This window comes from Monodelphis domestica, chromosome 5 (genome assembly GCF_027887165.1).
Source record: "Monodelphis domestica isolate mMonDom1 chromosome 5, mMonDom1.pri, whole genome shotgun sequence".
NCBI classification, from domain to species: domain Eukaryota; kingdom Metazoa; phylum Chordata; class Mammalia; order Didelphimorphia; family Didelphidae; genus Monodelphis; species Monodelphis domestica.
This window is the reverse complement of record NC_077231.1, coordinates 160383761-160455849: the sequence shown is the minus strand read 5'-3', so window position 1 is coordinate 160455849 and position 72089 is coordinate 160383761. Positions and strand designations below refer to the sequence as shown.

Sequence of the window (72089 nt, the reverse complement as noted above, 5' to 3'; positions counted from 1 at the left end):
GCTCCAAAACTTATATCAAGAACCACTTGTTAAATTAAACTTCAGATTCCAGTTCAAGTTATTTTTTTTTAATCTTTTCTCTGGGCAGTCACATTCATATACATTTAAATTTAAAGATGCAATTCTAAGTGATTTCGTTTTCTTTATATATCCTTTTGCCTTTTAATTACTTAAACATTTTGCATATAGAAACTATTCTGTTGCAGGTCCCAATACTATGATAGTCCTTAACAACTAACTCTGAGCTGCACAAATCAAACATATGTGGAAAACACCAAACATACCCAGGAATTGAAACATTAAACCTATGAGGAAAAGTAATAGGAAGGGCAGGAAAGTGACTCAGTGGATAGAGAGCAAGTTCTGGAGATGGAATTCCCTAGATTTAAACCTGATTTCAGAGAATTCCTACCTCTCTGAACCTGGACAAGTCACTTAAACCCAGTTGCATAGACTTTACTGCTATGGAACCAGTATTTAATTAATATTGATTCTAAGACAGAAGGTAAGAATGAGAGAGAGAGAGAGAGAGAGAGAGAGAGAGAGAGAGAGAGAGAGAGAGAGAGAGAGAGAGAGAGAGAGAGAGAAAAGGAGGAAAGGAAGGAGAAAAAAAGGAAGAAAGATTGGTTATAGGACCTCTAGGTCTAGAGGTAGAAATTCTAGTAGTCAGTAAATAGGATTTATTTAGTGATTACTAATTGCCAGGTACTACCATTATCCCTCATCAATCACAAAAGTTACGTTCCAGAGACCCCTGTGATAGGTGAAGTAGTGGTATTATATTTGTTTTTATTATTTATCTATATTTTAAGGCTTTACAAGGCCTTCCCACTCTCCTATAAACTTATCCACACTTTAATAAACACTTCATATGCTCTTAAACACTTTCTACACACTTAAACCTATATAATTTGGCACGTGAATTCACTGCCAGAAGCCTTAGAAGGCACATAATATTTGGGTGGCATAGGGCTTGAAATAATTTCAAACTTTTACAAAAACACATCACAGAGCAACACTACACTCAGCGATCTGACGCTGATGGGAAGTGGACAAGGAGAGATGCTGAATGCTTGGGCACAGTGTGGGGAAGCAAACAAAGCCATGCTACAGTCACTGAGTCAATCAGCGCTCAGGATATGGAACACAGCATTATGGTTGATCACCTTTTATTCCATCAGCCAATCTAACTTTGGCAAACTTGCCCAAGTAGTAGTAATATTTTGCATTTCCATCATGCACAGTACAGTATTCATTCATAACATCCCACAATACAGTGAAAACTACGCGATACAGAATTTGATATATATATATATATACATATATACATATATATGTATATATTTAAACCCCGATACAGTGAAGCTGCAATAAATGAACCATGATATAGCGAGGGATGACCATATACTAAGCATTAATTTGATTTCAATGAAAATCTAACTAGTACCCCACAAGAAAGAATGTACATTCTTTTGGTCTTATAAAATCAGAGGATCTCCCTTTTCAAATGGACAGCACATGTGCTCTTTTTCTTTTTTAAAATATATTTAAAGTATTACATCTGAACAAATTGAAAAAAATGTAAATTTTGAAAATTGGAACATAAATTAGGAAAGATTTTTCTTAAGTCAAATTCAGATCTATTCAAAGTCTATTCAGTAATCTGGAAATACTATCTTGCCCTTGGTGCTATAAAAAATTAAAAGAGATTCTTGTCTGAAAGAATTACTTGTACATTCTGGAAAAATCATCTGGTGTGAATTTCAGCAGCTATAAATCTTTTTTTTTCATCAAGGAAAATTGTTTAATAATCTAGAATAAGAGGGGAAAATAGAAATGAAAAGGATTTAACAATCACCTTTTGAAAGAGATCCTAAAATAAAATCACCCAAGACTACTACAGCAAAATTCAATTTAATACATTAAGTATTTATTAAGTGCCTACTGTGTACAGAGAAGGCTATTGGTGCTACACAAATCCATTATTGCTGACAGGACTTTTCTCTGGGGACTGGAATTAGGGACAGCATTACTTGTTACCATTCAGATAAAACCAATGGTAGACTAATTCTGATTCTTATTTCATATTCTGGGGCATGCTATGTGTGAGCATAGTCGAAGTATAAGGCATGACCTAGACTAGCAATTCTCATATTTTTTTTTAATGTCAGCATCTCTTTATGTTCTTAAAAATCATTAAAGACTCCTGCTCCAAAGATTTTTTGTTTAGATGGGTTATACCTTATGCTATTTGTCATATTTGAAATTAAAATTATTTTTATTATTTTTTTGACTTTTTAAACATTATTTTATTTGGTTATTTACAAACATTATTCATTGGAAACAATGGTCATTATCTTTACCTCCCCCCGGACCCCTCCTACCACTTCTCCCATAGCTGGCACCCAATTCCACTGGGTTTCACATGTGTTCTTGGTTTGAAACCATTTCCATGTTGTTGGTATTTGCACTAGAGTGTTCATTTAGAGTCTCTCCTCGGTCATTTCCTCTCAGACACTGTAGTCAAGCAGTTGCTTTTCATCAGTGTTTTTACTCCCACAGTTTATCCTCTGCTTGTGGATAGTGTTTTTTAGATCCCTGCAGATTGTTCAGAGACATTGCATTGTCCCTAGTGGAGGAATCCATTACCTTCGATTGTATCACAGTGTATCAGTCTCTACGTACAATGTTTTCCTGGTTCTGCTCCTTTCTCTCAGCATCACTTCCTGGAGGTTGTTCCAGTCTCTGTGGAATTCCTCCACTTTATTATTCCTTTTAGCACAATAGTATTCCATCACCAACATATGCTACAATTTGTTCAGCCATTCCCCAATTGAAGGGCATCCCCTCATTTTCAAATTTTTGGCCACTACAAAGAGCGCAGCTATGAATATTCTTGGACAAGTCTTTTTCCTTATTATCTCTTTGGGGTACAAACCCAGCAGTGCTATGGCTGGATCAAAGGGCAGACAGTCTTTTATCACCCTTTGGGCATAGTTCCAAATTGCCCTCCAGAATGGTTGGATCAGTTCACAACTCCACCAGCAATGAATTAATGTTCCTACTTCGCCACATCCCCTCCAGCATTCATTACTTTCATAGCTGTCATGTTGAACAATCTGCTAGGTGTGAGGTGATACCTCAGAGTTGTTTTGATTTGCATCTCTCTGATTATTAGAGATGTAGAGCACTTTTTCATGTGCTTATTAATAGTTTTGATTTCTTTGGCTGAGAACTGCCTGTTCATGTCCCTTGCCCATTTATCAATTGGAGAATGGCTTGATTTTTTGTACAATTGATTTAGTTCTTTGTAAATTTGAGTAATTAAACCTTTGTCAGAGGTTTTTATGAAGATTGCTTCCCAATTTGTTGCTTTCCTTTTGATTTTAGTTATATTGGTTTTGTTTGTACAAAAACTTTTTAATTTGATGTAGTCGAAATTATTTATTTTACATTTTGTGACTCTTTCTATGTCTTGCTTGGTTTTAAAGTCTTCTTCATCACAAAGGTCTGACATGTATACTATTCTGTGTTTACCTAATTTACTAATAGTTTCCTTCTTTATGTTCATGTCAGTCACCCATTTTGAATTTATCTTGGTGTAGGGTGTGAGGTGTTGATCGAATCCTAATCTCTCCCACACTGTCTTCCAGTTTTCCCAGAAGTTTTTATCAAATAATGGATTTTTGACCCAAAAGCTGAGATCTTTGGGTTTATCATATATTGTCTTGCTGAGGTCACTTGCCCCAAGTCTATTCCACTTATCCTCCTTTCTGACTCTTAGCCAGTACCAAATTGTTTTGATGACTGCTGCTTTGTAATATAGTTTGAGATCTGGGACTGCAAGGCCCCCTTCCTTTGTATTTTTTTTTCATTATTTCCCTGGATATCCTTGATCCTTTGTTATTCCAAATGAACTTTGTTATGGTTTTTTTCTAAATCAGTAAAGAAAATTTTTTAAAGTTCTATGGGTATGGCACTAATAGATAGATAAGTTTGGGTAGGATGGTCATTTTTATGATATTGGCTCATCCTACCCATGAGCAGTTAATGTTTTTCCAATTGTTCAAGTCTTGTTTTAGTTGTGTGGAGAGGGCTTTGTAGTTGTGTTCATATAGTTCCTGTGTTTGTTTCGGGAGATAGATTTCTAAGTATTTTATTTTTTCTAAAGTGATTTTGAATGGGACTTTTCTTTCTAGTTTTTGCTGCTGAGCTGTGTTGGAGATATATAGAAATGCTGATGACTTAAGTGGGTTTATTTTGTATCCTGCAACTTTGCTAAAGTTGTTGATTGTTTCAATTAGCTTTTTGGTTGAATCTCTAGGATTCTTTAAGTAGACCATCATGTCATCTGCAAAGTGAGATAGCTTAGTTTCCTCCTTGCCTATTTTGATGCCTTCAATTTCTTTTTCTTCTCTAATTGCTACTGCTAGTGTTTCTAGTACAATGTCAAATAGTTGAGGTGATAATGGGCCTCCTTGTTTCACTCCTGATCTTATTGGGAATGCATTTAGTTTATCCCCATTGCAGATGATATTGGCTGATGGTTTTAGATATATATTGTTTATTATTTTTAGGAACGACCATCCTATTCCTATGCTTTCTAGTGTTTTCAATAGGAATGGATGTTGTATTTTATCAAAGGCTTTTTCTGCATCTATTGAAAATATCATGTGATTTTTGATGGTTTGCTTGTTGATATGGTCGATTATGTGGATAGTTTTCCTAATATTGAACCAGCCTTGCATCCCTGGTATAAATCCCACTTGATCATGGTGGATGACCCTTCTGATCACTTGTTGGAGTCTTTTTGCTAGTATCCTATTTAAGATTTTTGCATCTATATTCATTAGGGAGAATGGTCTATAATTTTCTTTCTCTGTTTTTGATCTGCCTTGTTTTGGAATCAGTACCATGTTTGTGTCATAAAAGGAGTTTGGTAGAATTCCCTCTTTGTTTATTATGTCAAATAGTTTATATAGTATTGGGATTAACTGTTCTCTGAATGTTTGATATAATTCACTTGTGAATCCATCGGGTCCCGGGGATTTTTTCTTAGGAAGTTCTTTGATGGCTTGTTGGATTTCATTTTCTGATATATGATTATTTAAGAATTCTATTTCTTAATCTGTTAGTCTAGGCAGTTTGTATTTTTGTATATATTCATCCATATCACCTAGATTGCTGTATTTATTGCCATATAATTGGGCAATGCAATTTTTAATGATTGCCTTGATTTCCTCTTCATTGGAGGTGATGTCCCCCTTTTCATCTTTGATGCTGTTAACTTGCTTTTCTTCTTTCCTTTCTTTAATTAGATTGACCAGTACTTTGTCTATTTTGTTTGTTTTTTCAAATTACCAGCTATTTGTCTTATTTATTAAATCAATAGTTCTATCACTTTCAATTTTATTAATTTCTCCCTTAATTTTTAGGATTTCTAGTTTGCTTTTCTGCTGGGGTTTTTAATTTGATCACTTTCAAGTTTTTTTATTTGCATTTCCAATTGATTCATTTTTGCTCTCCCTAGTTTGTTAATATATGCACTCAGGGACATGAATTTACCTCTGATTATTGCTTTGGCTGCATCCCAAAAGGTTTGAAAGGATGTCTCGCCTTTGTCATTTTCCTTGATGAAATTATTAATTGTTTCTGTGATTTCTTCTCTAACTAAATGATTTTGGATTATCATGTTGTTTAATTTCCAATTCATTTTTTATTTGGTTTTCCACATACCATTACTGATCATTATTTTCATTGCCTTGTGAACTGAAAAGGCTGTGTTTATTATTTCTGCTTTTCTGCATTTGTATGCCATGTTTCTGTGACGTAGTGTATGTTCTATCTTTGTGCATGTGCCATGTGGTGCGGAGAAGAAGGTGTATTCCTTTTTGTCCCTATTTATTTTTCTCCATATGTTTATTAACTCTAATTTTTCTAAGATTTCCTTCACTTCTTTTACCTCTTTCTTATTTATTTTTTGATTTGATTAATCTAAATTTGATAATGGTTGGTTCAAATCTCCCACTAATACTGTTTTACTGTCTATTTCTTCCTTCAATTCTCCTGGTTTCTCCATTAGAAATTTGTGTGCTATATTATTTGGTGCATACATGTTGATTAGTGATATTTCCTCATTATCTAAAGTCCCTTTTAAGAAAATATAATTACCTTCCCTGTCCCTTTTAATCAGGTCTATTTTTGCTTTGGCTTTATCAGATATCATGATTGCCACTCCTGCCTTCTTTCTGTCAGTTGAGGCCCAGAAGGTCTTACTCTATCCTTTAATTCTGACCTTGTGGGTGTCTACCCACCTCATGTGTGTTTCTTCCATCTTTTTGATCATTTTCAATTCAAATTCTTTAAAAGTTTATGGAGAGTTTCCATTTCCTTTCAAAGGTTTTGGCGCATTTGCTTGTGTTTCCTCTTTTATGATAAAAAAGATGGATGCCTTCTGGCAGGAAAAGTGGGAATTAATGCAAAAGAATTGCACGGAACTACAAAACCAGTTTGACCAAACTGAAAAGGAAAACCAGGCTTTAAAGGTCAGAATTAGGCAACTGGAAGACACGAGCAGGTAAAAGAGCAAGAATCAATACAGCAAAGCCAAAAGATCAAGAAATTAGAAGAGAACATAAAATATCTCACTGACAAGGTGACAGACTTGGAAAATAGAGGAAGAAGAGATAATTTAAGAATAATTGGACTACCAGAAAAGCCAGAAATAAACACCAAACTCTCGACATCATAATACAATTTTTATAATCAAAGAAAATTGCCCAGAGATTCTAGAACAAGGGGGCAATACAGCCACTGACAGAGCTCACAGAACACCCTCTACACTAAATCCCCAAAAGACAACTCCCAGGAATATAATTGCCAAATTCCAAATATTTCAAACAAAAGAAAAAATCCTACAAGAAGCCAGAAAAAGACAATTTAGATATAAAGGAATGCCAATCAGGGTCACACAAGACCTTGCAAGTTCCACTCTGAATGATCGTAAGGCATGGAACATGATTTTCAGAAAGGTAAGAGTGCTGGGTCTTCAAACAAGAATCAGCTATCCAGCAAAACTGACTATATACTTCCTAGGGAAAGTACGGGCATTCAACAAAATAGAAGATTTCCAACTTTTTGCAAAGAAAAGACCAGAGCTCTGTGGAAAATTTGATATCAAAAAACAAAGAGCATGGAATACCTGAAAAGGTAAATATGATGGAAATGGAAAAGGAGAAAATTGTTATCTTTTCATTTTTTCAAACTCTCTTCTATAAGAACTAAATTTATATCAGTCTATATATATATATATGTATATATATATGTATATTAATATATGGAAAATGTAATGTGTAAATGGGGGAAAAGAAAAATCACATAGAACAATCTTTCTCACACAAAGATTCACACGGGAAGGGGAGGGAAAGAAAACTCCTATAAGCAGGAGAGGAAGAGAGTTTTTACTTAAACCTTACTCTCAGGGAAATCAACTCTGAGAGGGAAAAACATCCAGATCCATTGGGATCTTGAATTCTATCTTACCCAACAAGGTTAGGGAGAAGGGGAAACCAAGGTGGGGAGGGGGGAGGGAAAACAAAAGGGGAGGGAAAGAGAGGGGGGAGGGGAAGGGAACAAAAAGGGAGGAGCTAGAAAGGGAAACATATCAAGGGAGGGGACAAGGGGGACTGATTTAAAGTAAATCACAGGATTAAAAGGTTAGAGCTAAAGAAGAAAGGTTAGAATTAGGGAAGGATATCAAAATGCCAGAGAATTCACAAGTCATAATCATAACTTTGAACGTGAATGGAATGAACTCATCCATAAAATGTAGACAAATCACAGAATGGATTAGAATCCAAAACCCTACCATATGTTTTCTTCAAGAAACACACATGAGGCGGGTAGACCCCCACAAGGTCAGAATTAAAGGATGGAGTAAGACCTTCTGGGCCTCAACTGACAGAAAGAAGGCAGGAGTGGCAATCATGATATTTGATAAAGCCAAAGCAAAAATAGACCTGATTAAAAGGGACAGGGAAGGTAATTATATTTTGTTCAAAGGGAGTTTAGATAATGAGGAAATATCACTAATCAACATGTATGCACCAAATAATATAGCACACAAATTTCTAATGGAGAAACTAGGAGAATTGAAGGAAGAAATAGACAGTAAAACAGTATTAGTGTTTTATTAATACATAAATAATGTACATAAAATAATGTTTAAAAAGTCAAAAAAAAAGGAAAAGGTCTTCTTATGTAATTAATTGGTTTTCATCTCCCTTCTCAAGAGGACCAGGACTAGAACATTTTATATTCCTGACTACTTTCCCTTGCCAGATCTCTTGGGCACTATATGCCTATACATTAAACAATCTAAGCCAAACAATTTCACCTTGGTCTTAACCAGAAAGGAAAAATTGGCCTATAGAATGAAATAGGCTTCCCATGTTATTCTTGTTGGTGTTTGTCTGTTTGTTTTGTTTGCTTTGATAGTTAATGGAGTCTTGCAATTCTTCTTTGTAAATGTAATTGTACCCATTGACTTTATCCTTGGTCAACTTTGTACTCCCAAAGGAGTAGTTATCAACCTAGGGCAACTTCCCTATAGTTCTTCCTATGCTTCTCAACCACATAGTACACATAGTCAGTGAGGTCCCAAGACAGAAGGTAGGCTAACTCCAAACTCCATATGGCTGTGTTTCAAGGATGCTAAGAGAGCTTGAGTGAGGGAACAAATTTCATAAATTCAGGATAGAGTGAAAAATAGAGTTGAAATGTTGTAGTTCAGTTTTTTAATCTATATTTTATTAACATCCAAAATTGTATACTTTGAACATGTCATGATTGTTTTCTTAAACTGTGTCTTTAACCTTAATAATAGCATATCTATTAGCTCTTGATATAACCATGAATTGTCACAGTTTTTAGTTTTCACTTTCCATCTATCAAAAAAAGTTTGTTACTATGTAGGGAAGGAAATAGCATGGTTGTGTGATAAAAATAAGAATCTGCATTTTATTTGATTGATCCCAGGACTCTTCAGTATTTTGAGAATTTGTTCAATCTCTGATATCATCAATGTGGGCTCTCTTTCCAACAGCATAAGTTCTAACTCATCCATACCTTTTTATCTTGTCTATATTTTTTCATGTGTTTCCATAAACCTGCCACATGGAGGTGTTGGGGATTTGCCAGGGCAAGTATCTTCCTCTACGTCTGATGACATTATTAGGATACCTGTGTGTGACATTGACTTTCTACCTGTTATCCCATACTCTTAGATAGGTGAGAGTCAATTTGATACAATTCATTTAAATTTAATGAATCAATAATGATATTATAGAAACCTTTTGTGACTCTTCTTGTCTTTGATATCTACCAGTGCTTAATTATAATAAAAGAATCCTGTCACGCATGGACTAGAAATGTAAAAAAATACATTTTGGGAAAGTATAACACAAAATAAAACTTAAAATTATTATTTCCACTTCTGCTTTTGAGTCTATAGTCTTAAAACTAGAGGCTGAAATTAGACTGAGCTTTAGAATTGCCTAAGTTGTCTTCTCTTTTCCATGCCTTTAGTCAGAGAAAATGTTCACTCTCCTTGATAACTTTTGTCTTCATGGCACTCTACTTTTGTACTTCTTGTGTCAGGACATAGGTATTATTCATCATGTAATCAGCACTCCCCTTCCTTTTATACTACAGATAGGGAAATCTGTGTGCCCTACTTATCATTTGGCACAGAATCAATGCATTTTCCAAAGAAATTTTACTCCAATATCCATAGCTCAATTAAAATAATTTTATTAGGCTTTCACTTTTTTTGAAATGGAAATCACTTAGAATATGCATTTTAGTGGACATAGTCAAGTCATACAAGTATTTTATATATCATAGTTTTAAATAATAATGGACATCTGGTTTCTGGAAAGCCCCGGAATATTTCATAGATAGGATCATGTATATTGTTTCCTTTATAGCATGCCAGGCAAGTGTAGAGACAACAGCTGATCCATTTCATCTTTTACTTAGTGAAAATTGACTCACTGATAACATAGAGGTCTTATTTTATAGCATTAATGGTGTTCCCCTACTGCACTCTCTTTTCAGTAAGTACAGAAGAAATGAATATATGATTGTACTACATACTGAAATGCTGTTTGTCACTGTCTATTGTAAAAACAGAAATTAAGCATGAATCACCTCATAAAATAGGATGGGGTGATTGTGGTTCATAACAATTATGAAAGAAAACCCCTGGTTAGAGATGTGAAGACCTTTTGGTCGAGAAAAATTAAAAATGGGGCTGAAATGGATTCATGGTTTCACTTGTTTCATATTCAGGGGGGACTAGGTCAGGTCTTTCTTTCCTGGAAATCATGATACCATGTGGTATAAATTGTATTCATTGAGTCACTGTTAGAATGGACTTGCCATTTTAGTCAAAATAGAGTAATAAAGGCTATGACATGAGGGTCATTTACTTCATTAATGATGAACTTCAACTGGAAGAAAATTAGTTTAATTGAGAGGGAAATCGAATGAGTATGTGCTTAATTCAACTAAATAGATCAGTAATTTGTAAAGCATTTATTAATACAAAAGTACATTTGGAGGTGGAAGGGACTTTATAGCTCCTCTAGTGGAACCCTTGAATTTTACAATTGAAGAAAAGGAGGTCTAGAGAACTGAAGTGACTTGCTCAAGTAACAGAGGTATTAAATTTAGTCTCCTTTTGGGTGAGGAAATGGGAAAAAAGATGAACAAAGACATAAATTTGAAAATGAGCTAAGAAATATTATTTAATTGCATAATAATCAGAGATAATTAGAAAAAAGCTGTACTGTGTGATGCTAAAATTGAGCTCACATATTTCCTAATGCATAATAATATTAATAAAAATAATAGCTAGTATTTATCTCTAGTGCTTAAAGTTTTCAGAATGTCTTACCTATATTAGAAGGGAAATAGGGAGACTTCTGGTTAAGATGGCGGCTTAGAGAAAGCTGAAGTTCAGATCTCCGGAAAACCCTTCCCGACCGATCTCAAACTAGAAGCTCCTAAGGCGCCGAAATTCAAAACGATCAACAGCACAGACCCTGGGAACCCTCCTCCTGGACCTGGACCCGGTTCAAAAGGTACGGCTCCCCTTAAAAGCCAGAACCCGAGATCCCTCGGACCTCAGGGGTAGGAGCGCAGAGTCCAAGGCTCCCGGAAGCGGCAGCCGCGCCGGGCTCAGAGAGCAGGGTCTGAGGAACAACAACCCTCAGGGTCTTCTACCCAAGTCCCAGTCCGGGTGAAAGTTACTGCCTGGGGCTTCCGCTGCAGAGAGCCGGGGGGTCCGGGTGAAAGTTACTGCCTGGGGCCTCCGCTGCAGAGAGCTGGTCAAAACAACAGCAACCCTCAGGGGGGGCAAGACAGCCTCAAGGGCTGGATCCTGCTATCCAAGTCTCAGTGAAAGTCTGTGCTCTCGGAGCTTGGGGAAGCGGCAGCCCATCCCCCCGCAGGCCGACGAAACAGCCTCACGGCCAGGGATTCTGAAGGCAACTTCCGGAAATCGAGCCAGGGGGAGAGTGTGGCCTCGTGGTCCGACCCTTCCATTCCAGTTCCAGTGAGGCATATTCAGTTTAACCCAGGGAACGCTCATAGAACCAACATCTGCCCAGGACTAAAGCCTCTGATCACCAGACAAAGACAAGAAAAGCCAATCCTCCACGTTCAGAGATGACAAACTCCACAGAAGCACAGAAGCCCCAAAATACCAAGAAAAATAAGAAGAAAGGGGCGACTCTGGACACATTCTATGGAGCCAAAATACAAAATACAGAGCAGATAGAAGAAGATATACAAGAAAATTCTCCAAAATCTTCCAAAGGAAATAGAAACTCTCCACAAACCCATGAAGAATTTGAATCAGAAAGGACCAAAAAGATGGAAGCCCTCTGGGAGGAAAAGTGGGAAATGATGCAAAAGAAATTCACGCATCTACAAAACCAGTTTGACCAAACGGTAAAAGAAAACCAGGCTTTAAAGCAAGAACTAATAAAGCAAAGCCAAAACACCAAGAAATTAGAAGAGAACATAAAATATCTCACCAACAAGGTGATAGATCTGGAAAACAGGGGGAGAAGAGAAAATTTAAGAATAATTGGACTCCCAGAAAAGCCAGAAATAAACACCAAACTGGACATGGTGATACAAGATATAATCAAAGAAAATTGCCCAGAGATTCTAGAACAAGGGGGCAATACAGCCACTGACAGAGCTCACAGAACACCTTCTACACTAAACCCCCAAAAGACAACTCCCAGGAATGTAATTGCCAAATTCCAAAGCTATCAAACAAAAGAAAAAATCCTACAGGAAGCCAGAAAAAGACAATTTAGATATAAAGGAATGCCAATCAGGGTCACACAAGACCTTGCAAGTTCTACGCTGAATGATCGTAAGGCATGGAACATGATCTTCAGAAAGGCAAGAGAGCTGGGTCTCCAACCAAGAATCAGCTACCCAGCAAAACTGACTATATACTTCCAAGGGAAAGTATGGGCATTCAACAAAATAGAAGACTTCCAACTTTTTGCAAAGAAAAGACCAGAGCTCTGTGGAAAGTTTGATACCGAAAATCAAAGAGCAAGGAATACCTGAAAAGGTAAATATTAAGGAAAGGGGAAAATGTTATCTTCTTCTTTTACTCAAACTCTCTTCTATAAGGACTACATTTATATCAACCTATGTATACTAACATGTGGGGAAAATGTAATGTATAAATAGGGGGTAAAGAAAGACCAAATAGAATAATCATTCTCACACAAAGATTCACATGGGAAGGGGAGGGGAAGAAAACTCCTATAAGAAGGAGAGGAAGAGAGGGGGGGGGGGTTACTTAAACCTCAATCTCAGGGAAATCAGCTCTGAGAGGGAAAAACCTCCAGATCCATTGGGATCTTGAATTCTATCTTACCCAACAAGGGTAAGGAGAAGGGAAAACCAAGGGGGGGAGGGGGAGAGGGAGAACAAAAAGGGAGGGTAAGAGAGGGGGGAGGGGGAGGGAACAAAAAGGGAGGGACTAAAAAGGGAAACATCAAGGGAGGGGACAAGGGGGACTGTTTCAAAGTAAATCACTGGACTAAAAGGTAGAGCCGAAGAAGAAAAGGTTAGAATTAGGGAAGGCAATCAAAATGCCAGGGAGTCCACAAATGACAATCATAACTTTGAACGTGAATGGGATGAACTCACCCATAAAACGTAGACGAATAGCTGAATGGATTAGAATCCAAAACCCTACCATATGTTGTCTTCAAGAAACACACATGAGGCGGGTTGACACCCACAAGGTCAGAATTAAAGGATGGAGTAAGACCTTCTGGGCCTCAACTGATAGAAAGAAGGCAGGAGTGGTAATCATGATATCTGATAAAGCCAATGCAAAAATAGACCTGATCAAAAGGGATAGGGAAGGTAATTATATTTTGTTAAAAGGGACTCTAGACAATGAGGAAATATCACTAATCAACATGTATGCACCAAATAATATAGCACACAAATTTCTAATGGAGAAACTAGGAGAATTGAAGGAAGAAATAGACAATAAAACCATACTAGTGGGAGACTTAAACCAACCATTATCAAATTTAGATAAATCAAATCAAAAAATAAATAAGAAAGAGGTAAAAGAAGTGAATGAAATCTTAGAAAAATTAGAATTAATAGACATATGGAGAAAAATAAATAGGGATAAAAAGGAATACACCTTCTTCTCAGCACCACATGGCACATTCACAAAAATTGACCGTACATTAGGTCACAGAAACATAGCACACAAATGCAAAAAAGCAGAAATAATGAATGCAGCCTTCTCAGATCACAAGGCAATAAAAATAATGATTAGTAATGGTACATGGAAAACCAAATCTAAAACCAATTGGAAATTAAACAATATGATACTCCAAAACCGTTTAGCTAAAGAAGAAATCATAGAAACAATTAATAATTTCATCAAGGAAAATGACAATGGCGAAACATCCTTTCAAACCTTTTGGGATGCAGCCAAAGCGGTAATCAGAGGCAAATTCATATCCCTGAAAGCTCATATTAACAAACAAGGGAGAGCAGAGATCAATCAATTGGAAATGCAATTGAAAAAACTCGAAAGCGATCAAATTAAAAACCCCCAGCAGAAAACCAAATTAGAAATCCTAAAAATTAAGGGAGAAATTAATAAAATTGAAAGTGATAGAACTATTGATTTAATACATAAGACAAGAAGCTGGTACTTTGAAAAAAAAAACAAAATAGACAAAGTACTGGTCAATCTAATTAAAAAAGGAAGGAAGAAAAGCAAATTCACAGCATTAAAGATGAAAAGGGGGACAGCACCTCCAATGAGGAGGAAATTAAGGCAATCATTAGAAATTACTTTGCCCAATTATATGGCAATAAATACACCAATTTAGGAGAAATGGATGAATATATACAAAAATACAAACTGCCTAGACTAACAGAAGAGGAAATAGAATTCTTAAATAATCCCATATCAGAAATTGAAATCCATCAAGCCATCAAAGAACTTCCTAAGAAAAAATCCCCAGGGCCTGATGGATTCACCTGTGAATTCTATCAAACATTCAGAGAACAGTTAACCCCAATACTATACAAACTATTTGACATAATAAGCAAAGAGGGAGTTCTACCAAACTCCTTTTACGACACAAACATGGTACTGATTCCAAAACCAGGCAGGTCAAAAACAGAGAAAGAAAACTATAGACCAATCTCCCTAATGAATATAGATGCAAAAATTTTAAATAGGATACTAGCAAAAAGACTCCAGCAAGTGATCAGAAGGATCATTCACCATGATCAAGTAGGATTCATACCAGGGATGCAGGGCTGGTTCAACATTAGGAAAACCATCCACATAATTGACCACATCAACAAGCAAACTAGCAAGAACCACATGATTATCTCAATAGATGCAGAAAAAGCCTTTGATAAAATACAACACCCATTCCTATTAAAAACACTAGAAAGCATAGGAATAGAAGGGTCATTCCTAAAAATAATAAACAGTATATATCTAAAACCAACAGCTAATATCATCTGCAATGGGGATAAACTAGATGCATTCCCAATAAGATCAGGAGTGAAACAAGGATGCCCATTATCACCTCTACTATTTGACATTGTACTAGAAACACTAGCAGTAGCAATTAGAGAAGATAAAGAAATTGAAGGCATCAGAATAGGCAAGGAGGAGACCAAGTTATCATTCTTTGCGGATGACATGATGGTCTACTTAAAGAATCCTAGAGATTCAACCAAAAAGCTAATTGAAATAATCAACAACTTTAGCAAAGTTGCAGGATACAAAATAAACCCACATAAATCATCAGCTTTTCTATATATCTCCAACACAGCTCAGCAGCAAGAACTAGAAAGAGAAATCCCATTCAAAATCACCTTAGACAAAATAAAATACCTAGGAATCTATCTCCCAAGACAAACACAGGAACTATATGAACACAACTACAAAACACTCGCCACACAACTAAAACTAGACTTGAACAATTGGAAAAACATTAACTGCTCATGGATAGGACGAGCCAATATAATAAAAATGACCATCCTACCCAAACTTATTTATCTATTTAGTGCCATACCCATTGAACTACCAAAATACTTCTTCACTGATTTAGAAAAAACCATAACAAAGTTCATTTGGAAGAACAAAAGATCAAGGATATCCAGGGAAATAATGAAAAAAAACACATATGATGGGGGCCTTGCAGTCCCAGACCTCAAACTATATTACAAAGCAGCAGTCATCAAAACAATTTGGTACTGGCTAAGAAACAGAAAGGAAGATCAGTGGAATAGACTGGGGGAAAACGACCTCAGCAAGACAGTATACGATAAACCCAAAGATCCCAGCTTTTGGGACAAAAATCCACTATTCGATAAAAACTGCTGGGAAAATTGGAAGACAGTGTGGGAGAGACTAGGAATAGATCAACACCTCACACCCTACACCAAGATAAATTCAAAATGGGTGAGTGACTTAAACATAAAGAAGGAAACCATAAGTAAATTGGGTAAACACAGAATAGTATACATGTCAGACCTTTGGGAGGGGAAAGGCTTTAAAACCAAGCAAGATATAGAAAGAATCACAAAATGTAAAATAAATAATTTTGACTACATCAAACTAAAAAGCTTTTGTACAAACAAAACCAATATAACTAAAATCAGAAGGGAAACAACAAATTGGGAAAAAATCTTCATAGAAACCTCTGACAAAGGTTTAATTACTCATATTTATAATGAGCTAAATCAATTGTACAAAAAATCAAGCCATTCTCCAATTGATAAATGGGCAAGGGAAATGGATAGGCAGTTCTCAGATAAAGAAATCAAAACTATTAACAAGCACATGAAGAAGTGTTCTACATCTCTTATAATCAGAGAGATGCAAATCAAAACAACTCTGAGGTATCACCTCACACCTAGCAGATTGGCTAACATAACAGCAAAGGAAAGTAATGAATGCTGGAGGGGATGTGGCAAAGTAGGGACATTAATTCATTGCTGGTGGAGTTGTGAACTGATCCAACCATTCTGGAGGGCAATTTGGAACTATGCCCAAAGGGCGACAAAAGAATATCTACCCTTTGACCCAGCCATAGCACTGCTGGGCCTGTACCCCAAAGAGATAATGGACACAAAGACTTGTACAAAAATATTCATAGCTGCGCTCTTTGTGGTGGCCCAAAACTGGAAAACGAGGGGATGCCCATCAATTGGGGAATGGCTGAACAAACTGTGGTATATGTTGGTGATGGAATACTATTGTGCTCAAAGGAATAATAAAGTGGAGAAGTTCCATGGAGACTGGAACAACCTCCAGGAAGTGATGCAGAGCGAGAGGAGCAGAACCAGGAGAACATTGTACACAGAGACTAATACACTGTGGTATAATCGAACGTAATGGACTTCTCCATTAGGGGCGGTGTAATGTCCCTGAACAACTTTCAGGGATCCAGGAGAAAAAAAACACCATTCATAGGCAAAGGATAAACTGTGGGAGTGGAAGCACCGAGAAAAAGCAACTGCCTGAATACAGAGGTTGAGGGGACATGACAGAGGATAGACTTTGAATGAACACTCTAATGCAAATACTATCAACAAAGCAATGGGTTCAAATCAAGAAAACATCTAATGCCCAGTGGACTTACGCGTCGGCTATGGGGGGTGGGGGAGAGGAAAAGAAAATGATCTATGTCTTTAACGAATAATGCTTGGAAATGATCAAATAAAATATATTAATAAAAAAAATAAATAAAGGGAAATGCAAGTGAAAAAAAAAAAAAGAAGGGAAATAGTACAATGGATAGAGATCCAGAGCTGGAGTCAAGAAGATGAGTTCAAATCCAGTCTTAAATGCTTATTGACTGTGTGATCCTAGCCAGATCATTTAATTTCCATTTGCCTCCGTTTTCTCATGAGTAAGGCAGGGATAATAATAGGACCCAGGATTGTTGTAAGGATCAAATGAGATAATAATTGCATAGTGCCTGGCACATAGTAAGTACTATATTAATGTTAGCTATTTATGTTTTTATTTCTTTCTTTATCCACCCATCAAACCTGGGGATGTGAGTGCTATTATTATCCTATTTTATAGATGAGGGAACTCAGACTGACACAGTTTTAACAACTTATCAAGGTCACTCAGTAAATAAATATATTAGGCAGGATTCAAACTTGGGTCTTCTTAATTTCAAATGCAACGATCTATCCACAACACCACTTAGTGACCTAGGAAACATATGTGCTTGTTTTCAATTTTAGTAGTGCAGCATAAAACCTTTTTTTTTTAATTTCCAGGTTGAAAACTAAGCAAAATTCGATTTATGGGATATGGCTCATAGAGTCCTGATAAAATGCCCCAGCAGGCATTGAGAAATTGGATATTTAGGTCAAACTCTTTTAGTCACATATGCTGATCTGCCTAAATATCTTGAAAGCTACTAGTTTAAAAAGAAAGCATTAAATCCATAACAGATGCAGAAACGCATGTTGGAGTGGTTTTGGTATGGACACAGGATTGTCAGCACCCTTTCCACAATCATTTTTTTCACCTGTTCATGTGGTGTGCATATGTGATTACTGGCGATACTTTCAGGATGCTATTCAAGGCAGTATTTGTCCCTGTGACCCCATTATTCCAGCTTTTTATCTGATTTCCTCTTTTCTCAGGCTACAGAATTCAGTAGCTATTCCCTACCCCACCCTCCATTTTATGTGAAATTCCATTTTGTGGGTGTTTTTAATGGAATAGGAGGTTTAGGAAAGGCAAATTGCAGTAATTTTTGGAGGACTAGATTTTGTGCCTGGAAAATCCAAGTTCAAGGCCACCCTTTGACTCATACGGGATGTATGATGTTGAGTGTTACACTTCCTTTCTCAGTTCTCCCTCAAACTTTCTAGCTAAAATGTGCTCACTTGAATGGATAGAAGGAGGCCTCCTCTTAAGAGTTCCCAATATCAAGCAAAAAAAATAGTTAAGAACAAAATAGTTTGGATGGGGAGGCCTCTGAGATCCTTCATGTCTCTCAGATTTGTGGGTCTATTCTTTAGTTTTAAAATTCACCAAATTTTCACTCACCTCTCTGTTATGTAAAATTTCTTGGAAATAAAAAATGAAAAATAAAAATTTTCCCCTCATTAGGACTTCTGCAACTGGAATGCTCATTAATTATCTTTTATTTCACATCCACTGAGAGTAGCTCAATCAACATCAGGAATGTCCTTTTTCCTCATTAGTCTCTTCCATTTTCAGTACAATTTTTTCCTTATCAGTGGGTCTCCTGCTGCCACTGTTCTCACTGGAACTCCTTCAGTAGCCATTATCCTGTTGCTTAGGTGCCATAAAAATTGGGAAGGTGTCAGCTATCTTTCCAGATCCCACAAGCCCCAATTCCAAAGGAAAGAAGATGTAAACAAGATGCATAGGGAAGAGAAGGAAAAGGAAGAAAAGAGACAGGTAGGGAAAATGAAGGGGAAAAAGAAAGGGAAGGAGGAAGGGGAGGGGAAAGCATTTATATAATACCCACTAAGGGTCAGGCACTACACTGAAAACTTTTTTACAAATGCCATCTCATTTGGTCTTTACAACCCTATGAGGTAGATGCTGTTATTACCTCCATTTTATAGTTGAGGAAACTGAGGCAAAGGGCCATTAATGGATAAACAGATAGTAAGTTTCTGGGGTTACAGGCTTGCTCAGGCAGTCATGCATTTAGGGAGCTGGGACCTGGATGAAGAGAGAGGTAGGACCTCCAAACAGCTTAGTCCTCCTATGTCAAGGCCATCAGGATTTAGAGGCCTGAGGGAAACAAATTGCCTCTCATTATATCCATGGACAAAAAAATCCTCAGTCAATAGAAAAAAGTCATAAGATATCTGCTCCTGCCCTGAAGTGTGGACTTGGGGTGGGAGGGTGGGGGCTTCCATCACATATTCTCAAGGGTTTACTAATAAGGATCATATGTTTCAAGCAGGAATGGATTTTAGAGGTCATCTAATCCAATCCCCTTATTTTACAGATGAGAGAACTTCAGATCTTTTAAGCCAACAACACTCAGTTTAAAGTGTTGGAGTCACGATTAACTCAAACATGGGTTGCATCTGTCAACTAGATCCTCATCGCCACTATTAGAACTGCTGTTCAGTGCAATATAAAATACAGTTTAAGGCTATATTTCACCACATGGGATCATAGATTTAGATAGGAATCTTAGGAACACTCTGGTCTATTCCTCTCGTTTATACAAAAAGAAACTGTAGCCCATAAGGCATTTGTAAAGTTGTCCAGCTTTCTAAGAGCAGAGTAGTGATCTGAATCAAGGTTCTGTGACTAAATCTAGGACATATGCCATTATACTCTACCAAATGAACACTACAGACCTTTCTCTTTAATTTATATTCTTAGGGAGAATCTCACTAATAGGAATATAATAATGAAAATTATAGTGACTCATGAGATTTATATAGTCTTTATGGATTACAAAGCACTTCACAAACATCATCCCTGCGCTACCCTTCAAGGATCCCATAAATAATTGCTGCAAATCACTATCAAGAGCTCTTGGGTTGGAGAAGGGAGATGAAGGAAATATCTATCTGCTCCTGGCTTCTGCTCTTTGGCAGAATGGACGAGGGAAAAGGCAACGAGACTGAAAGACTGAACAACAACAACAAAAATCATGAAGTAGGGTTCGTTTTGGGGATAAGCACCTGTCCTCCTGAGTATCAGGCAGCCAGTCAGCTTGGAGGCAGTCCAGATCTTTGAGATCCAATCAGGGCATTACCAATAAGCAAGCTCACACATGTTGAGGAAGTCCCGCTCAGATGATTCCAACCAAGATCCAAACTCTTTCAGCTCATTAGTTTATTGAAGAACTAATCAGTTTGAACAAGGACTCCACCAGTAAATCTGTTTTCAGCTGCATAAACATACCCACAGACACATTTATATATTTTTATTTTTAGTAGAGGCATGCCATGAAAACTTCCTCCCCCATTAGAGAGCAGCAACTTCTCAATAACTTGGATTCTTACAGATTTTCCCAGACCATAAGTAGAAAAAGGCTAAAAGAAAAACTCCTCTCTCCTCGGATCTTTTAACTGTTTCATTTAAACAAAAAGTAGTTTCCCCCTGTTGAAATTACCTAACCACTTTCACTACTCCTAAACCCATTCACTACCCTCATTCCTAGAAAGAGCTAGAGCCTCCTAGATGTGGAATTGGTCCTTATATAGACCAATCCTGCACCAGGAAGTAGGAAGCGTGACCCCTTCCCAGTATGGGATTGGTCTAACTCAGGACCAACCCCACACCAGGATGCAGGGGGCGTGGTCCTTTCCCCAGCATGGGATTGGTCCATTGAAGATCAATCCTATGCCAGGAAGTAGGAGGGACCTCAGAGGCAAGCTGAGGAATCCCCCGCTAGGATTCAGTTTAGAACCCACGCCATGGGGATGTTAAGTGTTTTGCTTATGCTCACAGAGCCAATATTTTAAAGAAATGGATTTTCAGGCTACGACTTGCTGATGCCAGGGTCATCTCACTTCAACTATAACATTTGGTTTCTGACAAACACGTGTGTATATACACATATACAGAGACAGAGACAGGAGCACGTGAGCATCTGCTTGTGTGTATACATACGCCATGCAGGTAACGTACTGCACATGAAACACCTCATGCTGACTCATGTGGTGGCATGCACCTCTAAGCCTTGCTTCTGGAACTTTGCACTTAAGTACTTTGGTAGTTCTGAGCTGCAATAGCTGATCAAATTGCCACACTCACTCCGGAGAAGGCAAATTATGTTTCAAAATACTAACAAGCCAGACACATAAGTTATATTTATATCGAGCTTCTACATATTTTCATTTGAAACATTCAACAACTCCTTGTGTTGTTGTTCACATTGTGAATTATTACACCATTTTATATAACAGACAATTGAGGCTCAGAGATGTGATATGACTTAGCCAAGGTAACTGCTTCTCAAATCCAGGACTTTCAGACTGAAGCACTATTTACCCTGTCTCCTCCTAAATACATCCCCACTCTAGAAAGAAAACCAATTCCAGCTGCCCTTTGACATTTTCATATTTATGAAAGCTATGATTCATGAGAGTCAACAGGATAATCAGAAGACTTATTAATACTAATGGAACAAAGTAGCTGTATAGGTCATGTTTTAAAAAAAATCATGATATTTTGCTTCAGAGAAGCTTATTTCTCTTGACATTTTATTATGGATGTGTCTGGTATTCTGGGAATTTTACCACACTTGAAACTAAATAATGCAGCCTCTTTATAGTGCCCTCCTACTCAACCTCTTGCCTGTCCTCATATCATCTCTCTATTGGGTGAGCACCCTGTGCCCTTCTTGTCCTCTCTTATGAGTCACTGTTTGGTTAATACCATGCCAATGGGACCAAAGTGGGAATATTAATAAACGGCCTCCTAAAAGCAAAGCCAGTCAGGCTGAGAAGTCTTCATTCTAGTTCAAGAAGAAGCTCCTAAAGTATGCTAGGGCATACGGGCTTGATATTGGGATAAGACATTTCTATTTCAGACATTTATTAATATTTAGTAATAATTAACAATCATTATAATAAGGATAGAAATGCTTGGACTGGACAAATGGCCTATTTTTTTGGTTTGATTGACTTGAATGATCCTTCTAGTATCACAATTGACTTGAAATGTTTTCTATTGAATAAACTCATTGTTTAATTATATCAATCATTTTCCCTACATAGAGATGGTTTGAATCCATAGATTGTGAGTAAATTCTTGGTTTTGGAGATCAGAGCTTAATCTAGTTGATTATAATTTGTGGCTATAACTACTAAGAAACCTAGAGGTATATCTACACATACATATGTGTCTAATTATATAGGTGTGTATCGCTATATTCATACATATGTGCCTATGATTATTTTTAATGAGGATTTTCTTCTTTCATACTTCTCCTCTGAAAATTAAAAAAAAAAAAACACGACCCTTGTAACCAATATCCATAGTCAAGCAGTACAAATGCCCACACTGAGTGTGTTAAAAAAATGTGTCTTATTCTGTATACTTAATCTATCACCTCTCTGTTAAGAGGTAGATTGTCTCACCTTAATAAGAATATAAGCTTGTCAAGGGTAAGAGCTATTCTTTTATTCTTTCCCCACAGAGGGATGTGTACCAGATGAAGGCACAGTTGTTAAACTGAAAATTTGCTGATTGGACTTTCTAGAATGTTGCCACTGGTGGAAAAGAATATTTATCCATCTATCCTGAAGAAGCTCACATATCCATATGGGCAAAGAGTTACCTTGTCAACAATGCAGTGGTAAGTAGTGGTAGTTAGCACTCTGAGGTTTCAAGATGTTTTTACAAATATTATTTAATTTATCTTTACAATAAATTATGAAACTGGAGCAGACAGAAATTAAATGCGTATGGGTTAAAATAGGTAACATATTTCTGAGGCTGGATTTGAACTCAAGTCTTCTTGATTCCAGGCCCAGTGCTCTGTCCACTATGCCATCTAGCATTTGTGAATTTCCTTCAGATGAACCTATGATTTCATTCCATTGACAAACTTCCAGGCTGCAAATCTCCTCTACCAATTTGTCTATAATTTAGATTTACAGAGTTCCCATAGGCAGTAAATTCTTTTCCCTGGAAAAACTTATCTATTTAGCATTTCTATTAGATTTGTCCATGCAAGTGTTACTCTCTAGCTAAAAAGGAAGACCTATTTATTTCCCTCTCTCCCTGTACCTAAGAGTTCCAAAGATATTTAATGGAATAGAATAATAAGAAAAAAGCAATAAAGCCTTACTCCCATAAACGTGGGGCAAACACTGCAAATGCTCACATCAGTTTTGGGAAGAAGAGTTACAAGCAGTATAGATGTGTGATTAAGGCAGCCTATTTGTTCTTCACTTAACACCAAGATCTTGGTTCTAACTCATAAAATATTACTGTAGTTAAATGATAGTAAATCTAAGCTGTGATTTATAGGGTATAAGGTGAATGAATAGCTAATACTTTGATTTTTTCCTTTGCATGACACCAAATGACACCAATTTTTAATGTTCTCTTTATTTTACTTCCCATTTTACAGGAACATGACTTTTTATTGCTTTCTAATGGTACAACTGAAATAAAGTAGAATTATAGAATTTCTGTGTATCCATGTAACCCTTGCAATCATAAAAGAGTGAAAACACATTAAGGTATCATATAAATCCAGTGAAGCAATTTTTTTTTGCTCTTGCATTGTATTCCTTGGTATTAAGTGGAGAATAAATGTAGAGCAAAATTTTAAATTTTCATTTGAAAGGATTACTTTAGACACTAAACATTACAAATAAACAGAGACAGACGGAGAGAGACAGATATCTATCTCTATCAATATGTTCTATAATTGTAATAATGACATCTGGAAGGCATTTTGACAAGAGAAAGAGCCAAAAGTCAATGGAATGCACCATGTGGATAAATGTTATAGCTTTCCATACGAGGTTAGGTATTTAGCTGCCCTTTGGCAGTTAATGCCTCAGTCCTTTGATATGCAACACTAGGATGCTGATGTCAATAGTGAATGATTTTTTTTTCAAAAAATTTAATAGGTACTGAACGTTATCATGCAAGCTTAGTACTTTCTTAGAGTCTCAACCTTGGGTGGTATCATATGAAATGAAAATTTTTTGTCAAGGAAACAGTCTGACCAGCTCTTGGTTTGTAAGCTGGCTCTCAAACTTAATGGCTGTGTGACTTTGTGTCAAATCACTTTTTTATCTGAGCTTCACTGTTCTCATCTATTAAATGGGGACACTAGTATTATGCAGATTCCTCAGTTATGAAATGAGCATAATACTTCCAGTTTCTCTTAGTATAATACTCTTTTTCACCCCTCCATTTTTTACATATCATTCCACACAATTTACTATCTCACCCTATATATATATATATATATATATATATATATATATATATATATATATATATATATATATATATATATATATATATATATATAATTCTTCTAACTACTGTGATGATGACAGTTAAGAGTTACAGATATCATTTTTCCACAAAGGAATATAAACAATTTGACCTAACTGGAGCCCTTAAATTTCTTCTTTCTTATTTACCTTTTGATTCTTCTTTGAATTTTGTATTTGGACATTGCTGAATGATATTATAAATTTGTTTGCAAATATTTATTATTTTAAATTTTAATTATCTATGATGGTGGCACCATATTGTGACAGAGGCTGGCACTAGGAAAAAGTGCGAGGCTGAAGAGTATGTGAAATTGATGACCTTGATGGGGAAGGCGCCCCAGGAGTGGATTCTGGAGGAGAAGGAGACTCTGGCTTAGAGAATAGAGAAGCCGAAGAGAGAAGGGGGAAAAAGACTTTCTCCTGAGGGTTATTCACTTTTCCTGCTGGTGACTGGAAATCCTTCCCCCCAACATTTCTCAATTGAAGGGACTTTCTGAAGTGAAACCTGAGCTGACTTTACCTCAATTCCTGTTACCCAGGGATGAGTCAACCTGACTTTCTCTCAGGAGGCAATTCACACTGGATGAGGTCTGCCGGTTTTGGGAAGCTCCAGGGATATCAACAACTGCTATAAGAGTGTGTTAGACATGTGACATCTTTAGAAAGTTTAAACAAGGTCATTTCAAATGCAAGGTATTGGGAGGGTGACCCCTAGCTTATGTACCTTTTGAGTGTCTGCAGATTGATTTTATTAACATGCCTAGGAACTGAGGATATAAATATGTTTTGGTTATAGTATACAGACTCAATGGACAGAAGCATATCCACCAAAGAAGAACAACACTGGCATGGTAATGAAAACATTGCTTAAAGAAATAGTTCCTAGGTACGGCATTCCAGATGCCATAGACCCAGACAGGGGAAGTCATTTTACATCATGCATTTTACAACAACTGTATAAGTTTCTGGCAAGAAAGGGTAATTTCCATAATGCATATAGACCAGAAAGTTCAGGACAGGTGGAAAGAATGAATAAGGAGGTAAAAACCATGATAGCTAAACTCTGTGCCCAAACTCATCTTAAATGGACAGAGGTTCTTCCACTTGCGCTGTTCTATCTGAGAATGAAACCCAGAGGAGACTTACATATTTCCCCATATGAGATATTGTATGGACAGCCAGTATGGATAGGAAGGACCACTAAACCATCTTATCTTATCTGATCTTTCCATGCTGGGAGTTGCAGTTACACACCTATTTGACATAGATACAAAATAGGTTGGAAGAACTGAGAAGGCTGGGACTACTAGTGCAAAGGGTCCCACTAGATTTCTCATTGCATAACATAAGACCAGGGGACAAAGTATATGTAAAAAATCTTGCCAAAGACAAACCCACAGAACCCAGATGGATTGGTCCATATGATGTAGCTCTCACTACTCCTACATCGATCAAAGTAGTAGGAAAAGATTCTTGGCTTCATGCATTTCACTTTAAACATCGCTATGCCCATGATAACACACTGAAAGACAACTTGATAGAAGTCCAAGAATCCATTCAAACACAGACACCCAAGAACAACTATTGATAAATAAACATAGAGCCTATGAATCCAACAAAATCACATAAGAAGATATAGAGATACTGAATAGAGGCAGTGAAACTGAAATAGAATAATGTCCAGATAGTATAAATTTTGGCTAGTTAGATCAGGGAGGATTAGTGTAGCCTGTAAAACACAGGAGAAGTGGTTCCTTGCGGAACCTGGGAGTTTATTTGGGTGGATTTAGAATCCCTTAGAATTATTAAACCTATATATGAATTTCAATCTCAAGCCTAGACTAAAATATCATTAACTTCCACAATCAACCACATAGGAATAGATCAATTGTCTAACAATCACACATTAAGAAAGATACTTACATTCATTACACAAAAAAAAAGAATCTCACTTGCACACATGAGGATGACACAAAAATCCTGTATAAAGTTTCACTCATGTGCATCAAAATATTCACTCTTACATGCACGCACACGTTAATCTTACACACATGCTGTGAACTTTAGATTACTCCACCCTACTTAGTCTAAAAAAAAATAAGGAATGTCTACACCCATACTTAAGGATTAAGTATTTAGGAGGATGGCCTATGACAGACATGTGCTAGCTATGGCAAATCAGAAACAACTGACAGACCCCTGGGCTGTCCTAATTCAAGCCTAAGATACCATTGGTACATGTGAGATGCAGGAAAGTGATGTAAAACCATCTATGTATTTCATGTCACTTCCTCTCTTTACTCTCTTTTGCGGTGGATAGGTGACTTGTGGCAGCGTGCTGAGCCTGTCAACATCTTGGCGTGGCGGCAGGTATTGTCTGGTTTAGTGGTGAGTTTCCCTTGATACTATACTGGAGAAAGTCTAGTAACCTAGTTCAGTTGTGGCATCTTCTCTGAGCTCTGTAAGAGTATAGGCTGATTTTTCCTCCTTTACCTTCCAAACACTATCCACTTAGAAGCCTCTAATCTTCTTCAGAAACCTTGTGGTGAAGGACTTCGAACACCCCTTGGCACAGGCCAGGCAGGTGAAATCCTATACCTTTCCCTCTCTCTTTTCCTTGATCTCTTCCCTCTATATTGATTAAACCACCATAGATTTGCAAACAGATTTGGGTGTTTTATTTGGGATATCTCCTGGCGACAAAAAATCAAACTTAGACTAAGTCACGACTCTAAATTATCCTTACAATGCATGATCTTGTAGTTCCAGATACCTGAGATCATCTTTCAAGGTGAGACGACAGGCAAGTATGTAGCCTGTAAAGGAGAAGGCACTCTGAAACCAGTGATAAACTTCAAGCAACACCAAAGGAAGGAAGATACAAGGACAACTGGAAAAAACTTTGAATCAATGACATTATGGGGAATGAACCTCAGGAAAATGGGTCAGGTAAGATTAATCACCAATCATATTAACTTCACATGTAGGGAAATACATCCACATATACATTGGAATAAATATGCATACACCATGACATATCTAGAACACAAACAAATTTCACATTGCTATTAGGGGCTGTGCCATTAATAAGGACAACCCATAAATTGCATATCTATAAATAGATTTCTAATACCAGAGGATATATATGTATATGAGTATTTAAATAATATGTGACATATGTAAATGTGTACAAATAACAGACATGTATATATGTAACACAATCATGATCTAATCCAGTAATATAGATAGAAAGGAGAGTTAAAATACTAACTGTTAATACACAGGGACAGAGTAGTTTAGGTTGGAAAAGGGATAGGAGGTAACAGGGACAGAATAAATCATATTTCATTAGATACAAGTTAATATATATATATATATATATATACCTATAAATGTTATGAATTGTTACATTGGAATTAGCATTATATAAGGCATAGGATAGTTCAATTTTACTTAAGATTTAAATTTCATCTTGATTGCAATAGGAATGATTTTTGTATTAAGAAATTGTTATATTGTAAAAATTTTGTTGCCACATAATCCTAACCTTCTTCCCACAACTCAGTCTTAGCATAAGATAGGAACTTCGATTCGCAAATATACAGATTAGGATAAGATTCATTACTTTGGGAGAGGGTGAGATTAGATGGGGACAATAAGTAGCATAGATAGATTAGAATAGACATAGGAGATATGTAACTGGCATGAGTCAGGATGGCACCACACGAACAACAGGAAATGGAGGATTTGTGACAGAGGCTGGCACTAGGAAAAAGTGCCAAGCTGAAGAATTTTTGTTAAATACTAAATTTAAATTAAATTAAATTGTTAAATAAAGACAGAATGGTCTGGATACTTAAGTTGCTGTTTGAAAGATTTGCTAGCCCCATTTGATTTTCCACAGTCTAGATCCATTCTGCAAGCTAAAATATTTTCCAAAAAGGTTTTGATCTGTTCCTTGCTTTTCTCCATGCAGTTTTTTGTGCCCATGTATTGTGAACCATAAATGGCATGTTTCATGTCTGCTATTATCTGTGCAATTTCATTTTCCACCTCAATTTTAGATTTTTGTTTTGTACTGAAGTTGCTTCCCTTGGCATTTTGCCCAACTATCTGTTTTTCCACCACTAAAATTTTAAAGTTTTCTTTTTCCTTTCTACCATCTCCCTCTTTCTCCTTTATGCTTATGCAAACGTGTTTCCTTCCTGGCATACTCTCCAAATTTGTCTCTTTTTTACTAGATAATGCTAGAGCCTGGCATCATATGGTATAATGCTTATTTCTTGCTATAACTTCTTCCATTGATTTCAGGTCTTAGGTCTCCTGTTCTCTAAGTCTGCAGTGAGAGAAACACTGCTTGCTATTAAAGTCCTGTCTCCCATAATTTTTGTTATTATATACTTTCACCTGATAATATTCATTTTGACCTTTCCCATCTCTCTTATTTTGGCCCTGTTCATAGCGATGTTTCATCAGGCAGTTTCTTACTATTTGCCCTTGATGAGAACACAAAAAGCAAGTCCTGGTACCTCTTTGCACCTTCTGTTGACTTTGGGGTGTCTGGCCATAATGTTTGGTTTGTCTGTTAAATGTCTTAATTGTAGCCAGGTTCTTAACCTCCTCTAATTCTTTCTGCCTTAATATTTCAGAGGTCTCGTGGAGCTTTTTCTATAGATCATTCTTTTCTTGTTCTTGATGTACTTTGTTATCATGAAGATAGGTGGCACTGTCTCTAAGTTCATTAAGTGAGATGGTGTCAAACATAGGGTAAGAATTACTGAAGAAATCCCTCAAGTGCTTATCACAGCCCTTGAGAAATTGTCTCCTCACGTGTGCTTCTGATTCTTTTGAATCAGGGCTCATATCTAACAGTCCCTCAGTTTTTTCAATAAGGCAATCAATAAATGAGCTTGGATATTCATTTTTTTCTTGGGATAATCTGTCAAATTTTCCCCATGCATTGAGTCTTTCTGACAATTGCTTCATTCCCTGCAAGAGATCCTCACGGCATTTTCTTAGATAAGACATTGATCTTGGATTGGAAAAATCCAGATCCTCAAAAACTTCTGGCCAGCTCATGAGTGAAGAATCTTTTCTAGTTTGCTCAATAAAATGTTTATGTTCCTAGGGTATAAAAAGTTCAGATAAAAAAAATTTCTACATCCTCAAAATCTGGTTCATAGAGGTGAAATGCTCTCTTCAGTTCTTTAATTGAGAGATGAGACTCTAATAAAATTTTAAGCATATGTTTACATAAAGACTAAGTCATGGGTGGTGAATGACTTATGAACCTTTGCATGTAAAATGCCAGAGTTATTGGTGACCTTAGATATATCATGCAAAGGCAGGATCTTTTGAGCCTTTGATGCATTTGCAAGATTGTTAGCAGATGCATTAATTGGTACCTGTATGTTATTGACAAGGTCATTTCCCCCAACTGCACCTAATGTTGTTCCAGTATTAGTATTAGTAACTATATCATCCCTATTAGTCTGTCCTGTCATGTCCCCAGTCTCCTAGTTGGTTCCCTTCCCCATGCCTTGTTTTCTCTGCATGCAATCCTGGTACATTTCAGTTATAATAGCAATCTGTTCAAACAATGTCTCTAATCTATTATCTATGACTAGAGCATTTATAGTTTTCTTTTGGAAGATCAGGTTGGCACCAGTTGTGATATTCTTTAAGATGTTAGTCACTACCAAGAACACAACATTGACTTGGAGTATGATTTGCCAGAGGTAATTCATATCTAGATAATTCATTGGCAAATGTGTCCATCCCATAGTCATATTGGTTAATGTACCCAGAACATTGTCTATCATCCCTGCCACTGTATTATAAATGATACAGTAGCCCCAATAAATGGCAATCATTCCTACCATAGAAGACCAAAGTATTAGTTGTAACATGTTGCCCATTAGATTTTTTTCTAGGCTCTAACTGACAGGAGTTAACAGTTATAAAATGTTTGTTGTCCCCACAAGCTTTGCTTCTAGCTAGATCTGATCCAAGATGGCTAGATCCTATCCCTGATAGCCCTAGTACAGCTTCCCTTTTACAATAGCCTCTCTCTCTCAGTTTTGTAACTGACCAGAGTGGCAGTTGGTAACTGACTTGTTCTCCCCCATCATGAGGAATCAAGATGTTTTTGATCCAGTGTGGAAACTGCTAGGCAGAGTCAGTGACAAAGGCTGCTAGTCTCAGGAGATGTAATTGACAACTTCACAACTAACAGTTGATGACAGTTGGTGATAGTCCTTAAAGGTTTTTTTTTTTATTTTTTTAATAAAGGGGATTCTTTTAAATCCAGGGTGCCAATTGTATTATAAAAATATAAAAGGAATAAAGTTTGTACCCCAAGGGAAACTTGGACTTTCAGTATGGAGAGGGGGAAAGAGATGAGAACCCCCTTCTCAAAGTGGGGTTCAGGGGAGATAGCAGATGTAATGGGTTGGCTCAGAGAGAGGAGAGGGGGTTTGAAGATATTCCCCCTTCTGTCTTACCTCCTTAGCTAAAGTTGCTCTCCCTAATTCACTCTTGTTCCTCTTGTCCTCCCTCCACTACTCAAGAACAAAGGGTCTGCCCTTGATCTGTTCACTCACACTCAGGTTGGGGAACAGATAACTTTTAATGTTTACTCAATCAGGTAATACAAAAAGAATAACAGGCAGGGAAGAATGGGAAAAGTAAAGTGGGAAAAGGGGGTCCCTGTCTATCTAAAACCTTTTCCTCCCTCCTCGAGTTTGGGCAGAACTCAGGCTTTGGCAGCCTGAGCCCCCTGAGAGAAAATCAGGTCAATTCACCCCTGGGTAACAGGAGTTGAGGTAATGTCTGCTCAGGTATCGCTTTAGAAGTCCCTTCAATAGCAAAGTGTTGGGGAGAAGGATTTCCAGTCACCAGCGGGAAAAGTGAGCAACCCTCAGGAGAAAGTCTTTTCCCCCCTTCCCTCTTCAGCTTCTCAAGACTGAGAGACCCTCACTGTTCTCTAAGCCAGAGTCTCCTCCTCCTCCTCCTCCAGAATCCACTCCTGGGGCCCCTTCCCCATCGAGGACATCAATTTCACATGCTCTTCAGCCTCGCACTTTTTCCTAGTGCCAGCCTCTGTCACAATATATATTTGGGGAATTAGCATGGAAAAAAGTACCTGAGTATAAATCTTAGCTCAGAAACCTCAAGACTGTTGAACAATTGAGAAATCACTTAACTTCTTACTGCCTCAGTTTTGTTTCTTTGTTTTCAGTTAACCAAATGAATATAATACAATTTGTATTGTTGATTTCAAGATTGTTGAAAAGGTAAAATGAGAATATGTAACTATGGATTACTATAATTCTTTAATTATTATAAAATATTAATAATAATCATTGGTCATCTATAAAAAATTGGTAATCATTAAGGAAATATAAATTGATAATTTGGGCAATCCATTTCACATAGGTTATGACAGTTTGTTCTAAACTAACTGGGGAATTTTACCATCAAAATCTGAAAATTTTCTCTTTTTAACTTTAGGAACCAAATTAATTTGAAACTGTTAAGAAGAAGATATCAGCCAGAGGTCACATAGTAAATAAATTGTAAAGTGAAATTATATAGTTTCCCCACAATTCCTCTTTATTCAGTAGCTCATTCCCTGCTAACTACAAATATATCCAGATTACCTCCATCCTAAAAAACAAAACAAACAAACAAACAAAAAACAACAACAAAAAGCAAACAAACAAAAACCTCTTGACACTGTCATCTCCTCAAGCTATTATCCTATAGCACTCCTTCTCCTTGTCAAACCCCTTGAAAAACCTGTTAAGTGTTGTAACAAGCTTCTTCCTATCTCACTCACTTTCAACATCTTGAAATAATGGTATCTTAATTGCTAAAACCAAAGGCTTTTTCTCAGCCTCTTGATACTCTACTGCACTTGACACCATTAACTACCCTCTCCTGGATAGTCTCTCATCTCTATATATTCACAATGGTGCTTTCTCTTAGTTCTCTACTGTACTATCTCAATACTCCTTTTTATTGTCCTTTGCACTATACATGCATGTTCTTCAGCCCACTGTGCATGCATGGTGCTCTGTCTTGAATCTTTTTTTTATTTTTCAATGATGCTTTTTTTCTTGGGAAGCTCACCAGTTACAAAAGAGTTCAATAATAATCTCTATGTACATTATTTCCAAATCTAAATACTTAGCCTTCAACTTTTCATGAGTTCTAGTTGGTTCCATAACCAAATCCCTCTTAGACATTTCCTGGTCAATTTTTCTCTCCCCAAAGAGAGAAAGTCACACCACTTTCTAACCTTCCTTTTTAAGGGCGATATTAAGGATGTAAGATCCTTGAAGTAGTCATTATTTGTTTACATTTGGACAATACAAGCTTGAAATGTATGATAAAAATGCAAAATTTATTTATTTTAATTATTTAAGTTAACAAGCCCAAAGCCTTACTCCTCACTCTCTAATACCCCTTATATCCATTCACTTTTCAGGTCTTGTGGATCATATCTCCATGACATCCTTGATCACTATCATCTTTTCTCTATATATCTAGCAACCACCCTATTTCAGGTCTCATCTCTCATCTGAACTATTGCAATAGGTCCCTAAATATCTCTCATGATTCCAGTCATTTCCCCTCTTCAATCCATTCTACAAATATCTACGAAAACACAGGTCTTACTGCATCATTACACCGTTCTAGAAATTCTAGTGGCTTCTTAAGAATTAAGATATTAATGTCCTTGGAATAAAAAATCTTCTGTTTGATGTTTGAAATCTTGCAAAATTTAATTCTAACATATCTTTCCAGGTTAATTTTACATTATTTACTCACATACATGCTATATCCTCTTCTGTCATATACTTATATTTTATATATATATATATATATGTATATATATATATATATGCAATTTCATCTCTCTCTCTTCCATGACTTTACACATTTTTACTCTTATGTCCTTACCCTTTACCCTCCCTTTGTCCTCACCACTGGCTTCTTTCATCTTCTCTCTTGAAGTTGAAAGCCAACATAAAATTCTCATGTGAAGAATTCTGAAGAATGGATTCCCACCTGAATTGTCCCAAAGGTTTTGGCTGAGAACCCAGCCTCTCACTTCTCACCAACTCCACCCTGCTCTTTGAGCTGGTCTGGACCTTTTTCTATACAATATAGGAAAGATCTGTAGCAATGGGCTGTGAGACAGGGGATACATGAATATGACTGAAATATTAAGCCTGGGATTTGTCTTTACAGGGCACAGAAAAATATTTCTCTACCAATTTACTTTTTACTCAGAAATCTGGGGATAAAAACAGTGAAGGAAATGTGCTAGGAATTCCAGAGCAATAATTTATTCAATGAATTGCCATTCCATATATTTCCATAGAAAGAAGAAACTAATGTGGGAATGAATGAAATCATTTTTAAGCTTTCCCATATTTTAAATTGGGAGGATGAGATCATCATTACCAGTAATTTCCTATTTATACCAGTTTTTAATCCTAATTGAGCTTAGTTTGAGTCTATCATTCTGGTTTGACTGAATAGACTTCATATAGGCCATTTAAGTAGCAGTCTCTGAAAAATTTAAAGAGTCAAAGGTTCCTAAATCATTAAATCTAATTCTTATATTTTCATTAGTTCTTTGGCATTAATGATATTTTTCAGTTTTATTCAATTTGGGTACCTCTTACAAACCATGATTTCGACAGAATCCATTTTGTAATATTCTAGCATTAACTATGAGTATAGTTGATGGCTGTATTCAATGAAATGCATGCTCATGAATTTTATATCAGTATGGGCCCTTTGCCATCATACCATATTGCAACACTATCTTGCATATCTTCTACATTTCTGAATTTTGTATTTTCCTTCCTTTGGGCTTAGGTACACACTTACCATGAAGTGCATTATTTTAAATATTTAAATAGTTGAATTTATTTCACTTTATTTTCCCCTTTAAAATATACTTTTGTTTTTGTTAGAAATGATTATAGTCATAATGTTCCATCATGTATTGCTCTGATCACTAAAACACGCATTTTCCTCCCACCTTCTGGTTGATGTATTACATAAAAAGGCAATGACTGGTTAGTTAGCTGATATATATTTCACTGCAAACATATCATCTACCTGTATTTTAATGTATAGTTACAACATATTCAATTTGGGGAACATTAAAATGTGTCCCAAAAAAAACAAGATGGGAGGCATCAGGATAGAGGAGAAATGGTTCTGAATTGGGAGTCAGATCATTTGGTTTAAATCCCAACTGCCACTTACTATCTGTGTGCTCTTGTGCAAGTCTTTGAAGTTTTCTGGGTACCAATTTCCTCATATATAAAATTAGGAGAAAATTGCTTTGGAGATACCTTCTACCTCTAAATCTTTAATCTTCAATTCATGAAACTATTAATCTCTTTGAAGAGCTGATTGATTTTGAATGAGAGGACTTTGATTGAAATCCCATATCTTCCACTTACTAACTAAATGAACTTGGTCAAATCTCTTAAACTTTCTGGGCCCCATTTTCCCTATCTCTAAAATGTTGATATAGAACTACATGATCTCTAGTCTCCTTTAATGTTCTCAATCTGTGGTTTCATGAACATTATTTTGAAAGCTACCAATATACTTTTGATTTGTCATTTAATGTTATTTTCTGAATTGCTTTAATGAGTTAAAAAGTTTGTCAATAAAATGGATTATTAAGACTAAAAAGATAGTAATAAAATTCAAAGTGACCTTGCCACATTAGTGATTGGTCTTTCAGAAACAGGATGAAGCTTGACAGAGATAAGAACACTTATGGAAATGAACTCCTTAGGAAGCAAATAGCAACGAGAAAAAAAATAATGGCTCATTAGGCATATGTTAGTGCTTTTATTATTAAAGACCAGAGGATTATGGGCTATGTTAACAGGTATAATAAAATTCAGGACTGCCTCCATACAAAATATTAATACTGAATCTTTTCTGAGGCTCTTTATTTGATGGGAGATTTAATTAGGATCCAGTAAAGAGTTACAGAAATGATTGGCATTTTGTTGTAAGTGACCTACTTGACATCTGGAAAATGATTAAAGGCTTTATAATTAATAGAGGACTTTGGAGGAAGGAATTAAGAGAGGCAGCTTCATGGATATCTTCAAGTAATATAAGTTTGAAGCATAGTGTGGTTAAGAATAATGATGAATTTATCTTTCTCATGGCAGCAAGAACTTCTTGCACTTATGGGAAATCTTTTCCTTGAGATCTTTAAGGAGAGATACTCATCTATGTAGAATGATTTAAGATGTGATACCACTTGAAGGAATAGGTCAGACTCACTTTTTAATATATCTCCTTTCATAACAGACATGAATACATGGCACTTTGGAAAAGATACTGGTTCTTAAATCATAGTCTTATATACTGCATTTTTCCAATTTTGCTCCAGTAGGGGAAAATTATTTCCTTCCCCAAACTCCAAATAAATATTAGGGAGTATGCTCCACTACTTACTTATCCAGGAACAGACATAGTAAGTTTTTGCTTTTTCAAGGAATTTAAAGGATATTTCTCCTATTTAACAAGGTTTCAGGCAATTAGCACCAACATATCTGTAAGTAGGTATCTGGAGGGGACTTAATAAATTGACCAGTATCTTCCCTGATCAGTCCTCTGTGAAATAATTTCTTATACCACATAGAAACATCTCTACATTTTAAGTTTTTAAGAATATTTTTGTTTACTTCTCTATCTGCTTTGTAAACAAATCATCTTTTGATCATTATTATGAATAGCCATAGCCCAGATAAATTATAAAGGACATAGTTTGTTTTTCTCTCATTCAGCACTACTTAAATTCAACACATTCCTTGTATCTTTATATTACTGAAGAATGTAGACTCTACACAGCTATTTACTCCCTCTAAGAATTGAAGCACTATGTCTTACTTCTTTTCATTTCTGTCCCATTTGATTAAAGTTTTGGTAGAGGTAGCATGAGGAAAGAGTTCTGAATCTGAAGGCAAGAAAATTGAATTTACAATTTGGACTTCTCAACTTGAAGCCACTGTGTCTTGTAGTCCAGAAACCTTGCTTTTCCTTAAATATAACACTCCATCCTGAGCCTCACTCCTTTTTCACTAGCTGTCCATGTCTAGATTGCTCTTGCTCCTTACAGCTACCCCTCAGTTTCACTGAAATTTTTCAGGACTTAGCTCAAATTTCTCAAATCTTACTTTCTATAAGGTGTCTTTCCTGATTCCCCTAATTGCTAGTGCCTTTCCTTCTCAGATTCCCTTCTATATGGTTGGGATATATCTTGTATAGACCTAGCCATTCATACATCTATATCTAGTGTATGCACCTAAACATACATATCTCTCCTTTTGCCTCTCCTTCTCTTCCTCTGTCTCTGTCTCTGTTTCTCTCTCTCTCTCTCTATATATATATATATATATAATAAGTATAATAATATGCATGTGTATATTATATATAAGTATCATGTATGTATGTACTTATACATATTTCTGTATCAATCTTGTGTTTACCTAGAAATATACCTCTCTGTAGACAGATGTAATATGGATCTATATGCATGTATCTTATATATATCTAGACATAATTAACTATTTTATATGTGCCTGGACATACGTGATAGTTGTACATGTCTTTCTTGGTCATAGATAATTTACATATTATCTTGTTTTGCCATCATTTGCATGCTAATTCTTTGAAGGAAAAACATTTTTTCCCTTTTTTAATGTTTCTTTTAGATTCCTAGCACTTAACACAGTGCTTGGAACATAGCAGATATTTAATAAATTTTTATTGATTGACTTCCTGACTGAATTAATTCTTTCATGCTTTGAACTCTTGCCCTAGGGCCCTGTAATCTTGTTAGTTGACAGTTTCACCAGGCTCTAACCAGGCTTCATTTCACTCCCCAAATTTTTCACCAGTTGCTGCCATGCATCCTGCCTGCTGCCCTTTCTATTTTCTAATCATTGTCAAATCAACCCTGTCATTGCTCTTGGAAATGTCCAAGATATTCCTTTCTCTCCCAATAGTTCCCCTGCCCGTCGCTATTACTTCCCAAACAAGACTATCCCTGTGTTATTTCTTCTTAGTAGAACATAAGTGCTTTGAAAGCAGAGATTACTTCTACTTTTCCACATCTATCTGCATAGTTTAATGCACTGCTTAGAATATTCTAAACAATAAATGAATGTTTTCTTTTTTAATTTTTAAAAAAATACCTCATTCAAATCTCACCTTAAACAATTGTTACTTTGTCATGATGGGCAATTCACTTAAATTCTCATGTTAATCATCTATACAATAGTGTTAATAATAGCACCTTCCTCCCATGGTTGTTCTGAGAATAAAAAGAGACAATATTTTAAGGCACTTTGTAAACAGTATAGTATCATATATTAGTGGTTGTTATTAGTACTTTTTAATCTTACCCACCTTATAGTATTATTGGGAGCAAAGTGATCGGCAAACCTTATGGTACCTTGAAAAGGTGAGGATGATTAAATTCTGTACCCCATGACAATCAGTCTGATAAACTAAACCATATTCATGCATGTGTAGGTGCTAATGTGTTACTCTTTTAGGGGTCATAACTACAATTTAGTAAGGGTATTTCTGTAGGCATAATACTTCTTTCCAAATAACAAGACTCTAATGATGAGACTTCAGACCTATTCATAGGCTCAGAGGAATCATATCATTGACCACGTGGGACTAAGATGCCCCTCAGATTTCAAGAACACAATGGCAATAGATTGGTGTTATTTAAGAGATCTCAGCTAGCCAGATAATATCTACCTCCAAAGAAAACAGATTACTTGGAATGGTCTTGAATGAGGTCCTTCTTAAAGTTGAATTTGACTATAAGTTACAGCTAAAGACTATCAGCTAATATCCACAAGAGTAAAGAAGAGTTGGTAGTGTGACTCTTTGTTCTTGAGAACACATTGCTTTTCTGAAATATTTATTAATACTTTACCATGCACGAAACATATGGTTTCATTATCCTATATTCTTTCCATATATGTACCATGTGTGATATCCATATTATTATTACATTTTTGATGTTTCACGAAATGTAAAAGGCAGGATTTGTTTTCAAGGGTGTAGTCCTGATGAAGTCACTGTCTTAATCTTTCATAACAAGTCTTACAGTAAAAGATGACATTTGCTGCCTAAGAATTACTGTTTGGAGAGCTCATTATATTGTCCTCCCTTCTCCCTTAAGTATCATTGCCTTGGAAATTCTCATAGTAAGACTGACTCATGATGACAATCCTGGTCATTGTTGACCTTTACTTATTTGATTCATGACAGCTCAGCAATGCTTTGTCATTATTAACAGCAATACATTGAGACAGTGTCTCTGAAAGTATGGCCTCCGAGCTTCCTTTTTGTAAAGCACACTGCTTCATTTCCTATATGAATCACGAATCCCATTTCACACATAGAAATGCATTCTCATGGCTTAATTGAGCCTCTTGAATATTATATTTGCAGAGAATGCAAAATACAAATAGTAATTGCATTCTTTATTATAGCAATGAGACTATAAAGGCTACAACAAATTCTTCCAATGACCTACCTATCTAGGACGGGAGACTTTTTGATATAATTCATTATTATACACTCAAAGAAAACCAAAGTGAAAAAAACTACCTTCCTTAGGATGTCAGTATAATAGCAAAACAACAGGTTGAAAAGTGAAAATTTCAACAAAATACCTTTTTTTTTTAACTAGGAGGTGATGAAATTTTAAGGATTAATTTTCCCTTGATTTTATGGATTTTAAAGAATTGAATGAAACAAGTAGATTGTAGGATGCTATAAAAGAAAGCTCAGAACTGGCTTTTGTCTTCACATGTTTGTTTCTGCAACTTAGATTCTGAAATATTTTATTCAAAAACATTTATAATGACTGGTAATGATAATTAACATTTCTGTAATACATTAATTTCTGCAAGACACTGTACAAATACATAAATCTTTAGATCCTCACAACAACCTTATGAAGAAGGTGCTATTATTATCTCTATTTTTACAGATGAAGAAATGAAAGTGGAAAGAGTATATGTGATTTGTCTAGTGTGATATACATAGTAAATGTTTGTGATAGAATTAGAATTCAGTTCTCCCTGACTTCCAGATCAGATCAGTATGCACTAAGCTATCTAATAATAATAATAATAATAATAATAATAACAGTAGCACATAGTGGTAATGATAATAACATTTAATAATAATGTTCCTTGTATAAATAATTAATATCAATTATAATATTAGCTAATATAGTTTAATAATAATAGCACTGGAAACTAAAATGGTTTGCCATTTCCTTCTCCAGCTCTTTTTACAGATGAGAAGACTAAGGCAAACAGAGTTAAGCAAGTTACATAGGATCAGACAGCTAGCAAGTGTCTGAGGCCAGATTTGAACTCAGGAAGATGAGTTTTCCTGACTCCAGGCCTGGCATTCTATCTATTGTACCACCTAGCTGCCCCGTAACAGTAATTTAAGCTTTCCAAAGTATGGTACAAATATCATTTCATTTGATCTCCTTAACAATTCTGGGAGGCAATTGTTATTATTATCATCCCCATTTTATGGATGATGAAACTGAGGCAGATAGAGGATAAGAACTTAATAGTGCCTGGGGTAGGTAATACTGTCTTTCTGACACCAGGGTCAGGGCCCTGTATTCACTGTGCTACCTAGCTATGGAGGAAATGAGATGAAATATAATGTAATTTCAGCCCTCAACTTTTTCACTGGCTGTTCCCTGGGATTCCTGGAATACTGTCCCTCCTCATCTCTAGTTCCTGGCTTACTTGGCTTCCTTTGAGGCCATTCTCAAATCCAACCTTCTGCAAGAGACCTTTGCTTATCCTTTTCCATGTCCTGCACCTCCCTATATACTCCATAACTCCCTTCAAAGATTCTTTCCCACATATACTGTACAATGTATCAATGTATACAGTTTTTTGGATGTAATCTCCTTACGGTTTTTACCTCTATAATTTAAAGAATTATTTTATATATAAAAATATATATGCATATATAACACCTGATATGATACAGAACAGGTATTTAATACATGCTTGGTTACTGCCTGATAATAGGAGATTTTGTACACACATATCTAAGATTTAGGTTGTGATACAAGTTCAACAACAACAAAAGCTAATGACAATTTTGAGGAGCAAAGTATCACTAGACTGTGGATCTGAAACCTCAAAAAAACATCATGGCAGAGATTGCATACATTTGATTCTTGAAGAAAGGAAGATATTTTAGCTAGCAAAAAAGAAATGAAGAAGTGTGAACAAGAATGGGAAGTAGATTGGTGAGGGCAGGATGAGGGCAGAGAGTAGATTGTTATGTCTGCATTAGACTATTCTATGAAAGAAAGAAAAGTTGAGTCATATTATAGAGGGTTTTGATTGCCAGGGTGAACTTGTATATTATTTTTAAAAGTTATATAGAACCACTGAGGGTCTTCCAGGAACCTTATTGAGTGTTAAGATCTATATTGATTAAAGGACAAAGTCAAGTAGGTAAAGATTGAAGGTAATGAGACCAAGCTAGATCTCCTTTTGAGTATTCCAGGCAAGAGGTGATCAAGCACCTTTGTTATGCTACAGTGAAAATAGAAAAGATAGTGTCTATACACGAAATATTGCAAATGCAGAACAGAGAAAAGTTAACCATAAATCAATAGATTCTAAATCATTTGTACCATTTACCAGACGTTGTGCAAAATGCCAAGAATACAAAGAGAAAAGTGAAGCAGTGCCTACCCTTCAGTAGTTTACATTCTAATGGGGAGACAATGTGTATATTTCATACAAAAAAGATATATACACAAAATACCAATTAATCAAATGGTGGAAAGCTGCATCAACTGTTGGCACCAAAAGAAACCTCTTGGGAGAAAGCAGAGAGAGAGGAAAGAGTTGATAAAAGTTCAAGGCACTCAACGAAAGGAGAAAGACAGGTGAGGGGAGAGGGAGAAACAGATACAGAGAAAGAGACAGATTTGAAGAAGGAAATAAAGTTTTATGGAGAAGTTGAGGTAAGTTTTATTGAAGTTGATGTGTTAGTAGGAGACCCATGTGCAAATTTTTAGCCAATATATGAAAAAATAATACTAGATCTTTGGGGAGACATCAGAGATAGTTTATAGTAGTAGTCTCTCGGTAACCGAGGATGACGATTGTCTTTGTGCGTTTTCATCTATGGTGTATAGATGAGTGTGCACAAAGACACTTGTGCATGAAGGAGACTTAAGTGGAAAAGTCGATGCACAGAGACAGTCCCACTCTCTCAGCATTGGAAGCCTGGGTCCAGTGGCACGAATAGTCGTTACACCTGGAGACTTCTTCAGCTGCATTGGATGGCCATGTTGTCCTTTGTGCTTCAACACGCCCTAAGCACTCCACAGTGCTTTACTGCGTCTCCATCTCAGCCGTAGTGAAGAGGAAAAAGCCTTAAACTTTAGGTTTTAGATTCTAGTTCTGCCCTAGAATCTGGGGTAGGTCATAACCCACATGTAGCAGTTGTTAAAGAGTTAAGAAGATATGATATAGTGCTATCAAATGATGATCAAAAAGCATAATGTCTCTCAAAACCCCTAAAAAAACAGAGGTTGGGAGTACAGTCAAATCTAAAACAAAGTTACCAACTTTGTTATTTCAATTGATCTTATTGAGATGAACACTGCCTTCTCACTCTGTGGGACTTTTGTCTGTGATCTGTAAATCTTTCCCAAGGCTTTGTCCTTGATCTTTTCACCTTAAATGAATACTGATCAAGAACATGGGCTGTCCAATACTCTTCCTTCATATAGGACAGACCTATTTCCTTTCTCTGGTCATACAACACTCCAATTACATATATTTGTCACTTCTCTTGTGCTACTCTTTGTAATAGGTTGCAGCCTATTCAATCTATGCACCTCTCCATTGTACTGAGAATAAGCCATAATTTTAATTCTTTAAGAGATGGTAATATTCCATAAATCATAACCATAGAACATCACTGAAAAAAGTAATTTTTAAAAAACAGACCCTTGTTTCAGGAAACAATAGAAACATTTTATATAACTGAAAAAGTAATTCCATCTTCTTTCCTCCCCCAGATCAAGTCTTGGTCTAACAGCTCTGTCCCCATCTAGATTGTCTGTCCAATAAGCATTCTTTGTGCACTTGATTTCCCTGTGAAGACAGGCAAAGCTTCTGATTGATAAAAGATCTAATTTAGGATATTCTGCAGTGTTACAAGACTTAACCAATCAGCACGATGTCATCCACAATCAGAGGTGTTTGGTGGAACTAACCACAATAGGGAATCCCCTTTTAATTTGGACTGCACTGGACATCCTCCATTACTGTGGAGAACACCTTTGAAAATTAAATGTCTGACTCATTAATGCTTCATTTAAGGTTCAAAGTTCTCTCTACTGTTCTATTTTTAAAGACTATTGCATGATTTTAACATATATATGCATATATATATATATGAAAGGCAACTTTCTGAGTAAGAGTATTTTAAGGAAGTATTAACAAAAGGCTATCAATACATTCAGTGGAATCTTGTATGTTCTATATCCTTCAGTTAATTGTATAACTAACTATACAAATGTTGTCTGATGTAGAATATTAACTATTCCCTTTTCAAATTTTTATCAATACACTACAGAGACTTTGCAGAGCTAGGATAGTGAGAATATGGTTTCAGGAGTTACTTATATTTTCTTAGTTTTCTTTGGCAATGATATATCCCGTGATTTTTCCCAAGTATTCATTACCCTATTGTTTTTCATGTTTCAAAATTGATTTCTCAATGCCTTTAAGTTTCACTGACTCCAGAATGGACCTTCTCAGAGTATCCTTGATATGATGTATCTGTTCTTCCCATCTTGATTTTTTAGTGCTATTTCTACTTTCTCTTGCAGCTAATCTAGGACTGTGATGCCAAGAGTCCAGCTATAGTGAGTGGCCTGCTGCATCTTATACAGAAATGAGTTTATTAGAGATCTTTATAATTCTTTCCCCTTTTTTTGGTCTGTTCAATGCCTTTTTAGTAAATCTGGCACAAAAATTCAGATATTATTTGAATTCACTTTACACATACATTTGACCAATGCAATAAGAAAAGATTATTTTTAGGGAGGGAAGGAAGACCAAAGAAGGGATAGGACCTGTTGGGTAGATAAGATAGCAACAACATAGAGAAGGCAGAGTCACTTATTTTTTAGAGATTTGGGCACTATCTAAATAGATGTGATTAATAGTCATAGAAGTAGATATGACTTCCAAAGCAAAGAACATAGAAAGGAAATAAAAGACCCAAGCATAGATATATGGAGAAGAAGAGGAAGATGGGATCTAATCAAAGGAAAAAAGTAGTTAGAAAGATAGTAGGAGACGGAGAGAACAGTTTCACCAAATCCAAGTGAAGGGAAAAAAATCCAGAAAGATTAGTGATAGGCGTACATAGAGTATGGGTAGTATGTGCCAGCACACACTGGGAGAACATTTACAAAATCTCTTCCTTTTCTGAACCTCTTAGGCCCAGGGAGAAAAATCAAATAATGAGCTCATTTCACTATAGATCTTATTTCATGTTTACACTGACCCATTTATCATTGTGGCTTGTGTCATTCATTCAAATACAGATCCATCTAATTTGTTTATCATCTAGCATATACCTATCTTTTCTTTAAACTTTCTCTCCACTAATATAGCATAAATAAAAGATTGTACAGTTTTCCTATCCTCCTACAATAATCTGAGCCACTTTCCAAAAAGTTCTTTGTCAATTCTTCTGCAATTATTTCATACCTATTCATTAATAGACCCTCTTGGTGAACTATGAAATAATTTGTTTCAGGCATGAAGATTAACCTCACTTCACTGTAATTCATTCATTTAATAAATGTTTATTAGGCTATTCTCAAGAACCCTGGTGCTGGTAAATATAAAAAATAAAAGATTTTACCTTTAAGAACTTCATCTTTACATTGGAGAGAAACAATATTAATACAAAAATATTTTAAAAATTAAAATGAATACACATTAAATACAAAATAATCCATAGGGAGATGCTGGAAGAACAGCATAGCTCTAGTGCAGGTGGTGGCAGCTCTCAAGTTGACCCTTAAAGTCAGCTTGGGATTCTATGAAGCAGAAGTGAAGAAAAGGTCACATTTCAGAGACAGATCTGAGCTAAGCCATAGCAGCCAGAGATGAAGTATTTTATCAAAGAAGCAGCAATCAGGTTGATCTGTCCAGGAGATAGAATGAAAGAGTAAGATGTAATAAGTCTAGAAAAGTTAGGTTGAAGACTACTTTTCCCTGATGGAAGCACATGGAATTAGAATATAAACTCCCTTAGAGGAAGCATTGTTTCATTTTTTTTATTGCTCTCACCTAAGATAGCACCTGGCTCAAAGTAGGTGCTTAATAAATGTTGATTGTTTGATTGGTCCACCCCTAAAGACATGACACTTCCTCATTAAAAAAAAAAGTTCAGGAAGATGCCACAAAGAAACATGATCCACTACCCTTGAGACTATAATGAAGAACAAGAATCCATGTCATTATAGGGATATTAGGGAGAGAAAGGATGAAGATTCTTGAAAAGCTCATTTCTGGATCCTTGGTGCATGTAACACATAAGGAGCCAAGAAAAATGTACTCATTAAAGGAACATTGAAATTTCAGAGTAGATGACAAATGATAAGGGAAGGACTCAGTCATTAGTCCCTTCTAGATGACTGATTCTCATAGCCAGGTCAACAATAACAATTTTATAATCCAAGGAGAGAATGGGATAATTATTAATCCGACTGTGCCCTCCAATGTATAGAGCTATGGGCTCAGAGCTGAGATGGATATAGGCTCCATCTTTACTGAATTTCCAATTCCACTTATGCCAGTGGGATTACCCACTTTAAGTGGTGCTAGTTTATCTAGACAGGGCCAGAGACCAGTCCTCTAGAGATGGTGCTGGAAAACTTATCTAATCCTTCATTATTTGGCACCTGGACTTGATTTCCATTTCTATTTTTTCCCATAGGTTGCAAAGAGGCAAATTTTGGCTATCCAAAGAAAAAAAAGCAAACAAAAAACACCACCACCAATACAAAATTCATAAAATCCAAAACTCTGCATTAGCAAAATAGGCTCCCTTGGGAAGTAGTAGGTTCCCCCCACTGGAATTTTTTGGGCAGAGTATGGTTGACTACTTTTTGGACATATTGTAATTGGAAATCCTTTTGGAGATGAGAACTGAAGATTCTTCCAGTTTCTAAAATTTTGTTACTGTGTTTCCATGTGTTATTAATATATTCACATCGTGTGAGGGCATACTAGCTTCATATGTCATCTTACAAGGAAACCTAGTGACCACTTGTCAAGACAGGCTAGATATGTTATAAAGGAGAAAAAGCAAGAAAAATTACACAGATTTCAAAAGAGCTCTTGAAATTCATCACTCAATATTTTTGTGCCTTTTAATTATATTTCCTCTAAATTTGATAGAATGACAGACAGGAACTTCAAAAATATTCACTAGAACAGTCATCATCTTGTGTAAGTTACGTCATGTACAATCTTGCAATGCTGACCCCAGAAGGATGACATGCTACCTTTCTTTTATTGAAAAGGAATAGAATGGCATAGTGCAAAGCAAGGAAGACACATTTTGAGTTCGAATATGACCTTGGACACTTATTAGTGTCCACTATATGACACAGGGCAAGTCATTTAACCCCCTTTGCCTTTGTTATTCATTGGTAAAATGAGCCAGAGAAGGAAATGCCAAACACTCCAATAACTCGACCAAGAAAACCCCACATAGGGTCACAAAGAGGATGACACAAATGAAATTATTGAACAAATACTTCAAATAAGGCAGACCTGATTCTGCTATGACTTCAGTCTTCTAGGTAACTCTAATATGGCAAATTATAGGCAAGTGGTCCATGTTTATGAGATGGAAAGGTTTTCATACCACAAGGAATCATAGATCTCTATCCACCAGAAATAAAAAGAAGAGAGAGGAAAGAAACTTATTTACCCTAATCCTCAATCTAAGATAGGCTATATTGAAAAAAATTTTTCTCTGTAGGAAAACAAGCTGAATGGGTGTGGCAATTTTGGTGTTTGCATATTTGGGATGCCCAGTATGTTGAAATCTGTAAGAATTAAAAACATACACCCAAAACTGTCATCTCTTCCAAAGAAACTTCATCATTGTCAGGGAGTATTTTTTAGAGGCACTTCCCCCAAATCTTCAGCCACTAGGTAACTTCTGCCCTTTCATAATCCAATTCTCTTTAAATAAACAGCAAAAGAAATGGAATTAATTCCTGTATTATAAGTCCCTGCTGGTCTCTGCTGTGTTTTCATGACTAATTTCTTTTGCTAACCACAGCTTCACAGCCTGTGACCTTCAGACAGCAAGCATGCTTTATGAAAACATGGGCTTGTTGTTAGGGTTATGCTTTTCTTCATCCACCAACTCCCTGGTGGCTTGTTAACCATCCCCACAAATCCTATTTCAATGGCTTGATCACAGAATTAAGTTGTAAAATGATTCAAAACCATGGAGGAGTCTTCCAGCTAGGCATCCAAAAAACCAAAATGCTTTTTAAAGGTTAATCTATCTTAAAAGTAATGCTCCTAATATATATATATATATAATATATATATATATAATATATATATATATATCACCTTGAATACTTATTTCTTTTTCCTTAAAAACCTAGAACAGGAAAGTAACTCAAGAAGTCATCTGCTCCATGTGTCAGCTTTCAAATCCAAACCTTACACCATCCAATACAATTAGAAAGCTATTCTACTTTTTAAATGTATATTGGAATAAAATTGAATAGCTACCCTTAATAAATTCTACTATGCAGTGAGTCTTCTGTCTGCCCATCCTTGAATCTAATGAAGTACCTTGGAATAATGAATAGATGTTCAATGTCATAAACATCTAGGTTAAAACCTCACCTCTGGAACATTTGTGGGGTGACCTAACCAACTCACTAAAGACTATGAAATTCAGAAAAGGTGCCAATCTGGAGGGGTAGAGAGAATTCCCTATATTAGGAAAGTCCATGTCCCATACATATCTGCTATCTAACTTAGATGTTTATGCCTTTCTAGATTTAATGCATTATATTATAATATTTCTTCATTTTTCCTTAGCAGAATTTTGAAGGGAAGTTGTTACCCTCTACTATGTCATAATCCTTTGACTTCCTAGAATCACAGAATAGAATAAGAATAACTTTAAGTACCTTTTAAATTTTACAACTGTGGGGCCCAACACCAAAAGAGATTAAATAACATGGCCCTAATTGTATAATGAGGTGGTTGATGGTGGGATCTTCAAACTCCCAGGCTATTATGGCTTTTTCTGACAGACCCTGTGACCTACTTTAAAGGCCATTATTAAATCATCCACTCAGGTCACTTCCTTCCACTTTTACTTTAAGGTTTTATGTTCCAGCTTTTGTTATCTCTCTCTCTCTCTCTCTGTCTCTCTCTCTCTCTCTCTGTCTGTCTCTCTGTCTCTGTCTCTGTCTCTCTGTCTCTCTCTGTCTCTCTCTCTCTGTCTCTCTCTCTCTCTCTCTCTCTCTCTCTCTCTCTCTCTCTCTCTCTCTCTCTCAGTTGTATTTGTTTGTTTGCATGTTAGTGTGACTGCTTCATGAGTTCCCTTCTAAGCACTTATGCCTTCTTATTTTTGAAGTCAAGTTTTGAAAAATCTCATATGGATCATAGATATATTCTCTAAAGAGCTTTGTTTTTATATTTGCATTTATGCTTGCAACAATCAATCTAGCAAAACCGAGGTGTCACATTGCTAGCTAGTGGTTAATTTGTAATCTTTTACCCTTAGATCTTCTCCAGCAACACTCAGTCAGTTGTTTCCTATCCTACATTGGTAAAGCTCATTTTACCTCCTAAGTGTCCATTCTCTACATGTTCTAATTCAGTTTCATTCAGTTTGCTTATGACCCTCTTCTCCAGTTTCCCAGAATTGCTTTGAATTTTGATCCAACCTTCTGCTCCTCATCCATTGCCCATTGACTCTGAAAGCATCAAGAATGTTATTGATGAAAAGGTAAGCACTGAGCTTGGAAGTAACTCCAATGGAATAACATTTGTATCCCCAGGGTTGATATTTAGCCATTGATGATTTGATAATCCTTTTCTGAGTCTGATCCTCTAATCAGCTGTGCCTGAGCTTTATTCATTGCACAACATATAGAAGTCCATTTATAAGTATACTGTATCAAAAAAGCATAGGACCTTGAAAAGATCATAGATATCACACAATAAAAGCAATTACAATAATGATAACAAGTGTTCTCAAATAGCAAATAATGACTAAAGCATATACTCAAGAATAGTAAAAAAAAAAAAAAACCAAGTTATAGTTGGAACTGGATCATTATTATAGCCAGATCTGTGGCTCACAATTTCCTGGACATAACATTTAAAACAATCCATAACATTTTAATATGTCATTTTATGGAATAGTCTCCAAACTATGAGGAAAGGAAAGCTTTCAAACTATAAAGACCTAACAGGAGAAATCAAAACCATGTGAGAACAAGATGAAATACATATCAATCTCATTATTTTGTCCAGCCCTGGAATCATCCCAAAGATGATTTCAGTGAGTCTAAGGAAAATGAGCTTACACTCAATTAATTTATTCAGGTACAAAGAGGAGTCCATATATTTGCTCATGTGAAAGAAAAATAATAGAAGAGTCACATCTCCCATGAGTTCTTTTTGTTCTCTCTTGGTCAAAGATGAGACTTGTGATATAATAATAATGTTAATTTACATTACCTTTTAAGTTTTGCAAAATGCTTTATATAACTCTTTGATATCCATAAAACCTTTTTAAGTGACTTTTTATCCTTAGTTTACAGATAAGAAAACTGAGACTAAGATTAAGTGACATGTCTACTATCTGACAGCTAATAAGTTTAAGTGTCTGAGTTCTGTATGCTTTTGAGTCAGTACTCTGTCCCCTGTGCTATTACTTTCTAAATGCTAAATTAGTATTTCTCAAAGTGTGATATGGGACAGGGGAAAAAAATGTAGGTAAAGAAACATGCATTTATTAAGTGCCTACTATATGCAAGTCTCTGCCCAGTGTTTGACATATCTCATTTTATCCTCACAATAATTATGGGAAATAGGCGCTATTATGATATCCATTTTATAGTTGAGACAAACAGAATTAAAGTAACTTAACCAAGGTCACACAAGGATTGTCTGAGGCTGGATTTGACTTCAGGTCCATTGCTCTACCATTGTGCCATCTAGTGGTCTGGAGATCCTCAGCCCTCTGAGGTTAAAGCTATTTGCATGATAACATTAGGGCATTTCCTTTTCTGTCATTAGCATTGATAGATATAACTTACATAAACACAAGCTCTTTGTAGGGTCTTTCATCAAAGATGTTACAGAATATAAAGGGATGCTGAGGTAAAAAAATTTGAAAAATGCTAATCTAGACAAAGCAGTTTATTTACCTGCCCAGAATGCTGTTCTGTTTTATAAAGCACTGAATCAAATTACATATAAAATCTATAATGAAAAATACAGAAAGGTATAGAGGAAAACAAGTGCTAGTCTTGTGGTTTAGGGACCTGGGTTTGAATACAGCCTGTGTTAATAGTTGTTTGACCCTGCCCAAATCATGTTTGTTTCTTTTTTGAAGTTTCCTCATCTGAAAAAACATGTAGAGTGATTATAAGAGCTCATCTCATGACACTGTAAAGAGAAAGTGCAAGTAAAGTGCTTTGCAAACTTCGATTTTATGTCACCCATTATTCCTAAAAGGCTAACAAGTCACTGATTTCATCAGTATGGGGCAGGAGAGCCACAGTCAGCCACGGATGATTTGGTCCATAATCAGTAAGGCATTGCATGAAGCGCTGAAAGTTTGGATTTCCTGTAGTGTCACCCACTGAATGTCCAACAGTGCCATTAGAACCCTCACCTTCCTGTCTCCCAGCTGAATACCTTGCCAGGCTGTCTCTATATTGATAATACAATGCCTTTTAGAATAACTTAAATAAAAGGCTATCCCTCCATTGACATGCTACCTCTATGCCCAAGATGACATTGGCAGCAGGTAGTAGAGCCGAGGTTAAGCTCAGATCTTTCCTGACTCCAAAGCCAGCATGCTTTCTACTACATGGTCTGTCCGGATGCCTGGCTTAACCCAGAGAGTGTCTGAGGATCAATAAGCTGTATCAAGCACTTGCTCTATAGAAAGCCCTCCATGGAAGATCCAGTCTGATACTATCCCAGTCCTCCTATATTGTCACCTCAGATTAATTGTGTCCTTTTTAACTTCTGAGTTGGCCTGCAAGGGCCCATGATCTCATTTGTGTGAATATCCAAGACATAGCTGGGTGTCACAGTGGGTAGAGTGCTGGGAAAGGAGTCAAGAAAAACTGAGTTAAAATCTTACCTCACACACTTTGTAGCTATGTGGCCCTGGGAAAGTCATTTAACCTCTGTAAAAGATCAAATGAGAAATTTGTAAAGCACTAACCATGGTGTCTGGCCCAGGTAGCGAGTGGTCAATAAATGCTTGCTTCCTTTCTTCAGGACCTGGACTCCATGTGTGGAAAAGTGATCAGCCATTTCCTCTCCTAGACTGATGAAGATCACAAGACTTCTATGCTTTAGTTGGTGGTCTTTGTGAGTTAAAGTAGATAAAAACTGATCATTTTGAAATCAACCTTCTTTAGATGAACCTCTCTGAAATTACACATACACAGGTCAGCCTTGAGAGCAGGAACAGTCATTTAAAAAAATGTTTCTCCAATGCTTAGGCCAGTGTCTCTAAAGCTTTAGCAAAGGCTTGTTAATTGATTGATAGATTATTTCCATATTCTGTGAAGGATCCTGTGGTCCAGGACACTAGCAAAACTAAAGGAATTTGAGTTGACTCTCACACTACACTACTTCAACCAAGGTCACTGGAAGCTAAAATACTACAGAGAAAATCTGGATTAGTTTGAGTTAGTTTTGCCCACAGATGATCTGAGACCCAGCTGTGGCCCATTTGGGCAAGAATGATATAAAAACAGTTTTAAGAGTTTGGCAGAGGAGCTCTTGAGACCTCAGGGAGCCTCCTTCTGACTGTTTTTAATTTCCTTGCCAGAGCAGTTTTTATCTACCTTTTACTTTCTTGGACTGTTTTTTACAGCCTTGTGGATTTTCTTTACCTGGGGTTGTTGGGTGTTTTTATTAAAGGAATTATTTCCATCTCACCAGGCAGAATCACAGCAAGACAGCATCCAAGTGGATCTTTTATGGAGTGAGTACTTGATACATTTTCTTGAATTTAATTTACCGACATAAATATCTCTTAAATTATAGGTTTGTATTTGTAGAAAATTTAATTATTCAGAGAAGCTGCTTCAGAGTAAAGACCAATGAAATCTTTTCATCCCTTTATATTGTCAGGAAAATACATTTTAGATGAGTGGCTCTTAAAAGTTTTTGCTAACTGTCTAAACTTTTGGCAGTGTTGAGTGAAGACCCGAGAGAAGCATCTCACATAATATGAAACATAGCTTAAGTAGGCAAATTATTCCCTAAAGTACCTGGTTAACATTGGAAAAAGTACTGATCTTATTTTCCCTCCATCTTTGGTGTTTATCTAAATTATTTTCATTTCCTCCTTAACTTCCTTTCTCAATTATACTCTTTTCTTTTCCACCACACTCTTTCAAACTGTCTTTACATTATGTGGCACTTACATTGCTGAAACACAGTGAAATCTTTCAAGTATTCCCTTTTGGGGTAGTTTATGGTTAATTTAACGTAGAATGACAGTTTGGAAAAACTACCACCAAATGCGATTGATTGACTTGATAGATTCCTAATCTGATTTTAGGACTCTATCTTCCTGTTTGGAATACAGAAAGGTATGCTTTTTTAAAATTTTTAAACAGTCTATTAAAATGCACTAAAATGAAACAAAACAAAGTGAATTGGGTAATGACTAAATAACTTGAGTTTGAATGTGATAAGTCATATTTAGTAGTGGATAGAAGTCCTACCTTAGGTCCAGTTTCTGTCACATTGTGGTTATGACATGGGAAAAGTCACTTACTTGGAAATCATAGTCTGAGATATACTCATACAAAAAATATAACAAATTAAACACAAGTAAACACAAATAATGTAATGGAATATTATTGCTCCCCAAGAAGAGTGAACATGAGGTTGTTAGGGAAATATGCAATAACTTTTATAAAATAAAAAGAAAATATTCAAAGTGATTCTAAGAAGACAAGTGAAAAGATCTGGCATGATGGTGAATGCTGAGTAATTATAATGACCAATCTTGATCCCAGAGAAGCTATGAGTAATCATTTCCTTTTAGTAGAGAGGAAGGAGGACTCCATCTTCAGGATGCTGCAAAGTGATAACTACTATTGGTTGAATTTGCTTAACTAATTTTCTTTCTTACAAGTAAGGACTCATTTAGTGAAGAAAATTGTTCCTGGAAAGGGCTGTGATTGAAAAATAAGAAGCATCAATAACTATTCCAGACTTTCATCCACACAGCTGCCAAAGTGATCTTAATTAAGCACAGATATGACTATGTAATTCTCCTGCTCAATAAATTACAATAGCACCCTACTGGTTCTAGAATAAAATTTAAATTCCCCTGCTTAGCTTTTAAAACCCTTTACAATCTGGCCCCAACCTCCCTTTTCAGTCTTGTTATGTATTATGCTCCTTCTTTTATTATGTAACCCCTTCAAACTGCCCTTTTTTCTGACTGTCCCCCAAGTCTGGAATGCTCTCCCTCCTCTGCTCTGCTTCCTGACCTCCCTTGGCTTCCTTTAAGTCCTAATTAAAATCCTTTCTCTTTCTTAGTTGACATTTTCTCTAACCCCTCTTAATTCTAGTGATTTCTCTCAATTATTTCCTATATTCTACATATAGCTTGCCTTGTATATATTTGTTTGCATGTCATCTCCCCATTAGTTTGTAAATTCCTTTGTGTCTTTTGCCTCTCTTTGTATTCTCATGTCTTAGAATAGTGACTGGCTCATAGCAGGCACTTATAATTAATAGTTATTGATTACATGTTGGAACTAAAAAGTAACCCTGTCCAAAATATCCCAAGTAAGCCTGGATATTAACTTCTCAACTGGTTGCAATCATTTTGTTTTCATAAAAAATCATTTAGGCTTTCTCTTTTTGTTTTAGAATTAAATTGCATGTTCTACAGCTGAACCATTTTTGTACTGTAGGGTACCATTTTATTCTTTGTTCCCAACTGCAGAGGCCTTTTAAACCAGAGTCTGTCTCTCTGTCTCTCTGTCTCTCTGTCTCTCTGTCTCTCTGTCTCTCTGTCTCTCTGTCTCTCTGTCTCTCTGTCTCTCTGTCTCTCTGTCTCCCTGTCTCCCTGTCTCCCTGTCTCCCTGTCTCCCTGTCTCCCTGTCTCCCTGTCTCCCTGTCTCCCTGTCTCCCTGTCTCCCTGTCTCCCTGTCTCCCTGTCTCCCTGTCTCCCTGTCTCCCTGTCTCCCTGTCTCCCTGTCTGTCTCCCTGTCTGTCTCCCTGTCTGTCTCCCTGTCTGTCTCCCTGTCTGTCTCCCTGTCTGTCTCCCTGTCTGTCTCCCTGTCTCCTCCTTTCTCTCTATAGGGAGAAAGGGAGAGAGAGGGAGAGAGGGGCGGGGGGAGAGGGAAGGAGGGAAGGAAAGAGAGAGAGAATTGTACATCAGGTATCTGTTTTAGGGGTGATATGAAAAACATTGATTGCCAGATTTCCAACTGAAAAAAAAGTGGCAAAGTCAGAGCAAAGACCCCAGATCAAACATCAATGTCAAGAAAAAGGTAGAGATTGGTGAATATTGCCATCCCTGTGGCCTCCGGCTAATGATGTCATGTGTATTTATTTATGTATATAATGTCTTTCCTGATAGAATGAAAACTCTATGACAGTAGAAATTACCATTTCCCCCCATATGTTGGTAACTAGCAGCATGCCTGATATAAAGTAGGAGTCTGAGAAGGCTTTTTGATTAATTAATTGCTATTCATCATAATTTCTGGAAAGCACATTTTGGGCAGGACATTTTGACAAGGATGGTTAGAACCCTTTGAAGGTTACTTGAAGGAGTAGAGAATGTTTCACTAGTTGAAGACAAGACCAGGGTAGGAAGCACATGACCACTCTCTCCAATTACTTTTCAAGAAGAGTATTTAGATTTGTTCTCCATAACCTCAGAATTAGGAGGAAAGTTGGAGAAAATACTCATTTGAGTCATATGTAAGGTGAAATTTAAAATGAAAGAAAAATAAACATTTTAGAGCTTTAGAGACTTTAGAACTCATCAAATGACCAATAATCTTATTTTCAGTATCTCAGTAAATAGTTGTCATACTACTTTACTTGAAGATGTCAAGTGAAGGAGAACAGAGATAGATAAAGTACTTTATACAGACTACCTTATCTATCTTCACATATCTTTGGTGAAGTAGGGACTATAGACAATTTTAGACCCATTTTATAGAGAGAAAACTGAGGTTAAGAGATGTATAACTTGCCCATGTTCTAAAAGCCAGTTTTTTTTAATTTTATAATATTTTATTTGATCATTTCCGAGCATTATTCATTAAAGACAAAGATCATTTTCTTTTCCTCCCCCCAACCCCCATAGCCGATGCGTGATTCCACTGGGTATCACATGTGTTCTTGAATCGAACCCATTGCCATGTTGTTAATATTTGCATTAGAGTGTTCGTTTAGAGTTTCTCCTCTGTCATGTCCCCTCAACCGCTGTAGTCAGGCAATTGCTTTTCCTCGGTTTTTCTATTCCCATAGTTTATCCTCTGCTTATGAATGGTGTTTTTTTTCTCCTAGATCCCTGCAGATTGTTCAGGGACATTACACCGCCACTAATGAAGTCCATTACCTTCGATTATACCACAGTGTATTAGTCTCTGTGTACAATGTTCTCCTGCTTCTGCTCTTCTCACTCTGCATCACTTCCTGGAGGTTGTTCCAGTCTCCATGGAATTCCTCCACTTTATTATTCCTTTGAGCACAATAGTATTCCATCACCAACATATACCACAATTTGCTCAGCCATTCCCCAATTGATGGGCATCCCCTCATTTTCCAATATTTGGCCACTACAAAGAGCGCAGCTATGAATATTCTTGTACAAGTCTTTTTCCTTATTATCTCTTTGGGGTATAAACCCAGCAGTGCTATGGCTGGATCAAAGGGTAGATATTCTTTTATCGCCCTTTGGGCATAGTTCCAAATTGCCCTCCAGAATGGTTGGATCAGTTCACAACTCCATCAGCAATGAATTAATGTCCCAACTTTGCCACATCCCCTCTAGCATTCATTACTTTCCTTTGCTATCATGTTATCCAATCTGCTAGGTGTGAGGTGATACCTCAGAGTTGTTTTGATTTGCATCTCTCTGATTATAAGAGATTTAGAACACTTCTTCATGTGCTTATTAATAGTTTTGATTTCTTTATCTGAGAACTGCCTATCCATGTCCCTTGCTCATTTATTAATTGGAGAATGGCTTGATTTTTTGTACAATTGATTTAGCTCTTTGTAAATTTGAGTAATTAAACCTTTGTCAGAGGTTTCTATGAAGATTTTTTCCCAATTTGTTGTTTCCCTTCTGATTTTAGTTACATTGGTTTTGTTTGTACAAAAGCTTTTTAATTTGATGTATTCCAGATTATTTATTTTGCATTTTGTGATTCTTTTATTGTCTTTTTTGGTTTTAAAGTCTTTCCCCTCCCAAAGGTCTGACATGTATACTATTCTGTTTACCCAATTTACTTATGGTTTCCTTCTTTATGTTTAAGTCATTCACCCAATTTGAATTTATCTTGGTGTATGGTGTGACGTGTTGATCTATTCCTAATCTCTCCCACACTGTCTTCCAATTTTCCCCCAGCAGTTTTTATCGAATAGTGGATTTTTGTCCCAAAAGCTGGGATCTTTGGGTTTATCATATACTGTCTTGCTGAGGTCACTTTCCCCCAGTCTATTCCACTGATCCTCCTTTCTGTCTCTTAGCCAGTACCAAATTATTGTAATAACTGCTGCTTTGTAATATAGTTTAAGGTCTGGGACTGCAAGGCCCCCATCATTTGTGTTTTTTTTTTCATTATTTCCCTGGATATCCTTGATCCTTTGTTATTCCAATGAACTTTGTTATGTTTTTTTCTAAATCAGTAAAGAAATTTTTTGGGAGTTCAATGGGTATGACACTAAATAGATAAATAAGTTTGGGCAGGATGGTCATTTTTATTATATTGGCTCATCCTACCCATGAGCAGTTAATGTTTTTCCAGTTGTTCAAGTCTAGTTTTAGTTGTGTGGAGAGTGCTTTGTAGTTGTGTTCATATAGTTCCTGTGTTTGTTTCGGGAGATAGATTTCTAAGTATTTTATTTTTTCTAAGGTGATTTTGAATAGGATTTCTCTTTCTAGTTTTTGCTGCTGAGCTGTGTTGGAGATATATAGAAATGCTGATGACTTATGTGGGTTTATTTTGTATCCTGCAACTTTGCTAAAGTTGTTGATAATTTCAATTAGCTTTTTGGTTGAATCTCTAGCATTCTTTAAGTAGACCATCATGTCATCTGCAAAAAGTGATAACTTGGTCTCCTCCTTGCCTATTTTGATGCCTTCAATTTCTTTTTCTTCTCTAATTGCTACTGCTATTTTTTCTAGTACAATGTCAAATAGTAGAGGTGATAATGGGCCTCCTTGTTTCACTCCTGATCTTATTGGGAATGCATCTAGTTTATCCCCATTGCAGATGATATTGGTTGATGGTTTTAGATATATACTGTTTATTATTTTTAGGAACAACCCTTCTATTCCTATGCTTTCTAGTGTTTTTAATAGGAATGGGTGTTGTATTTTATCAAATGCTTTTTCTGCGTCTATTGAAATAATCATGTGATTCTTGTTGGTTTGCTTTTCAGTTTGGTCATACTGGTTTTGTAGATGCGTGAATTTCTTTTGCATTATTTCCCACTTTTCCTCATAGAGGGCTTCCATCTTTTTGATCCTTTCTGAATCAAATTCTTCATGGGTTTGTGGAGAGTTTCCATTTCCTTTGGAAGGTTTCGGAGCATTTGCTTCTATTTCCTCTTCTATCTCCTCTGTATTTTGTATTTTTGCTCCATAAAATGTGTCCAAAGTTGCCCCCTTCTTCTTGTTTTTCTTGGAATTTTGATGCTTTTGTGCTTCTGTGGAGTTTGCCATCTGTATCTGAGTGGGGAGGACTAGCTTTTCTTATCTCTGTCTGGTGTTCAGAGGTTTTAGCCCTAGGCAGATTGTTTGTTCTATGCAGTTGTTGTTCTGTCTTCCCGGAGAAGCCAGGAATTGCTGGTGTTTCCGTGTTACTGCCCTCCTCGGTTCCCTCCCAATGCTTCTCCGTTGCCTTACTTCCACACTCTGAGCCTGGCTTGGCCCTTTCCACGGGGTGTTTGTTTCTGTGCCTTAGCTGGCCAGAAGAGCCAGCACTATGAGGGGGATAGGGCCGCGGCTTCCCGGAGCTCGGAGGGCTCCTGATAAGATTAGCTTTAGCTGGGTTGAACTGAGTATGCCTTGAGGCAGGGACCTTCCATGAGACTCGGATGGAGGGATCCAGCCAGGGGGTTAAAGGCTCCCCCCATCTCTCTCTATTTCCCTGCTGTCTGTGTTGGGTGCCCCCGCGACTGGGTCAGGTTGTTTTCAGGAAGCTGCCTTCAGAATAGCTGGCCCTGAAGCTCTGAGGTTCCCTCTGCTGACTTGGACTCAGCGCTCTGGTTTGGGGGAGATGTGTCCTGGGATCTTCCTTCTGTCTACCCCTTAGGTCCTAGTGATCTCGGGTTCTGGCTTTGGGTTGGGGGGGCGTACCTTTTGATCCAGGTCCAGGAGGAGGATTCCCAGGGTCTATGCTGTTGATCGTTTTGAATTTTGGTGCCCTAGGAGCATATAGTTTGAGTTCGGTAGGGAAGGGTTTCTGGAGATCTGAACTTTAACTTTTTCTAAGCCACCATCTTCACCGGAAGTCCCCACCTAAAAGCCAGTTTTAAGAATTCTTCATTAACTGAGAGTCCAGAGAAGAATTCTTTGAGTCTCTGCACCTTCTTGTTAGTTGTCTATATTTCCCAGTTATCCTCCATTCACAAGGTCACAAACCCTACTTTAAATCTCATTACCTCTGGCCTGGACAATTTTAATAGCCTTTTAATACATCTTTTTACTTCTATTTTCATTAGCCTCCAATATATATTCTGCATAGTTGCCAAAATCATCTTCCTAAAGCACAGGTCTAATTATTTTCATATCCTGCTTGTAATGCTTTAATTGCTCTCTATTGTCATTATGATAAAATGCAGAGTCCCTAGTTGACTATTGAAGTCCCTTCTCAATTTCATCCCAAACAAATTTTCTGTACTTATTTTGCATGATACACTTTGTTCCAAACAAGAGTTTATCCGACCATCTCACTAAAGGAAAATGGATATCAACCTTAAACATATGTGTCAATTCTTTATGGTAATGATTACCAGACTTTCACTAGAGGTTTCTAATGTAAAGATTTTCCCCCGAGGCATATTTTTTCTTGTGATTCTCTTTTAATTAGTTATACTTATGTAAAAAACTTCCTAGTCTTAAATCATCCATTTGGTCTTTATTTTCTCTCTTTTGATTTCTTTTATTTTGCTTTTTGGTTTCAGAAGAGAAGAGATCATGCTAGTTTGTTTACCTTGAAACTTTCTTTCTCAATAACCCTGTCCTTAAAGCCTGACTTGTACTTTGCTGTCTTAGTCTCAAACAATACTCCTGCTCTCCCTATTTCTTATATACTCCAAGGTTTCTTCCATAACTATTCCTACCCCCCAGTCTCTAACCCAAATCTAAATGGTACTGAGGTTCATGAGATCCCAGGCTTCCACTATTCATTTTCATGTTTGAATAAATATTACTTCTTGTAACCCAACTTTGAGAAATTAGAAATATATTTCTTTCCCTTACTCTCTTTCAAAAAGGTACTTCTGGAGGTACTCCAAGGCACAGATTTTCTTTGTTTCTTCAATAACCACTGACAAGATAGAATATCCAACTAAGTATGGTCTTTTCTCTACCTATTAATATATAGATAATCAACTGAATTTTTCACCTATTCATATTTGCATGGCTTCTTATAGATTTCCCCTTAAGATTCTAAATATAAATGCTAGCAAAGACTGTCATAAGATGAGGGAACTAAACCCTCACTTTACAAAGATCCTAGTGTGGGGGATGAGACCTTACTGATGTATATAGTAATTAGGAATATAAAAGAATGTATATATACATTTGTTTTTTAGTCCAACCTTATTGCACCACTGATGCATCCACAAGGGATTGGCCACTGCATCCCCCTCTTTTGTCATTAAAGGAGGTATTCTGCCCTGGACTAAGTAAGGGCATTTGGACTAGATTCCCTCTGAGTTGACTTGCTGGTAATGAGAAGGATTAGGCTTCCTTTTCTCTTACTTATTTACTTGTGAAGTCACACACTGGCTTCCTAGGTTTATTATTTGTGACTCACATCTAGATGGGGTGGGGTGGGCACATGGTTGTGGTAAATATAAAATAAGGCACCTGATGTATAATGTGAATCAAGCTTTCCACTTTGTTATTACTTTTGTTTGTTTTGTTGATGTTGTTGCCTGTACTCATCAGGGACATGGTTGTTGTTTATTCTTCCTTTATGAAGATAAACAACATCACATGGTAAACTGAATTTAAATAAGGCAGAGTTGTACAAAGTCATCAACTTCACTTTCTCTTCCAGGGTCATGAAAATTTAGTGGCAAGACAAACATCAGGATCCATGGCAATGGATATAGTGGATATAGTGGATAACCTTGTTCAATGTCTGATTAAGCTCCAAGTATTCCATAGTAGAGTGCCTGCCTTTGGAACAATTTCTTCATCTCCACCCATTCCACTGGGGGAAGTCCTCACATGTTTGTAATAGACATTTCAATAATTCACTGACCAATGCATTTGAGGAAGACTGTAAGGCGAGTTTCATCAGTGATTTTTCTTGGAGCACATGATGAACCTAAAGATCATAGATATAGATCTGCAAGTAACCCTGGTGGCCTTCTTCTCCAACTGCTCCATTTTGTAATTGAGTAAAATAAAGTCTGGGGAAATTAAGAGATAAAATCACACTTACAGGATGCATCCAAAGCAGGATTGGACCCTAGATCTTCTGATTGTATAACCATTTTCCTTTATATCCTACCATTCTGCCTCTGGGAAATTGAAACCTGGGGAGATTCAATGACTTTTCCAGAGTCACATAGGTAGAAAAGGGTAGAGGCAGAATTCAAACTCAGGTTCTTTGACTTCAAATAGAGTGACCTTTCCATTGTACTACAAATATTTTTTTTTCTTTTCAAAGGAGAATTTGTTAGCCAGACTTCTTTTATTTATAATTTCCTTATGCCTTCTGGCTTCATTTTCATTGAGGTCATGTGGTTAGTTCCACCAGTAGTATATCAACAAATGGTTGTTGGATAAATGCCTTGTTATTAGAGTAAGAACAATGAAATTAATGTTTTTACATGATCTAAAATTCATAATTCTGTTTCCTTTTCTTCAACTAAGCATCCTCCACATGATTATTCCTAATCTCTTAGGATCAAGACAGTCTTAAATAATTTAGTACCATTACTTAGTTTTCTGAGAAGCATATATTTTTCAATACTTATACCTCTTAATGCACTTTACATTCCAGCTAAATTGACTCATTTATTGCTCCTTGCTAATACAGTATATCTCTTCTTTCTGTGCCTTTATACTGGTGGTTCTCAACCTTTCTAATGCCATGACCCCGTAATACAGTTCATGTTGTGGTGACCCCAAACCAAAAAATTATTTTGGTGGCTACTTCAAAACTAATTTTGCTACAGTTATGATTCAGAATGTAAATACCTGACATGCATTATGTATTCTCATTGCTACAGATGAAACATAATTTAAACATAGTGATTAATGACAAAAACAATATTTAATTATATGTTGAGAAATATTAATCCAGCAGGAGGCAGCCTGAGAGCTGGGGCGGGAGGTAAGTCCTGCCTGGGCAGGGGGTCTGCAGACTCTGCCTTCTTCTTCCTGTTGTCTCCCTCCAGCTCAAGCTGAGGCTTCACTTTGTTGGGGTTACTTGGCTCCATTATCCGCTCTAGGAGTTATCTGCTTCAGTACTCGTTCTTAACCCCGCTGGAGCTAGCGCCCGGGTGCTCTCTCTGGGTCTCTGTTTGAGTCCAGTCTCCAGGCAACAGGATAAATCCAACCCCGCTCATTGGGGGAGGGCTGCTGATAGGTAACTAATATTAGTATAATATGCGGGCAGCAGGGTCCCTGTTCTTTCCGAGATCTTGCTGTAAAGTAGCACGATTTCTCAGGGGCTAAAGCCATTGGAAGTATGTATTTTCCGATGACTTTAGGAGACCCCTGTGTTTTGGTCGTTCAAGCCCCACTGGGGTTGCGACCCACAGGTTGAGAACCACTGCTTTATACAGATGGTGTACCATTCCTGAAATATATTCACCCATGGCTTCTGTATCTAAGAATGTCTTACTTCTTTCAAAACTCAACTGAAATATTCCCTCCTACATGAGGTCTTTCCAATCCTCCTATCTGCAAGCACCTCCCCCTGCCAACAATAGGAATTAATTTTATATACATATGTACATATATCTATACACATTATATAAATTATTTTATTTATGTGTTATATAAATTATTATTATAATATATAATATAATATATAGTAATATATAATATATATGATATATATAATATAATTATAAATAATATATAAATTATTATTATATAAATTATTTTATTTAAGTGTCCTAATTACTTCCTTTGACTCCAGTATCTACCAACTCTAGGTCAATATCTGGCTCAACGTACATACTGTTGCCAAAGCATTTTTCCTGAAGCACTGCTCAGACTTTGTGACAATCTTGATTAATCAATACTAGTGGCTTCCTGTTGACTCGAGGATACCATGAATATCCCTGTTCCGCTTTAAAGCCCTTCACAGACTAAACTTCCCTGTTTTTCAGCTTCATTGGACATTCCTCACCCTCTTGCACTGTATAATAGTTAAATTGGTCTTCGATCTGTGCCTCAGACATGACACTCTGTCTTCTGTACTCTTAACGTTGTGCTGGGTAGCTTCCTTGCCTGGAATATAGCCTCTCATTATCTCAGTTTCTATGGTCCCTCTTTTCCTTTAAACTCAAGGACTATCTTCTATGTGAAATTTTTACTGATCTAGAACTCTCCATAACGGGTCCCCTCCTTTAAAAGTAATCATGTATTTAGATCAGCAGTTCTCCGCCTCTCAATTTGTAGCAATGAGAATACAGAACACATATCAGGTATTTACATTCTGAATCATAACTGTAGCAAAATTACAGTTTTGAAGTAGCCACCAAAATAATTTTTTGGTTTGGGGTCACCTCAACATGAGGAACTGTATTGAGGGGTCACGGCATTAGAAAGTTTGAGGACCAGTGATTTAGATACATTGTGGATAGCTATATATAATACTAGTAGCAACCAATTATCCCACTTTAAGGTTTGCAAGACACTTTGCATTATTATCCCAGCTGGGTGGTGGAGGGAGGACTCCATCTGACTCAGACGTTTCCAAGTTCTATAACCCTGGCCAAGTCACCAAACCCCTTTTCGCCCACCTTCCTCATCTATCAACTTAGGAAAAATAATAGTAAAAATAATAGCACCTAGCTCCCAAAGCTTTTGTGAGGAGCAAATAAGAAAATAATTGTAAAGCACGTGACACAGTACCTGCTACCTTTTGAGGGCCATGTAAATGGTAGTGGTATTATAATTTTATCTCATTTGATAATCCCAATAACCCTGAGAGATATCTTATTTTCCCATTTTGCATTAGGGGCACCAAGAAACAAAGTGATGTGTCTAGAGTCACAAAACTAGGAAATATCTGAAGTAGGATTCAAACTCTAGTCCTGACTCTAAAATCTAGTATTCTACTCATTGTACAACATATATGTGTGTATGTGTATGTATAGATGTGTGCATTTATATATAGACGCACATACAAATATACATAAATATATATGTAATTCTGTTACATCATTGTATATGTGTATGTATATACTATATATATTGTAAATATGCATACATAAATCACTTAAACTCAATTTTCCTCAATTATCTTGCCTATTAAATGGGAATAATAAATGCACCTACCTCTCAAGGTTGAGGATCAAATGAGATAATTAATACTAAGTGGTTAAGCAGAGTGCCAGGAACACAGTAAGCATTAAAACATGTTATCTTTTATTATATATTCAAATATATTGTGATTCAAATGTATTGGTACACATATACTACATAATATGATTATATGTCTATTATAGATGTTTATATAAATGTAGAATGTAGGCTCTTAACAAGCAGACATTGATTCATTCACTTTACTTGCATCCTTACTATCTATCACTGTGTCTGACATATAGTAGGCAATAAATATTTGTTGATCGAATGATGAATACTATTCATCTCTTTCCAGTGGTCCCTAATCCAAAATTAAAACATGATTTTAAATGTTTCAAGATAAAAATTATAAAATAGATTTATGCCTTGTCACTTGAACATATCATAACTGGCAATAAATAAGATCTTTTGCAGTCTTCTCCAAAGAATTCTTGCAAACATTTCTGGAAAAGACTTCTATGTCCTCTTTCTACAACGTCAATAAAAGTGCTGAATTTTATCATCATATGTTGTGAATAGATCCCTTGAATAAGATTTATACGAACACATATTGTTTAATACATTCAAGATCTGTAGGGTTTTTTTTCCCCCATTTCAGGAATAAAACTAGAAATGGTTGTGCTGTTAGTTTTAAATGTATTATGATTTTGAAGGCAAAGTAAGAACTAATGGTGAAATAGAAGCTGTGATGAGATAAGAAAAAGACTTGATAATGTCTTCCTCTAGGTTCACCTACTTCCCTGCCCCCCCCCCCCCGCCACATCTTTCTGAGTTTTTACCCTTAGTATAATGTGCAAGAATGAGAAGAGAAGAGATGGCTAATTGGAGTAATCAGAAAGATTATTTCAGGTATTTCAGGTAGCAGTTCTTAAATTATTGGTTTCAAGTCCCCTATAACTTATTAAAAATTATTGAGGACCATTCCAAGAACCTTTTTGTATGTAAGTTTTTCCTAACACTGTCTATCATATTAGAATTTAAAATACTTTATCATTATTATGAAAATAGTTTTGACCTCTCAGACACACGGAGAAGGTCTCAGGGATTTCTAGAGGACTGAGGACCATTCTTTGAGAATTGCTCTCATAAGCATTTTAAATGACTATTAGATTATCTCCTGAGGTAAGCATTAGAGGCTTATTTCATTAGGTCTTTTTACAGAAAGAAATGTATGATATATTCTATTATAGTCATTGATCAGCAATGATAAATAAAGATAGGATCCAAATGAGAAAATTAGCTTTTGTTAATGAGAGCTTTTTTGAAAAAAACAATCATGACTTTCTATTCCTTGCATGTTTACTAATCTTCAGGAACTGGAAATGCCTGATATTCTCTATTAAATAAAGCATCTGATTTGAAGTAAAGAAGACAAGTTCAATTCCTGTTTCAAACACTTAACTATTAGTGAGATTCAGTTTAATCCACTTAAACTCTATTCAGTTACTATTTCTTCATTTGTAAAATAGGGATAACAATTGTACCTACTCATATTTCATGGTATTTTGAGGATAAGATTAAACTGTACATATGTGTATATATGTATATATATATATATATATATATATGTATGTATACATAAACACACACATATATGCAAAATACTCTGTAAACCTTAAGGCACTATAGAAAAAGTAGCTAATATTATGCTCCATACTTGTCAAAAATAACATCTTTCAGGGAATGTTCCTTACTGCTTAGAGGTGCTGTCTATAAAGTGATTAGGATATGCCTATACCACTAAATATATAAGGAAAAGGAAAAAAAAGGGAAAATGTTTCTACATGTTAATTGCTTCAAATAATTCAGAATAATTTCATTTATGTGGAAGAGCAAAATGAATAGAAGATAGTTCTTAGTTCTTATTCTTTGACTCCACTATATTCAAATAATCTAAGAATTCATTTGATTTCTTTGAATTTAATATATTATTGATAAAACTGGGAAAAAATCTTAGAAGTCATCTAGTAAAACTCACTAATTTTACATAAGAGAATGATGCTGAAGGTTCTAATGACTCACCAATGATACATAACTAATAAATTATAGAGCTTACATTCACCCAGATTTTCTGCCTCCAAATGCACTATAGAATACTTTTTAAGTTCACAAGACTGATAGAGCCCAAATTACTGCAATGCAAAAATATTCACATTCTTTAAGCAGTTTATCTAATTTTTTTTATTACAACTACATTGATCAGATGGCACTTCTGCCTACAAACATGACCTCTGATTAATATAGCAATGTGATGAACTGCTATACTGTTTTTTATCCCTATGTAGAATCTTTCAAAAAATGTGAATATTATTATAATTGTTGATCATTTGAAAATGTTACAGATAGGAGATTTTTCCATTGCATTGGTGTTTGGATATTATGATATGATCACTATCATTCCAATATGAGGAAAATGTTACAAATTCAAAATGATAAAATTGAGTTGTTCAGTATACAATATAATTAAATTTAAAAGTTTATTGGAAAATAGATATGATGCTGAAGTACAAATATAATGGAGAAATGAATTCAACCTTACATGAAAATGTGAAGTCAAGATGGAACTACAAAACATGAAAAGTTACATGTTAAATTTAAGGTATCTGGTACAGTTAGGATGTAGGCAACATACTGTCAACCTCACAAATCAGTTTACAGAGTATAGAGAAATATTGATTAATTAATTAAGAAAAAATTCTCTCCCATCAGTCATCCCTGAGATGCCATTCAGATTTAAAGACATTCAATTTATTAATCTCTTTTATGTATCTATCAATAAGTTATGCTACTAATTCAATTTCCTAATGAACTCTTAATTAAGGAATATTTCTCTACAAGAGACACTGTTTTCTGTTTGTTGTGAGTTCTGGTAATCATCAAAATAGTTGCAGAAACAATGTTCTCGTGAGGCTGAAACTAACCTCTCAAACCTCCCAATCCAAGTTCTGAAAGTCACCAGGTCATATCATGCAATACATTCAACTGCCCCCCCCCTTCTCTTTTAGCAGAAACATATAAATTGGCCTTCTCCAAAATACAAAAAACATTTTCACTTCTATGATTAATGAACATATCAAACACTTCCTTCCCTTATGAATAATAAACTAAAACAACCCATCACAATTTTCATTACATACACAAATATCAGTACATGTATATATTTTCATAAAACACTCCATAAACATAAAGTATTAGTCATTTGCTAATTTGATTCCAAACATTTTAGTGGAGTTGAAGCCATTTTTAAAAGATAAAAATAATTATCATTTAATTACCTATGAATTGAAGTTGTATAGTTTTCTTATTGCTTAAAGAAGCAGGTTTTCTTTCTTAAAAAAAATTGAGATGCAAAAGAGTGTGGTTGATAAAGCATCAACCTGAGAATTATCTGGGCTCAAGTTCTATTTCTAATGCAGAATAGGTTTGGGATCAAAGAGAAGTAACTTCATCCCTCTAAGTCACAGGCAACTCTATAAGTTAAAAAAAAAAAAGTTGCCAATGGATCTTGGTTAAGGGAGATTCCAGACATAAGTCCCCAACACTTAAAAAAACAAATCTCAGATCTGCCTATCCTGAAAGGGAAAAAATGGAAATTTTACAAAATGTTACTTCACAGACTATATATTGGTTGATTATTACATTGCTTCTATAGAATCCCTTGTTTTTACTTATTTTGTTTAAGTTAGATTGAATTCCATATCAAGAATATCACTACCTGAAGTTTATTTTTCTAACTTCTTATCAACTTTGGTCATATATTTTGGGGAAAATATAGTAAAACAAAATTTCTGCTATAAAACTAAGTGCTTGAAACTACTGATGACATATATATAGAGGTTTACATACACTTACATATATGCAAATACAAATATATAGATATTGGCATTTAGCTCTCTATGTAGATGGATATGGGTTTTTAAAAATCCAGATCTAGATTTATCTCTGTCTAGAAATCTATCTATAACCATGTATATCTAGATCACTTTCTATAAATAAATAAATATATATATATATATATATATATATATATATAGTAATAGGTGGGTCAAAAGAAGGGTTCAAAACTAACTTACTAGATATAGATAGATAGATAGATATAGATAGATAGATAGATATACAGGTTTATTTAGCTAAAGGGAGGAGAGAAAAGGGGAATTAGGGAGAATAAGCAACCCTTAAACCAAACAGAGATGAAAACCTTATACCTTCTAAAATTATTCTAAACTAATTTCTTACAGTAGCAATTAAGGCTAAGGGGTTTTGTAGGAACAAGGACAAAGGCCAAAGAATCTCACAACCAGGAGTCCTCTTTGAGTCAAGCAGTAGTCCCAGTAAAAGCTCTGTTGAAATCCACTTGACAGCAGCACCAGCACCAATAGCAGCAAGGATAGGCAGAATATCAAGAAAACCAAAGAAGAGGGAACCACTGGCTTTCTGGGTCCACCCCAGAAATACCAGTCAGAAACCTCCTTGGCTCTCTTCACTGTTAGAGAAAAAAACAGCAGCATCTCTTTATCCCAGAAAAGTTCACCAACCACTCTCAGAAAAACTGCCTGTGTGCTCAGTTCCCCAGCTCTTGAGAGTTTTGTGTGGAATGTTGGTTTGCAGGATCTCTTGCTGTCAGCTTGCAAAATCGCTTACTAGTGTATATATATATATATATATATATATATAAAACATACAATAAATATAATAAATGTATATATATGCATGTATATGTGACATATTAAGTACAGAAGTTATTGTTAATGTCCAAAATTTGAGGCAATAATAGTTTTCTGGAAATATAACTGGTCATAAGCACAATAGTTCTATACTGTCCTTCACTCCTGACCCTGATCCTCATCATTTTATTCTTTTTTTTTTAATTTTACTCCTTTTTAACAACTATTTGCTATGGTTTTATTATATTAATAGTTTACTTTTAACAGTAGATACTCAAATCCATTTCACTGTTTCTTCCTGGGCAAATCATAATCTTTTTGACACTCAGTTTCCTCTTGGTGAAATAGTAATGATAGAATCTAATTTTGAGGACTGTAGAAAACATCAAATAAGATAAATATATATATATATATATGCATATTAGTACCATTGCAAGGTCATTATATATGTATATTATAATATATATATATATGGTACTATATGGTACTAATATAATTATTTTAGAAGGTGGCTATTTCTGCAAAAGTCCAGACCTCTGTGAAAAGCTTTCCATATCAATAAAAAACAAATTGCTTCAAGGGGACAGAAAACCAAATCTAACAACAGGACTGAGGGGGGGACCCTCCTGCTCAATTCAACCTTAAAAGGTATGCAGAGAGGGTTGAATTCTCCAGTTTAAAGAAAAGGAAGAAGAAAAGACCTAGGACCCATCCCCCACCTACTGTTCTGAGTCTCCAGCAGTCACTGGAATCTCAGTATGAGGGCTCCAGCCAGGAGGGAATGCCTTGCTACCACAGCTGTGCCAGGTTCAGGACTCCAACCACAGCCAGCAGGGAGGCAGCTAGAGGAAATTCACAGAGGGGAGAGCACTCTATTTACTACTCCCCATCTTGGGCCTTCCCTTCTTGAGGATTTTGCCTCAGGGCACATCCAGCTCAGTCCATCAATAGGGAAGACAAGAAGCCTTCAGAGGGCAGGGAAGCTCAGTCTCCAACACATTTCCCCCACTGACTGGACTGAGAGCTTCCTTAAGAATCCTATTGACTTGGATCCCAGGGCAATGGCTGCAACCACAACAAAAAACCTTGATAACAGATTGGGAAGCCCAGCTCCCTTCACAGTCACCTATACCTTCAGCTTCTACTGCCAACTGGGAAAGATCTGACCTCTGGGCTCATTAATAATCCATCAGCCTAATCTAGTCATTCAGCAGAGTAGACAAGAAGCCCGACAGGACAGAATAGCCCAAACCCACAGATCCAGCAAACAATCAGAGGAACAAGATTAAAGCTAATGATTGGGGTGGGGGGTGTTAGGGTTACCAGAAAATCATATGACAAATGAAAAGGCATGGGCATCATTCTACAGGAAATTATCCAAGAAAACTGCCCCAACATTATTGAACAAGAGGGAAAAGTGAAGATGGAAAGAATCCACAGATCACCTCCTGTATTTAATCCCCTATTGACAATGCCTAGGAATGTTTTAGCCAAATTCAAGAACTAACAGACCAAGGAAAAGATACTATCAACTTCTAAGAAGAAACTATTCAGATATTATGGAACTACAGTTAGGATAACACAGGACCTGGCTGCATACACACTGAAGGAGCAGAAGGCATGGAATATGATATTCCAGAAAACAAGGGAACTAGGTCTACAACCAAGAATCAACTGTTCTTGCAGGGGAACGTATGATCACTTAATAAAATAGAAGACTTCCAAGCATTCCTAAAGAAAAGACCTGACTTAAACAGAAAATTTGAGGCCCAATCCAAGAAATCAAAAGAATCACCAAAAGCTAATTAATAAAGGGAAAAAAAAAACATCATCATCAACAACAAAACAACATCATCATCAACACCATCATCAACATCATCTTCATCAACAGCATCATCCATGTCATCATCATCAACAGCATCAACAACATCAATGTCATTGACAACATCATCAATATTATGAATATCTAGTCCAACTTTCTATACAGTAAACCACTAAGCTTCCCAAATACAGTATTTTAAAAAATAAATAATTGAACAAATGTGTCAGTATGCAGTTTCATGATATATTTAACATCTTCTCAAGTACATAAAAATTACAGTAGCAAATAAGATGATAGGGATGTTATGTATTGCTCTATTTCCACATGGTTTTGATCTTTTATGCTAGTTCTTCATATTTTGTGATTTATTTATTCAAAACAGTTGAGAGATCATGATTTTTCTGTTTGTATCATTAAAAATTAAATTGTATGGATCAATATTATATGTAAAATGTTTTTGTTATACTCTAATTTTATGAGAGTTTTGTTAAGTTCTTAGACTTTCCATTATTATCATTAATAATAATCTTTTTGGAATAAAAAGGGATTTCACTAGCTCATTTCAATTTTGTACATGACTCCTATATCTTCCATACTAGTTCTTAATATTCAACATCACCTAAAGTTTTCAAAGAAATATGTAACTAAAATAATTATTATTGTTTTACAAATAAGTCTACTTGTATAGCTTCTTGACTGTCAGATACTGTTTTTAAAAGCATAATTAAAGTCTTTTTATTGTTTTTGTTAGGAGAGGATATAAGAAGAGGATGGTGGCCACCAAGTGGCTTAGAGGAAAATATGTTGAATTTGTAATTATGCAGGCATGAGCTTGAATTTTGCTTTATATACTTACTAGCAGTTACCTTTGGGCAATCTATTAACTTCTCTCAGCCTTTATTTCCCCATTTGTAAAATGAGGATAGCAATAACAATTCACAGAATTGATTTGAGGAACGAATTAAATAAGTATGTAAGATTTTGAAAACCTTAAAATTATATAGTTATAATGATAATGATTATAATTATAGAAGAAACATAAGGACTCAAAATCTAATTTGTTGTTTTGGAAGCTATTTGGCATAAGGGGGAAAAGGGTTTTATTTTTTTAAAGTGTTGCACTTCATATTTCATGAGCGTGTTCACTAGGAGTTTTTATTAATTCCAAAAAGATTTTTATTTACAATTTCATTACAAAATGTAGAAAGAGTGAAGCAAGAAATCGGAGAGAGGATAAGGTAAGATATCTAGTCTCAGCACTAAGTAATTTATCTCTGCCCCCACCCCCCACCCCCCGCCCCCAAGCAGGGAGAGTTAGTTTCAGCCAGCCTTGGCAAAGGCTGGGGAAGCCTCTTTCAAAAGTAGGTCTTTCCTGAGGCTGGTCTCTTCAGAGAAAAAACAGCAGTTAAGAGTCAGACTTTCATTCTCCATGTGTCAGCCTCACCAGGAAACAGATTCTCAGGTCCAGTCAACACTCTTAGGAATGAAGGATTTTCTCCTCACAGGAAGTATGTGGCATTTAAAAGAGTGGGAGCCATAAACTGTAAGAGTTAAAAGAGTTGAAGATATAAATTGTGATAGATATAAGAGTGGGT

The 72089-nt window shown here is 36.1% G+C and overlaps 1 long non-coding RNA gene across 2 annotated transcripts; it reads left to right on the top strand.

Annotated features, from left to right (window-relative positions):
- The first annotated feature begins 20809 nt into the window (after window positions 1-20809).
- On the top strand, window positions 20810-62388 carry LOC103101227 (uncharacterized). 2 transcript variants are annotated; one of them, XR_472869.2, is made up of 8 exons: window positions 20810-21247; window positions 22770-22928; window positions 26915-26964; window positions 27358-27543; window positions 48672-48765; window positions 51282-51374; window positions 51954-51996; window positions 60515-62388. It is a non-coding gene; the product is annotated as an uncharacterized LOC103101227 (long non-coding RNA). The 2 variants fall into 2 exon arrangements; XR_008912230.1 differs by lacking the exons at window positions 20810-21247; window positions 22770-22928; window positions 26915-26964; window positions 27358-27543 and adding an exon at window positions 39854-48585.
- The last annotated feature ends 9701 nt before the right edge of the window (window positions 62389-72089 follow it).